The sequence below is a fragment of the Vicia villosa genome, linkage group LG6 (genome assembly GCF_029867415.1).
Source record: "Vicia villosa cultivar HV-30 ecotype Madison, WI linkage group LG6, Vvil1.0, whole genome shotgun sequence".
In the NCBI taxonomy this organism is placed as follows: domain Eukaryota; kingdom Viridiplantae; phylum Streptophyta; class Magnoliopsida; order Fabales; family Fabaceae; genus Vicia; species Vicia villosa.
Window position 1 is genome coordinate 131,331,280 of NC_081185.1, and position 72,089 is coordinate 131,403,368.

The 72,089-nt window shown below is 35.1% G+C and overlaps 4 protein-coding genes across 4 annotated transcripts; 2 read left to right on the forward strand and 2 right to left on the reverse strand.

The window, feature by feature from the left end:
* Positions 1-13,966: 13,966 nt before the first annotated feature.
* Positions 13,967-17,570, reverse strand: LOC131610020 (triacylglycerol lipase SDP1-like). Its single transcript, XM_058881874.1, has 3 exons — positions 15,984-17,570; positions 15,159-15,302; positions 13,967-14,926 (listed from the first exon to the last, which is right to left on the reverse strand). Exons 1-3 carry the CDS (start codon positions 17,406-17,408, stop codon positions 14,084-14,086), a joined length of 2,412 nt encoding a protein of 803 aa, XP_058737857.1. The 5' UTR covers positions 17,409-17,570; the 3' UTR covers positions 13,967-14,083.
* An 8,460-nt stretch (positions 17,571-26,030) lies between these two features.
* On the forward strand, positions 26,031-31,070 carry LOC131610021 (calmodulin binding protein PICBP-like). Its single transcript, XM_058881875.1, has 4 exons — positions 26,031-26,181; positions 26,270-26,552; positions 26,752-30,704; positions 30,860-31,070. Exons 2-3 carry the CDS (start codon positions 26,280-26,282, stop codon positions 30,634-30,636), a joined length of 4,158 nt encoding a protein of 1,385 aa, XP_058737858.1. The 5' UTR covers positions 26,031-26,181; positions 26,270-26,279; the 3' UTR covers positions 30,637-30,704; positions 30,860-31,070.
* Positions 31,071-38,042: 6,972 nt separating this feature from the next.
* LOC131612398 (UDP-sulfoquinovose synthase, chloroplastic-like) lies at positions 38,043-40,384 on the forward strand. Its single transcript, XM_058884195.1, has 3 exons — positions 38,043-38,221; positions 38,470-39,507; positions 39,673-40,384. Exons 2-3 carry the CDS (start codon positions 38,485-38,487, stop codon positions 40,066-40,068), a joined length of 1,419 nt encoding a protein of 472 aa, XP_058740178.1. The 5' UTR covers positions 38,043-38,221; positions 38,470-38,484; the 3' UTR covers positions 40,069-40,384.
* A 1,683-nt stretch (positions 40,385-42,067) lies between these two features.
* LOC131612399 (probable 2-oxoglutarate-dependent dioxygenase AOP1) lies at positions 42,068-43,744 on the reverse strand. The gene is made up of 2 exons (XM_058884196.1): positions 42,812-43,744; positions 42,068-42,661 (listed from the first exon to the last, which is right to left on the reverse strand). The coding sequence occupies exons 1-2, from the start codon at positions 43,520-43,522 to the stop codon at positions 42,395-42,397; spliced, it is 978 nt and encodes a 325-aa protein (XP_058740179.1). The 5' UTR covers positions 43,523-43,744; the 3' UTR covers positions 42,068-42,394.
* Between the last annotated feature and the right edge of the window lie 28,345 nt (positions 43,745-72,089).

The window sequence follows — 72,089 nt, forward strand, 5'->3', positions numbered from 1 at the left end:
TTATTTTCATTTTTAGGGTTAACCCTAATTGTCTCTGAACAAATAATACACTCACACCTTTTTCTGTTTATTCTTTCTTTTCAATTTTCAGGGTTTGTCGACCGCCAAAGCTACGAGTGTTGGTAACCCTAAACCTTAACCCTAATGTTTTCTGCTTTTATTATTACTTATATCAAACCCTATTAAGGGATCCGCTGGTTACAATTTCCCTCCCCCGTATTTGTGTGATTATATTATTTAAACTGCGTGGTTAGTAATCTAGGGAGTGTAACCTCGAATCGAACGTAGAATCATTAATTTTACAAGATAATATACTTGAATATAATCACGTGATTGGTGCACACACGCACACTCTTGGGTAACCTCTCTGTTGCCTTGTTGCCTGTTGCCTTTTTGCCTGTTGCCTGTTGCCTTGTATTTTGTGCAGAATAGCCAGTCCCTCGAATACGAGATACCTCAGCCATGTTGCCTCGATTAAAGGTCATGGTCCCTAATGATGATGCCTTCGATACACTAACATGACCTCGACCCTCGGAAGTTGCCTACGGAAAAGGCTGAGGTATCCTCTGGTTACCTACGAAAAAAGGCTATTCTGACCCTTCCTCTTAGACTACCTGCCTCTTTATGGCATGGGTCAGTCTTTGAGCGAATGATAATTCGATGACCCTTCTACCTCCAAACGAAAGGCTTCCTGCCCTCTTATGGCAAGGATAGACCCTTTCATTCTGAAAGGCTAAAAAGAGACCTATCATCTGAGTTTAAGGTAATTGCCCCTAATTGCCTTGCCATACTCTATTTTCTATATTCTTTCTCAAAATTCTTCAAAAACTGGCTACGCTCATTTTACGGGCTAAAGTCCATTTTTTTCCTCTTTCATCTACATTTTCTGAAAACGAGCAAGCAAAGCAATTAAGAGCCCATGGAAAACCATGGATGCAAAGGGTGCCTTACACCTTCCCTTTGCATAAATTACCCCCCGAACTTAGATTTCTTTAAAAGGTTTTTTTCTGTTTCTTTTTGCCTTTCTGAATTTGTTTGGATAAAATAAAAGTCGGTGGCGACTCATGCTTAACCGCGACATTTCGATCGATAAAAAGTCAGTTCACCGTATTACAGTCCCCTTCACAGATTTCATTTTCTTGGTGTCCTTCGATGCCATAATCTTATATCTCATAGTCTTTCCATTTACCTCAACCTTGTTACCACTCTCTGGTATTTCTACTTCCACTTCTTCAAAGTCTTCCTCTTCTCCTTCACATACCATTTCTTCTTCACTGTCATCAAATGCTGTCCCTCCTTCATAATCTTCATCTGCACTATCATCATCATTAGAGTCACTAAAACTCTCAAAATCCGGAGTCAACACTTTGGACATCATGTCTTCAACCCCATGTTCTACCCATATGTGTCCATCAACATTAAAGGACAAACTGTGATTAGCAATTTCTCCAGCTTGAGCATCATCAATCAAGTGGGTAAAACTTTTGTCCACAGTTGAAATCTTCCTCCATAGCCTGAAAGAATCGTAACCCCAGTCTTTCACCAAGCTAACAACTTCAAAAAAACTCCACTTGTCAGAGTCTTGTCCTTCTACAACGGTTTCGCTCCCTCCCCTGTAAAACACGTGATTGTCTTGCACAAAGTTTCCTCCATGGTGAAAGATAACTGAAAAAAACCCCATTTCTGCAAACACCCAGGTACCTAAACGTTACTATTCGTGACCAGTCATTAAAATAAGTTCAATGGAGAAGAAGATTTAACTTACCTTTTGACAATGTGGATGAATGCAAGCCTAGCAGCAACAGCAACTTCCCAGGATGATGAACGAGAGAGCATAGACTGTGAAGATGAAGAATTAGTTTTAGTTAGGGTTTAAAATGGGCAAAATAATGTGTTAACACTGAAGGGCATTAATGTCTTTCTACACTATCCAATACACATGTGGCATTTAAGTTCTGAAAAAAAAAATGAAAAAAACGTGACAGATCAGCATTTTTTGTGATGTGGCATGGAAAATGTTTTAAGAAGAATTATTTTAAAATGTTGAGGGAATTCCTGCAACTTTTTTTTTTTGCAGGGGTTTTTTCAAATGAGCCCTATATGGCAGGGGGCATAATAGGTATTAACCCTTTTTAGAAATGAACATTTAACCACATTTTGCGGAGTTTTCAATTTTTGTTAAAATTGACTAACGATTTTCACCGAAAGTTCTATCCTTTGCATGTTTTTTAATCTCCTAATCTAATGATAGTAAAAGTTAAGAAGGAAAAAGCAAAGAGCTACTTGTTAGAGCCCAATGTCAACAATTTGGGCAAGTTGGATTGCAATAAGCGCCGAATGAAAACAGCACGCGGAAATACTTTGAGCACACGGAAAATCCACAAACAATATTCAATTATAAATACTCCAATACAATTGTTAAATAAAATAAATAGTGTTTTTTTTTTTCTTGGTCAAGTGCATGCAATGTAACATATTCCAATTTCTACTAGTGACTTTGAGCCCCTTTTTTGTTTTCATTGTGGGTAGTGATGTGTCTGTCCATTGGGATATGTCCACGCCCATAGCACACGCACATTGAAAAGGGTTACAAGGTTCTTGACCGTTTCATTTAATTGTGATGTCTTATGTTGGAAAATTGGACCCCCACCCCACTATCGTCTTGTGTGTTTTAATAACGAGAAATGTCATAATCTACAATAGTCTATGCATGTGAAAAGACGAATTGACGTTGAAAAATCACATCTAAGAGTGAACACCATTCTAGTTCTCCACCAAAAATTAATAAGCAAAATGTCTATTGGTAAATTTGTAATTTCAAAATAGTAAAAGTTGGGGTTTTAGGTAATAGTAGTAAGTGTTCGGATATGCTCGCTAATTAGATACGTGATTTTGTACTTTTAGTGGTGGGATTTGATTCATCTTTTCATTACATAAGCATTTTATATATATATATATATATATATATATATATATATATATATATATATATATATATGAATAATTTAGAGTTAATTACTTATCGATTTGTTTGATTTTAAATTTGAGGTATGTGTTAAGATACAAATGTGACTAAAAAGTGTAACGTTTAAGAATCAGAAATGGACGCAGTTGAATAATGGATGATCTTGAGTGGTGATACTGATCTCTTTCACGGTAGATCTGCATGGTTAGCACTAAAATGTTTAAATCAATTCAAAATTTAAGACGAGGGTAGTGAAAAATGGAGATCAGATAATGTACCTTGTTTTTAGCGTGTGAACTGATTTTACATTTTGGATCAAGTGGGGCGGATTTGAGATGAATTGAGTCTTGGTCTTTTGGGCCTCTAGACGGTCCATAACAGTTGCCCCCAAGGCTTTTCCAAACGCTGAAGGAGCTGGAAAAAGCCTTAAGTGATGTTGGCGGACCTCCAGGATATCTCCGATGTGAAATAGAATTGAAACGTCTGGAATTAGTTGAAAAAAGTAATGAGAAAAGCGCATTAAATGCAACCTAATCATTAAAATGTTGCATAACCTTTTTTTGACACGTGTGGTAACATGCTAGCTAAGGCATGATGCAATTTACAGTGCACTCGAGTTGGCGTGTTTTCACAAGGGAAATCTAAATGTTGATCCTGTGACTTCTTTTTTTTTTGGTTGGTCTGAATCCTTCAAATGTTTGCATCGTTTGGCATTCAAATTTACGGTAATTTTCCTATATAACGTCTTTGTTTCCTCTTCCATGAGCATATTAATAGAAGCGATCTTCAATGCCTAGCTCAAAGTCTTCTCCTTTATTCCTCTTCTCATTCTTCATCAATCTCACATACCTAGGTACCATACTAAACTCAAGCTTTATCTTCAACATTCCTTGCTTTTTAGTCAAGATGAGTGATATAGTTGCTGACCTAGTGAGTGATTCTGAGAGTGATGATTCTTTTATTTTGAGAATAAGGATGTCCCCTAATTCTCATCTCGTCCTACCGATCATGATCGTATAGGACCAAAGGTAATATCCTTGTCTGATGACTCTGATTTGGAAAGGGCATTTAGGAACTCCATGGAAAAATATGCTTCTTCATCTGACTCATTGGAAGCCCTTTTTATTAACTATTGGCAAATAGGTTAATCGTATCGAGGTCCTTATGGCCCCTTTCCATCTTAAATAAAGGGGAAATACAAACCAACCAACAAAGGATAGAGCGTGCTAAAAGCTTTATCTAGCTTTGCCTGATGCACGATATCTGTAAGCCAAACGTCGCTGAAATGAAAGCTTACTTGGATCTTTGAGACCAACCAGTTGTGATGAAGTGCAAATGGGTGTACACAATAATTGTAGACACTTCATCGATTTTGAGCACTGAGGCCAATATAGATGTTGTTTAAATTATGGTCAATGATCCTCTGGAATGGTTGGTTTTTCTAGTGGGGCTAGAGAAGAAGATATGCATTTCCTTTGACAGACACTTCATGATCCCTTTATATGAGTGTATATTCACAAGAATAGGGATACAATTGCCTTTTTATGGCTTTGAAGTAGCCGTCCTAAAGCACTTAAAAGTTTATCCTCCCAAATTCACCAGGGTCCTAGGAAATTGTTAGGGTATTTCAACTGTGTGCCAAGTATAGATCTTGGATACCTTTCCTTGGAATATTCTTTGATATGTTCTATCCGAGGTACACCTCTTAGGACAACTTCCGTGATCAGGGGCTTATTAGCTTCCATCAAGCCAGTCATTAGTTTGACAGCTTCACACAAGACTGGGTGATTTTCTAGGGCGCTTCTTGCTGGTGAGGCCCCTGACTATAAAGGCCCGTCTCATTTGGTGTTACCTTTTTGCTAAGTCTTCTTGTTTCTGTAGGATTTCATTCTCAAAGTACTAGTAAAAAATTCACTTCAAGTGGGACATATATTCTTACCATACCAAGCCGAGCTTTCTTTCTATAGATGAAGTGGCCATGAAGGAGGAAATACGTTCTTGGTTATGAGAGAGGATTTAGCCTTGGCGAGGTGCCTGTCGTCGAAGTGAGAAAAAGGCAGATTGACACTTATGCCATCATGAGTGCACTCATCCAGGAGGAAAGGAAAAAGATATTTGGTGAGAGCAGAGTCTTAGTATTTTTTTAATATGTATGATTTCATTTTGCAGATAACATGGAAAAGGTGAACAAGCTAAAGATGTTCTACGACCTTACAAGTACTGAAGACATTGAGGTCATGGTGCCTCCTCTAGAGACCACTGCTCTTATCTAAGCTATCGAGACTTATACTTCTACATTCGAGGTAGATCAACTTGTGGATGGGGCGACTGCTTTGCGGCAGAGTAAGGGGCGATGGATTGCTTACTGCTAAAGTAGCGTTAACAACGTCGCGCGTAATGGAGGATCTGGTAGCCTTAGATTCATCCATCACCAAAATTTGTAGGAACTTAAGATCTAGAATTACGAGGGATCATAATTGAGATTATGCTTAGATGAATTAATATGCTATTGATCTCCGCTTTTGATTACAAACGATTTTTTTCCGGTGATCGGAGGAAGTTGCGAATCGAGAAATTTGAGAGAATGTGAATTTGTGAAAATCATTGAAATTAGTAGCCGATTCTCATAAACAAAGCCAGTGTTCTGTTTTAGAACTAGAAATGAGAAGAGGAACAATAGTGATGGGGGATCGTAGCTTCTAATACGGTGGAGTGGGGTTTGCAAGGCTAGTACTCCAACATTCAAGTCATTATGTGAGATAGGAAAATAACGAACTAGCTATTTGTTAGTCGTTATTTGCGGAGAACCTTTAGATGCATTTACAATTGAGATCTCTTGAATTCATAAGGATGATAATCTTCGTTTACTAAGGAGATTATGGAAGGAATGAGACCATTTCCTAATGGTTGACATGAGTCAGTTTGGTCGACACATAACACATAACTAACCAATAATATTTGAATTATGACAATTATAATGACTACCTCTTCATCCTTTCGTGAGAAGAAAGAGAAGAACTCATAAGGAATGTCAGCACCATATTGTCAAATAACTAGACTTGAAAAAATTCCACTAGAAAAATAAACAAAGATAAACACGTGAAAAACTTGACCTCCTACACTATGGAAGACGGAGGAAACTAAAAAAAGATTTGAATGAATAAGGAATCACTTATTTATAAGGAAACTTCAACAGAGAAACAACCATAAAAGGCCACCTGGATGGAAAATTATTGCAACTATATTGTTCTCATGCTGTAATTTTCACGCCTAGGTATAAAGAAATAAATCATTAAATATTCTTTACACCTAGAATTCCTAAAAATAACCCTAAGGGGACAAGTCACATAAGGGAAGATAACAAGATCCGTAAGGGAAGATGGAAAGATTCAGGAGGTAAATAACTCAAGATTGCCCCGACCAATGTGGCAGTTTCCACTTGAATAATCAACAAGGGCCGATAACGCCATATTCACGTAAGTCAACAAAATTAGAAAAGGTAATTTATAGTAAGTGAAAAGAACGCGTAAAGTCACGACCGTATAAATCAATGATATTCTGACCCATGTCAATAAACCATTTCATGAAAATCACAAAGGCCAGACTCCAACTCGGTTTCACCAAACAATAATTGAAGGGGTTCTATTTCGATCTGAATGCAAGGCTTATAAATAGTCATATTTCGACTCAAATACGAAATCCCTTAAAAATGTTACAACTTTACGAAGACTATGAGTTGTCCTATGAAAATTAATCTTATTGATGTGGCGTTAAGCCTCTAGGCGAGGACGTCACTTTTCCAACTTGGAACCTAAATAAAATTCTAGAACATCAGGAACAATCATGAACCTGTCATAAGAAAAACTTGATCTAAATATCGACTAATATTCAAACAATTGTCTATCTTGACAACTGATATGCACATAAGGTTCTAACTCTTCAAAATCCTAGAACCTTACTACAAAAAAGAGTGTAAGACCTTAAATCAAGGTGCATACTTTTTTTTTTTAAAATTTTATACATCTCAGTTTCTTTCAATAATCATTGACGTAAAGGTCAGAGTGACTATGGAAAGGCTGGACCAAACATGAAGGACGTCAACAAATTCAAAAAATCACTCTAAATTTAGCTCAATCTATCATTTATGAGATAAACTCCGATGGACCTAAAAATCAATTCCTATTTTTATATTATTTATTGTTTTTTCCTTTGAAAAAACTACTCCATAATATTTGAGAGGAATTAAGTAATGTTTTAATTTTTTTAGGTTACAACAACTTAATTTATTAGGAATTTATAAAATCCACCCACTTTAAAAGATTGTCAAAATAATGAATGTAGTACTATTTAGATTTCGGCTATAATAATTGACTCTCTATATTAAGCACACATGCATTGTGTGGCCCTCTAAACTAAGAGACAGGTAGATAGAATTGATATATGAATGGTTGGTATCCACTCCTTTATATAATAGGGTACATTTTACAACTAGACACACATACAAATACAAAGCCATGAGCCAAAACTATTGTTTTCTTTCGTACTTATAAAGTTGCAAGTAATTAGTCTAGTGTAACACAAAGTTGGGTTCTTTATTATTAGTTAATGCCCTGTCTGAAAATATACCATTGAATGCATGCACAATCGCAAAAGCAAGATGTTTGTGTGTCATTGTCCTTGTGTGTGGGGCAGGTGGAGTACTCCACAAGGTTTTGTCCAAGCTACTGCCCTTAAGTGGGGGAAGTGATTATAACCCGAAAACACGGGACAAGTTTTATGGAGTGTTATACATTAAGAGAAATAATGATTTATTTGATTTAGTTTTGTAATTTTTTCTTAAGATTTTAAAATATTAAAATTTGTTTGGTTATTTGGTTTTATAAATGTATTTTTAAAAAAACTATTTTTTATTTATAAGTTTTGAAAACTAATAAACTAAAATAGAATTTAGATACTTTGATTTTTATTTTTGAAAATAAAAAAACAATTAATATTGATATTATATTTATAATATTGTACAACTTTAAAATATAAAAATATATATGATTCGTTTTAATTTAATTTCTTATCTCTATTATTATATATATATTTATGTGTATAACTTAAAATTAAAATTAATAGAGATAAGAAAGTAAATTATTTGTGTATTAATTTTTATATATTTATCTCTAAGAAATTAAAATTAATAGAAATAAGAAATTAAATTATTTTTATTTTAAATTTTAATCTTTGTTTGTATGCTAAACAATTTTAATATATATTTGTGTTTAACTAAGATTTGCTCACATATAATATTAAGATGTATTTAACAATTTTTTAATGTATAAATTGTTTAAATAGTTCTTCTAAAAATTAATTAATTTATAACAAAATGTGTACGGAATTTTCTAACATATAATAATACGTTTATAATTTATACTTATATACTAATGTCAATAAATTATTTATACATTAACAATTAAAAAAAAATACATTTTTTTTGGGTTGTGTTCGCCGAAAGGCAAATCGCTTCTTGCAATTGCATAGCCATGTTTTTTAATACATTAAATGCATGTGTGCATTTTTCTTCAAATTGCAAACTATAATGTAACTAAATTACGGTGTAGAAAGTTTTAAAAGCTTGGCATGCTATGCCGGTTTCACATTTTAATCGGGTGACTTGGTAAAATAGAAGGGCACGGCTTTCAAACTCTCTGTGTTCATTTCCTTTTTAGATAAAGGTGCATTTGAAGGTAGACAAGCATGAACCGGGAAAATATTAGCCAAAATAAAAGAAAAATTACCAACCAATTATATAGTTACGAAAGGAAACACAACGAATTTTTTATAAATTCGTAAAAACTATAATAGAAATTAGTAATATCTTTAAAAAAAGACTACTTCAAAACTAAAATCTTTATGTTCCAAACCGTATTATCCACATTTCAACCGTCGTTCCGGAAACAAATTTCATTCCGTAAAAGTCAAATCGACCGCAAAGTGGTTAATCAAATAACTCCCCATTTACCCTCCTAACCTTCTTGCCCTTAGAATACACATACCAATCCCAAAAATTTCTTAAACAATCCTCCTCAAAACCTACCGAGTTACTAATCCAAAAAGCAATATCATTCCAAGTTATCTTTACTACTTTACAATTAAAAAATGAATGATTCCTACTCTCAAATTTAATGTCGCAAAAAGAACACCTTAAAGAGTTCAAAGGAAAAGTAATACCTCTAGTCTTCAGAAGATCTTTAGTTGGAAATCTATTCACAAAAAGTCTTCAACCAAAGACCTTAATTTTAAACGGAACTTCTACTTTTCAAATCTTGCCCAACACTGCATCATTCCTATTTCAGGGGCCAAAAGGAATACGGAAACTAGCATAAAAAAGATAACAAGAAGCAACTGAAAAAGCACCCCCCGGTTCCGCTCGCCAACTTACTTTGTCAAATTCGACCGATCCAAAAGCAATATTTGATAATTTCAAATGAAGGTTAGAAATAGAATTAATAATAACGGGAGATAAAAACATGTCTTTTATACCAAAATCACCCCAATACCACACCCTATTAATCCACCCTCCCATCCCACCAACTGACACCTTTTTAAAGCAAGGTAATAAGTATAGATCTAGAAATTCGTCCCTTAAAATAGTTTTCTCCATCCACCTAGCTTCTCAAAAAGGAGTGTAAAAACCTTTATCAATATCAAACTTACAATAATCCACCATAGGATCTTTGTAAGGAGGAGATCCTATTTTAACAATATCCTTCCATGAAAAAGATTTCGATAATGAAACTTTATCCTCAGTATCACCATAAAACACCTTCATGAAAATATCAGCGTAACAGACTCTTAACACTTTAGATTATCATTACCATTTACAATTCTCCATCTCCATTTATTAAGGAGGGCAAAATTGAAATCCAACAAATTTTTAATACCAAAACCTCCCAAATCATTTGAAAGTAAATCTTCCTCTTTTTTCTCCGCACCTCCCCACAAAAAAATTACACCATGTCTTTTTATAAAAAGCTAATTGTTGGTCTCTATTAATTTTTTTTTTGAATTTTTTTTATTCCATCAAATTTGAAGAGGTGACAATGTCATTTGAAATTATGTCACACGTTTTTGTCATATCATAATAAAAGATTAATTCATTTTAAAATATTATTTAATATAATTAATAAACTAAATATTATTTATTAAATAATTATCCAGTGTTTCCATGTTAATACATGATTAATAAAAAATTTCAATGGGTTCTAACCCGCACTCTAAAGGAAAATGATAAAATATTTTGTCATCTAAACCAAGACCCAATTGTGATACTTCTATACATCAATTTATATATAACATTAAACTTAATTTACATCTCATTGATTTGCATTCATATATTTGATAAACTCAATTTTAAAAGAGATTATTAAGGGATAATTTGTTTTGACTTTTTTTTAAAATGATTTTTATAATGTAACATAATTTTGTGTAAAATAATTTTACAAAGAAATTTTTTAAAAAAGTTTCAAATATGAAGATTTGGTTTAAATAATTATTTTTAAAATATTATTTTTAGATATTTCATCATTTTATTGAAATTTTTTGGATATCAAAATTAAAAAAATCTCTTAATTTTGAAACTATTTCAAATAGTTTTTCATAAAAAACATTTTTGAAATATAATTTTTTGAAAAAATTACGATTTTGAGTATGTTTTAAATGTCAATAATGTGTGTTTCTGTTATAGGATGTCAAAATTAATATTTTAATTTAAAAAAATAAATATTAAAAAACTTATAATATTTCGAAAAACAATTTTATAAAATCTATTTTTAAAAATACAAAGAAAAAAAAATCAATTTTCTTAAACCTAAAACAAACAGACCCTAGATCTTCATAAAAATTTGGTTTAATTCCATCAACAAATTTCTACCTCGGCCCTTAAAATCTCCCGAATATGAGTTTTATTCACCTTGGCTTTTTTGTTATCTAGATAATGTTCCTTGACCGTGTGAAGCATTTATCGATTATAACAAGTGGTATCAAAACTCCGACTCGAGCTTAAGATTATAATGTAAAATAAATTGTGAACAACATGCTCTATCAAACAATCAATTCACTTCTACAAACTACTTTATTTAGAAGTAAAAATAGAAAACTGAAACACAAAGTCGGACAATGTGATAGAGAATGTCATTATAATCTAAAAGTGTCTGGGTCTCAATGTGTTCCACCGTGTGGCTACTGATAGATTATGGAATTTTTGTTGGTAATGGTCAATCAATTCCAATTTGCGAATATGGTCACACATTCTTATCTCCACCAAAACCCACCACCATCCTTAAAAAATGGCCTTCATGCACCTAAACTCATTAAAATTTTAGTGTCTGTAAGAATGACTTGCTACTGATAATAATGTGTGTAATTTTTTATCTGTTTGGTCTTTTTATAAATGATTTACAGACAGGAACGCACCTAATGCGATGTGATAGCACAAGTGAGCTTTATCCCATCACCTCCACAAGTCAAAATCAAATTTCTTCGCATTCAATTTTTTTAGCGTTGTCTCTTTGGCATGATTGTTTGGGTCACTCGGGTGCTTCAGTTTTATAGTCGCCTCGGCAAAATAAAATGATTGATTATACTCGTACCTCTAGGTCTCATGTTTGTCAATCTTGTGTGCTCGGAAAACATATTAAGTTGACTTTCGTTGCATCAACATCTATGACATTTATGCCTTTTGATATTATTCGTAGTAATCTTTGAACATCTCTCGTATTGGATTCTTCGGGACATTGTTATTATGTGTTTTTTGGCATGACTATTCTAAATATTAGTGGATGTTTCCCATTGCTTAAAAATCACAAGTTTTTTCCTATGTTTACAAAAATTCAAGCACATATTCAAACTCACTTTGAACGTGACATTAAATATGTACAATGTGATAATGGGAGGGAGTGTGATAATAATTTGTTTTAGAAATTTTGTGATTCGAACGGAATTGCGTTTCGTTTTTCATGTCCACATACCTCCTCACAAAATGGGAAGCTCGAGAGAAAAATAAGATCCATTAATGATATCATGATAACTCTTCTTATTCATGCTTTTGTACCACCTTCATTTTGGCATCATACATTGCAAATTGCGACATATTTACATAATACACTTCCGAGCAACATGAGGATTTTTGGATGTTTGTGTTATCCTCTTTTTTCGTTTACTATAATAAACAAATTGCAAGCTCATTCAACTCCTTATGTTTTTTTGGGATATCCTCTAAATCATCGTAGTTATAAGTGTTTAGATTTATCAAGTAATAAAAATTATCACTTGTCGGCATGTTTATTTTATTGAGAGCAAATTTCCCTTTGCTAAGATGCATGAACCAAAAACCAATGCTTATGATTTTTTAGATAGTGGATTCACTCCATACATAGTCCACTATCTTCAAAATCAATCCTTATATTTGACCCATCCCACTACAAATCCAACACCACTACCTGATTTGATCCCTTCTCCTACAGCCTCACCAGATGATAGAACCCAACCGACTCCTCCGTTATCTCCCACACCATAAGCCACACACATCAGCCCACATCGCATACCCACAACCTACATCAATTCTGCTAGTACTGATTTCATAGCAGCCCCTGCTAAACCACGTCCAGTAACCTAAAGTCAACATGGTATTTATAAACCCAATCCAAGATACGCCTTAAAGCAAGCTCATCATACAACATTTATGAGATCACCACTTATGTGTAACCCTCTTGCTGCCCTTTGTGATCTGAATTGGAAATTGGCTATGTATGATGAATTTAACGCTCTTATTAAAAATAAGACGTGAGATTTAGTATCTTGTCCACCTGATGCGAGTGTTATTCTATCAATGTAGATTTTTACTTATAAAGAAAAGTCTGATGGTTCTTTTGAGATGCATAAAACCAGTCTTGTAGTTGATGGTAAAACTCAACGGTTGACATTGATTATGGCAAAACTTTTAGTCCATTGGTGAAACCAGCAACAATTCGAACTATACTTACTCTTGCTCTATCAAAAAATTAGAAAATTCATTAGTTGGATGCCAAAAATGATTTTTTGCATGGTGAGCTCAAGAAAACATTTTATATGCATCAACCTATGGTTTCAAGGGCTATGTACATCCAGATTATGTTTTTTTATTGAAAAAAATCTTTATATGGGCTTCCTCGTGTGTGGAACCAGAGATTTTCTAATTTCATTTTTGTCATTAGTTTCACTAACAGTAAATCAGATAATTCTCTATTTATTTATCGAAATGGATATGATTTGACCTACTTATTATTATATGTTGATGATATTATTTTGACTCCATCTACGGATGATCTCCGCCCGTCTATAATGGCTAGTCTCAACTAAGAGTTTCATATGAAGGACTTATTAGTTTTGTTTAATTTTCATTTTTGCTATTTTATATACTCAAACACAATTTTCATTATGCAATATTAAATTTTAATCTATTATATGATATATTTTATATCAAAATTATTATTTTATCCCATATTTGTAATATTATCATTAAATAAAAAATATTATAATTTATAAGTTTCAATATCCTAAAATTGATACAATATAAAGTAAACTACATTAAATTAGACATTCAGATCGATTTTTTTTAAAATTGTCCGTTAAAATCGAACCAAACCACCTACTTTTATATCTAGATCAAGTGAGTTTTCTAACTATCAATTACCCCCACAGCATATATAATGGTGTAACTTAAAAGAATAACAAAACCATTATAAAGAAAGTTAGATGTCTGCTAAAAATTGTAAAATTGCCTAAGCCATTATGGGAATAAGATATTCAAACTACATGCTACTTCTATTTGATTAATATATCCAATTTTTTTCTTTGGGATTTGGTATTCTCGAGAGAGTATAGTTCTGACATGAAATTAGTCACTCTCATGTGGTTTCGAGATTATATTTTTACTCTAAGTGATTTGATGATAACCTCTTTTGACAACAAATAATGTGTTATTTCCCATCAAAATCATAAATAGAGTCTCTAGATTTTGTATTATTTACAAATGGGAAAAGCAACAGAACCAATATATTAACAAAAAAAAAAGACAATAATTAATTTTTGGAACTAACTATCTACAATGTTTTGATCTATGCTCAAAGCTGGTATGGATTTATCATTTTCATAGTCAGAATCAGAGCTACCAGTATCCATTTCCTTCCCTGAACAATCAATTTGGTCACATTCAACAACTTCATTGTTGTAATTTCCAAAATCATGACACCTATTTGAAGGTGCTAAGGCTTCTTTCTTGACAACATTTAACACAATCCCGTTATGAATCTTTTCGGTCTGCAAAATATCACCTTCTGTTATCAGTAAGCTTGATCCGTTGACAACCCTGTTATCAATTTCCTTCTGCTCAGATTCTGAGTTCCTATCTGGTCCTGTGAGTCTGATATTATGATACTGAAAATCACGAGAACTAGAATGAGCCACCGCGCCTCTATTTAGTTCAGTATCAACAACACCCTCTAAGTTTTGGAGAAAGTCGACGAACATATTTGCCGAAGCGGTTCTCATCAAAGGGCCACCAGATCTGGTCCAAGAAATCGAATCAACATTTTCAGAGTCACTGCCAATGCCTTGATGCAATGAGGAAGCAGCATCTGTAAGGTCTTCAAGAGAACCTGTTGAATTCTCCCGTGCCATGCAATTCCATGAAGGAATTCTTCTGGAGCCACTGAATCTGACAGTACTTGACAAACCGTGAGACGCAGAAGCAGACGCTCTCTCGGCAATTCTTTTTAGTTTTCTCATATGATTGAGAATAGCCACAGATTCATCAAGAGCAAGCTCAATTTCACAATTTGCTTTTATGGCTGAAAGCTTCTCCCAGCTACATCTTCTTCCTTGGTTGGCTGCTTTTTGAAGCTCTCCATAAGAGGGGTTCTGTATAATTTTTGAGTACTGAAACAGAAGACAGATCAAATTTTACACGAGTTAATCACTTCTACGCTGAATTATCCTTAGTAAATAACATGAATAAATTCCTAAGCTATTTGTGAAAATGCCTGATTATAGAGAACATTGATCATTCAACAGAGATTTTTGTTCAAAATAAAATCTCACATAGTTTTTTTTTTAAAAAAATTAAAAACTTGAAATAAATATGTAGCTGATACTTAAATAAGGCAAATACCTGAGCAAGGGTAGCAGGCATAACAATAGTGACATCACCTTCCCATTCTTGAGCAAATAGTTTGGCAAGTCCACCTAAGGGAAAGCCAAGTTCCAGTACTTGATTGCACCTATGTTTCACCTCCATCACCACAAGATGAGCAAGCTGCACAATTTATTAATAACCATATTAGATTAAACTTTTTCATGATTAGAAGTCTTATAGGATAATAACACAATGAATATCCAATTGTTAATATGAGTGATTTGACAACTATCCATGGATTTTTTAAGAGCCTCACATTGAATAAGATAAGGCATGAAAAAGTGTATAAATGAGAAAAGTTCTTGTCTTACAAGTAGGTTTTGTAAAGATGGAGTTAGGTCCAACCTAAATACTATGATAGTATCGGAGCCTATCTAAGATTTGTTTGGCCACCTGCAATCAGTCACTATCTGGCCACTTTGGTCACGCTCCAGATGTTCTATCTTGGGTGTGAGGGGTGTGTGTTAAGAGTCCCCCATTAAATGTGATAAGTCTGAAAATGAGTTTATAAGTGGAGGAAATCCTCACTTTACAATCCGATTTTGTAAGAGCTGAGTTAGGCCCAACTCAAATTCTAAGAAATAGCACCGTTTTTTCAATAATACAGGTCCAATGGGAAAACATAAATAAACAGTAAATTACATGGCACAATTTGAATTAATTATTATCTATGTGTAGCTATTATTCTGAATGAAAGTCATGCTTATCATATAATAAATGTATAAAAAGCAGAAATGTAAATATGAATGTGCTATGCATTTTCTTTTCAGAGGTTCAAGTCGATAAATATATGTATGTTACCTTGGCAGCAAAATTGCCTCCATAAGTTCTTACAACCTCTTTCAATCTCAACAATGGTGCAATGTGAGGGTTGGCTTGACTGACTATGAAATGATTGACATTGAATAGCTCTTTCAACTGCATCATAGGTAAATCAATCTCTAAGCTACCATCCCTCCACCGGCGTGATGGTGTGGAGCCTTCTTCCGGACCTAGATTAAAAGGAGGATGATAAGGAACAATATCTCCACTTCTATTCTTTGCCATCAATTCTTGAGCTTCAAAAAGGCCGGGGAAGGCGCAAGAAGCAGTTACCGCACTCCATATAACAACATGAGGCGACGTCAAGTAGTTAAGACATCTAGGAGGCTCATGCTTCCTTGGGGAGCAAACCGTGATTCCAAGAACTCTACCTGTCATATCATAAGCTTCTTGAAACGTAAGGTTGTTCGTCAAATGCCTCAACAGCATTTGCAACTGCCTAATCTCATGAACAGCGCCGCGCGTTGCAACCCTCTTGACAACCGCGAAAATCCCACCCATTTGATCGAAAAACTGCAACGAATGCAACGAATCCTCGAAAAAGCTCTGAAGCTCCGGCCACGATCTAGTGGCAGCAATAGCACACATAATCGACCCAACACTCGAACCAGCAACAATCCTAGGCAAGAGCTTATGTTTCACCAATGTTTTAACCACCCCAACATGAAAAGCTCCAAGAGAAGCACCACCACTCAACAACAAAGCCGTCCTCCCAAACGCATGTCTAGTCTCATGCATAAAAGCAACCTTCTCCTCCAACGACAACTCCTCCGAATCCGAATCACAAACCATTCTCAACTGCGTGGTCACCTCATCAAGATACTCCTTGATCAACCTAGGAACTTGAAGCCTACCCTTATGCAACTCCGGGTTACACATATTCCCCAAATTCCTAACAAGATCCGCCCGCATACAAAACATAATATCCCTAAGCGACCCCTCGTGCCTCCGATGACGAAGCTCCTGAAGCTTATTCCCAACCAACTCAACATCATAAAGATCTGCCTCATTCATCTTTGGTGTCAATTTATCAAGCATCTTAGCTCCATGAGCCCATTCATCATAAGTCAAAGCACTCCTCATCATATTCCTCCAAAACTTCCTCCTATAAGCCATCTCAGCTCTCACCTTCACATTTGTGTAACGTTTCAACAAGATAGCAACTATGGTCATCATTGCCAATATCCCTTGTGGGTTCCTTGGATGGAACCATGACAAAAAGGGTTTCAATTTCAACAACCCTTTAAACCTATACAAGAACTGTAACAATAGTTGAAGTATTTGATGCATTAAATGAGACATGGATTTGCAGAATAGAACCTTGAAAGCAATTGTTTTGCCAAGAATGTCTGATGGACCAATTGGAAAACGGTCAACCCTAGCTTCATTACTAATATGATCCATTTCAACTTTGATCAAAATTATCAAAATCAAAAAACTCAAAGCTAGAAACTTTACAGGATTATGTATAAGAGAAACTGAATTTACAGTGGAATTTCACAAGATGTGTGATCAAATTCTAAGTTCATGTGCTTATAAAATTAAACTAAGTTATGATGAAATTGGGAATTGTGAAGATAGATAAAGATACAAAATTAGATTATCTGGTTTCTAGGCTATGCTGGAGTAGCGTGTTCGGCAGATCTGTAGTTGTTGATGGAGATCGGACGAACCATGTTTTTTTCAATTAGAAATACTGTGTATGAAATCTTGACCGTTAATTTTTGATCTGCGGTTTGGAATGTATGAACGTGGGAATGTGATGATGTTTAAGTGTGTAGAGAATTGGGGCATACAAAGATTCGTTTGTGATATGGTGACTGGGAGCTTAGTCAAAAAGACACGATGACGAGGATAGAATAAAAACAAATTAAAGAACCATATCCAGATTTATTACTAGAAGGGTAGAAAAGAAAATTCAATTTTATTTATGTGGTTAATCGAAGGTTTGTCTTGAAGGAAAGATAAGGAGAAACGTGGCAGGCAAAACGTGACAAATATGTTTTTGCAAATTGCAAATTGCAACTTGCAAGTAAGTAATAATGAGAAGAAAAATCCAACAAAATTTCATAGTTCTGTCCGTTGATTGGTTGCATATTTTATAAAGTGTTGTTAATAGACTGAAAAAGGTGATTAGAGCAGTTATATTAGAATCGTAATCAATTTTTATTTCAAGAAGACAAATACTTGATGAAATTTTAGTCTCCAATGAAATCGTAGACGAGGTTAAGAAGGAAAAAAAAAAAGCCGTCATATTGTATAAGGTGGATTTCAAAAATGCATATGAGTTAATTGATGGAAAGTTTTTGAATTTTGTGATAGCAAAGATGAGCTTTCATGAAAAATGGAAGAGCTGAATTTCAGTGTTTCTAAGATTGTCGTATGTGTAAGTGTTAGTAAACGACAACTCCACTAAGGAACTCAGAATGACGTGTGGTTTAAGAAATGAGTTTTTGTTCCTTATTAGTAGCAAAGACTTCAATATGTTGATGAAAAGAGCGGTGGAGATGGGGATTTTTCATGGAATTAAATTCGACAATGGCAAAGATCAGTTCTCTCACCTTTAGTATGCTAACGGCACCCTCATCATTGGTGAAAAAAGATGGTCTAATATCAGGATAGTCAAAGCAAACTTGTTATTGTTTGAAGTAATGCTTGGTTTAAAGGTTAACTTTAACAAGAGTTTATTAGTGGGAGTCAATATATCTCAAAGGTGGCTTGAAGAAGCAGTAAATGTACTACATTGTAAATCAGGAAGCAGTTCGTTCAAATATGTTGGACTTCTAATTGATGCAAATCCAAAAAGGGTCGAAACTTGACACCAGGCGGTAGAGGCGGTGAGAACGAGGTTATCAAGATTGAAGAATAGCCAACTATCCATTGGGGGTCGTGTGATGATTATAAAATCAGTCTTACAAGCTCTTCTAGTTTACTTTCTTTCCTTTTTTAAGGCTCTGACAAATATTATATCAAAACTCAGATCTCTTTTTAAACAATTTCTTTGGGGAAGGAGTGAGCATGAGAGAAAAGTAAATTGCGTTAATTGGGATAGGATGTGTAGGCCTCTCGATGAGGAGTGCTTGGGATTAGAATGAGGATAAAGATTGCTCGCCATTTTCCATATTAATAATGTATAGTGGTATCAAGTGAGCACTTATTCTATTAAGGAAGGGTATAATGGTCTCTTGTCTCAGACCATGAGCCCCTATAACTTGGTTTGGGCTAAGGCGGGACTCAAAGCGTTTCCATCAAAAATCTCTTACTTAGCTTGAAAAATCTTTTAAATCAGAATAGCTACAAGAAATAACCTATCTAGGAGATGTGTTATTGGTCAAGGATCCATCCAATGTGCCAGAGAGGCTATGCACAATGCTTATTTGTCGCGGCTGATATGATGTTTGTTGATGGCCAAACATTTCTACAGTTATGCATAATGATTATCTATCGCTGAACATTTCTACAGTTATGCATAATGATTATCTATCGCGGCTGGACCAATTTAGGTGACTGCTAAGGGGAGGAAAGAATGTCTTACAATAGGTTGAAGTAATTTGGTTTGCACGTGTGTGGTCTATTTGGAAAGAAAGGAAATATAAACTATTCCAAAACAAAGATATTGAGGTTGGAATTTTGGTAGAGAAGGTGAATATGCATGCGTGGAAATGGATGACAATTATATCAAATAATATGGAGTACAATATAATACTTTAGTGCTTGGATCCATGGTGTCATAGAGTCTTAATTTGATACAACTCATAGATTAGTATCTCAGTGATTGTGTTGCAGCAAAATATAACTGTGTTGGAGTTGATTACGTTGATATTTTTGATGGATCTAAGTGTAACACCCTAAAAATGCCGACTCTTAATTTAAAAGAGAGCAACGATTAAACTTAAATAAATATCACCTTTAAGATGCTACACATACTTCTCAACCAAACATTCATTTTAACTAATAAAATCTCGCAGCGAAATTAAAATATTTAACCAATTAACACATCTCATAGTTTCAACAGGAGTTCAACTTTAACATAACTGAAAAGTATAATTAAAACAACTTACAAATATAAATGTTCTGGACCAACCCTATTGTTCCAATTGGCCAAATCCTCTCATAGGTATAAACGACCCAATAAGCATTGGCCCAATCCATATAACCGGCAGGAGGCAATCTCCCTATCGTCCGAGCACGGCTAGCCAGCAAGTTTCCCACAACCAAGGGTATCCGAGCACGCTGAGCGTACGTCCCTGCCAATGGCTAGTTCTTCCTTCTCGGCTGGACAGGACCTGTTCAATAGTTTCCTATATTTTGGGCCCGAAAAGTATGCCCAGGCCTACAAATACAGCGTGACCCAATCATTACCAAAGTGAACACTATAAATAGTCCTCTACCTCTAGAGGGCAAGGTAATTCAAACTTTGCCCAAAAATCTCATACTTTCTGTTGTACCTTTTATTTTCTTTTCTTACTTTGACATCATAGTATCTTGCCGGTACAACCCCCTTTTTTCTCTCATCCGTCACTGAAGATCAAACCCTCTATTGTTGTCCACCTGTTCTGCACTAACTGAATAATAAACATAACAAATCTCGTCTCCGTGTTACATTATTGGAGCATTGTTCGCATAATCTAGACAAACACAGAACTAAACGAGAACAAAGACATCCATCTCAAGCAATCCTCCAAGACACATGATACTAAGGTTCCTCTACCAGAGTATATGCAATCAACGATATAAATAGCTATACAAAATCAAACAGGGGTGAGAATGTCATTACTACGGAAAAATCATACCGTAACGGTTGAAAAAGGGATACCACAACGGCTGACCAACTGTTGTGAGGTAAGGTGTGATTGTATATATGATGCTTTTCACCAAGGTAGGGCTACCATGATTATATGTCTGGAATCTCGCTAATTATCACAACGATTACTTCATACAACCGTTGTGATATATTTTAAAGAAAACTTTTAACAACGGTTGTGTGGAATGCTTATTTCACCAATGCTCACTAAACATATAAACTTTCATTCTGATTTAGAATAATATAATATGACAAATTAAGTTATACTATAAGAACAAGTTACACGTTCAATGTTAACAAGAATTCTTCAGCTCCTTATCTGCATTTTGCTATTTAATTGTTAAAGCTTGTTTTAATGATCCTAGTTCTTCAACCCCCTTCCTCCACCTCTAGTTCATTTTGCAATATATTAGTTACATTGCAAACTAAATTAGAGGTGAAGGAATGAGAGGTTGTAAAATAAGAAGCGTTAAACCAAGTTATAACGATTAAAGAGGGAAATGCAGATATGAACTGAACGATTTTTGGCTAGAATTGAACGTGTAACTTATTTTCAAATATAACTTTATCCATCCTATTATAATTTTTTATGCAATCCGAAAGTTATATATTCAATAAGGTGTTGGAAAAACACTCAAACCACATAAGATATAATAAACTCATCTGAAACAAATATTAACAACATAATTCATCAACAACAAACCGTAAACAAAATAGAACTTATATGTAAAAAACAATATCAACTCATAAAATGTGTTAGCAACATATATGCCCCATAATGGAATCAACAAATGAAAGGGAATGAGGATGAAGTTGAAGTGAGAGCAACAAATATGTGTTAATCGATAAGTTTACTGAGAAGCATGATGAGCCACAATGTTTTAATGCAAATATGAAGGAGGTACTTGAAAAGGCGCATAAAGATGCTATGAAATCAGGAGAGAATCTATCCTAAACTAAGGCTAGCGAAAATTACCTCTTTAAGCGGCAAGGATACTTCATTGATGGTCCATCGTAAAATTTCATCTTTAGACGACAAGGATCCTTCAATTTAGACGACAAGGATCCCAGGGGCGGATCCAGCCAATATATATTGATATTGGCTAAATATAAAAAAAAATTTGAATTAAACTATATTGAAAATAATAAATAATGTTGTTCAAAACAATATATTTATAATGAAAGTTGTCACATAAATATGATGGATTAGCAAATATGATGACATTGTTTTAAAAATTAAACTCGACTGACCATTCTAATAGAGAATTGGAAGAGTTATTGGTCTAATTTGATTGCTTGATCGGATAAATTATTAAACCAATTAGAGCCGGTTAGAACTGACCAAAACTAATAAAAATCAATGAATCGAGAATTTTGAAAAATCGATGAATTAAATGCTTTATTTTCTCTGACAAAAGAACATCGTTTTAATAATTCTTTTAAAGTATAAGTACAATTTGTTTATCACTTATTTATGATAACTTTTTCTTTTTAAAATTAAATATATTAAACACTCCACTTATTTTGTTATTTAATTTATTTTTTAATTAGACTTTCTCAAAATTTATTTTGATTTTATATTTTATATTATTGAGAGAGGATGTTCACATATGCAATGATGGAGAAAAAAAATGACAAGTAGATGTTGTCAATAAGCAATCTATTCATTTTGAAAATAATAAATTTTTAAATAAAACAAAACGTTATGTAATATTAATATTCTGTGAGGTTCATATAGAAGTTCCATTGCTAAGAAAAGAAGAAAAAAGTAAGATTTTGGCGTGGCTATAGCCACATTAAACCTAAATGTGGGTCCGCCCATGATCCTTCAATAAAGGTCCATCATAAAATTGAATGTATTAAAATCTCCCACTTCTATAGAGGAAAAATAATGTTATCCCTTAAATTAAAATTCATCTTGGAAGAATGTTCAATACAATGACGAGCTTTAAGGACCCATTTTCATCATAAAAAACATGAAACAAATAATTAACATAATTCATCAGAGTGGTCCCGCGATCAGAAAAATCTGAACTTCGGTTTTCGGGCAGTAACAGGCTCCCCGATGTCATTGAGGACCGGACGATCGTGCACATCCAAGGTTGGCTCCTGAGAGAAAACAGAATCACGAGCCTCCTTGGACTGAGGGCTGATAAGGTAGAAACGCGTTTTATAATTCTTCAGGGAGTCGGAATAGGACTTGAAGATCTTCTTCGACTGTTTTAGGGACACCCAGCCGAACTGACCATTGGCAACCTTTCTTTGCACGCAAAAACAATAGAAAAATAATGGAGTGGTCGCCGCTATCTTCAAATACGAGCAAATCAGCTCGAACGTCCGGATGAACGCAATCACATTAGGGTGAAGCTGACCGGGCGCCACCTCCAGGTGATTGAACACTGCAATCTGGAAATCAGTAAAAGGTACCCAGAAAACCATCTTATGAAACACCACTTCGTACATGGGAATCAAGTCATGGGCATACACGTCACACACCCGGTCTTCTTCCCCGGGGACAATTACGGACCACCCATTCTTATTCACATCTCCCTCGGGATCCACATGGCCCCCGATCTCCAAGAAAATATCCGATAGGTCCTCGAAAAAATGACTCTCTATTTCGAGCACCTCCTTCAGCACCCATGACTCCGGGGACACCCCTCGTTGGGCCGGGGGCGTCGCTGACGACGAGCCCGAGGTTGAAGGACGTCCTTGATCGACCATATTCACCTGAAAATCATGGGAGAATAAGTGAATTCGACAGCACAATCAAATCCACCCTTCCACCACTACTCAAAGTGAAAGGGCGCACAAACGATCAAAGGACAAAAGATATCCCCGACCATGCCCCTCCCCGAAGAATCGGTCGTCAAGCCGAATGCCGTTCACACTAACCCAGGCTAAACATGCACACTGTCCCTAGGGAAACACTTCTAGAAACAGACTTGAAAACGCACTAAAGGAAACACGTAATCCCTAAAAATAACCAGTGAAACAAAAACTAAATTCATAACAAACAACCTAACAATTCGTAACCGTCAACGACGGAGAAATCAGCCTTCTCCACCGTCTACCACCAACAAACCTTTGAACTTACATCCAAAGTCACGCTAAAAAACCCTATCCTAACCACATTCCATGCATCTCTAAGCAATCAAAGAGAAAATACGGAAAACAAAGGGGAAGAGTGAACTTACGATTGAGATTCTGATGAAAAAGACGACTCTTGCTGATGAAACGTCACGGCAGAAAGCATGGTCGACGACGGGAGAAGAAAGCACAGGGAACGAGTGTAAAAAGTTTGAAGAAGAAAACAATTCAAAGTATTTATAGGCGCCTAAGAGACGTCACGCGCGCCACACATGACCTATGGGAATGGAAGGGTCATCATTAACCCTAGGAGTCTACGGCTAGACTAGTCATCATCACACATTAAATGCGACACGTATCCTAAACTGCTAAACTCCCAAGCGACACGCCTCTTAGCTCCCGGCCTGACCGTTCCTCTCCCCGTGTTTTCAGGACAACACTCCTCGGAGGCATCAGGTCCACCTCCCCGACAGAGCTCCTCTGCCCAGCTTCCCTAAAGTCGTCACTCCCGCAGTCGAAAGCAACGACTTGGGGGCTCTTATTCTGCACCGGCCCAATTATTCCAATTGGGCCAACCCACTCTTTGGCCCAATGCATTCTGGTTCATAGACGCGGTAGCCTTCCCCGACCCGCTCCGGGAAAACACAAGACGCAACCGAGCACGCTGAAGCCTCGTGCTCGGCCACGGCTAAGTGTCCGTGTTTCCTGGCCTAACGCCTCACATGAGTCCTTAAAAGATGGAGTCATTTTCATAGAACTGCCCTATAAATAGCCCTTTAACCCTGGGGGGCAAGGTAATCATTTTCCTACCCAAAATCTCTCACTTTTCTGTTGTACCTTGTTGCCCAAACACTTACTTTGGCATTAGAGTGTCTTGCAAGTACAACCACCTTTTTTTCTCTCAACCGTCCCGGAATTCAAGCTTCGCCGTTGCTGGCCACCTGTTCTGTTCGGAAAGATCAATATTAAATAATAATGATATTACAATAAATATTTTTTTCCAAAAATAATACTGAATTGATGTGGCGAGGTAATAATATCTCAAAAAGACTTCACAATAATAATAATAATAATAATAATAATAATAATAATAATAATAATAATAATAATAATAATATATAAGAGGAAGCTTCACACAATTCATCATAATTTTTATCACAAATTTATAAAGATGTGTTAATAAAAAATACTCATTTTATAATAAAATTAATCATTTACACCTAGAAGAAAAAAAAAGTTACCAAACAAAACATAATTGATTTGTTTCCAAGCTAAGGCAATTGACCAAAGACCATTCCAATTCAAACGCAATAGAATGCTTCTTCTCCCCCTCCCTACTGGTCAAGCACCTCTTGGTCCCATTTCACGTTTTCTTATCTTTTGACACGTTCAATTCACAACCCATAGTAACAATCTATTCAAATTTTGCTTCCTAACAAATTATTTGACTTTCGTATGAACCAAGTCAATTATTTAGTCACACATTTAATGTGTACAATCCAAATCCAGCCAAGACCACAAAATTCACATTTATTTGTACAATCCCTCTCCTCCATTACATGAATTCGGATGATAGATTTGTAGAGATATCTCATTATTATATGAATTTAAGTGATAGTTATGCAGAGACATTTGATTATTAGTTAATATGTGAGTTTAAAGTTAGACAAATGACAAATAATAGTTGTATAGAGACATTTGATTATCGGTTAAACTGTTAGTTCAAAGTCACGACGATATTACATTTAGTCATTTGTAAGAGATAAAATTTTGACTATTAATCTATTAAAAAAATGGAAAATACTTAGATGAACACAACCATTAAATCTGGACTTACACACAACACAATCGATCACAATTTTTTTATTAATTAAATAATCAAAATAAAATTGCCTCTCTTCTTCATTATCACAACCACCCTATGTTGTCAATTAAAAATGAAATGAAATTTTAAATAAATTTAAATTTTCTCTCTCCTTATTGATTGTTCATGAATATATAGATTTATGTTCGATTCCATTCAAGTATTTCTCTAGAAAAATTCTATTTTTCTTTTTTTTTTAAAGTATTATTTTAATTATTTATTTTGATTAATAGATACAGTTACAGCTCAAGAAAACAAAGACAACTGTACAAGTCTTCAAGATTCCATTCCATGCTATAGTAGCCCTTCCTAAAAAACAATTCTCAGAACTACACTCTCATTCCTCATCATCAAGTGAAGAATAAATAAAGAAGAAAAACAAATAGCATTTCTCAAGCATCATTATAGTTCTTAATCAGGTGCATTTTTTTCCTTCAATTTTATCCTTTTAAGTGTAACAAATTGTTTTACTCAATCTATAATTTTTTTATTCTATGAATTCAACAGATACTGTAAAATGATCAATCAAAAAGCTGAAATCGAATCTCAGCTTCTGATTGAAAACAGAGGAAAATTGGAATCCAAGAAGAAACTGAAGAAAATTAGATCAATGAAGAAGCTTCAGAGATTGTCAAGCAGAGGGAGAAAACCGCAGTATGATCATAGCCTCTCAATTATTTCATCTGTTGGCTCAGAAAGTTCACTGCATCAAACCCCAATTGAGGTCACAGATGCATCACCCAATTACATGAAGGCCACAAGTAGTTCTCATGCAAAGGATAGTTTTCAGGTAATTAACGTTTGCTGATTCCGAAAATTGAGAATTTTTATATATGCAATTGGATATACACTAGCTGTTTGATAAAATTCCGCTATAGGGTTCTGTAGCTGATATTTGAAAACATTGTATTTGAGTAGCTTAAGTTGGTGGGGGGAGGAAAAATAATTGATAAATATTAAATAGTTATGTTGTTTGTTGATTATGTCAGATTGTGCAAAGACTTGTAAGAAACAAGACTTTAACAAGAATGAGTACTTTGAAACTGAAGAGAAGTTTGACTAGAAAGTTGTCTGGAAAGACTGAAGAAAAGAGGAAGCTGAAGTCATCTAGATCGATCAAGCTTGCCACTGTCAAGGGATCTAAATCGACAGCAGGGATAGATTCTGACTCTATTGATGGAATTGATGGCGAGAATGGGAAAAGTACGAGTGATGCTGGTAATAAGCTTCAAAGAGTTCTTACTAGGAGATTAAGCTTGAAACCTGTGAGGATCTCTGCGAAAAAAACTAGTTGCAAATCGAAGAATTCTTCGGTGGACTCAAGTTTGCATAAAGCTACGTGTTCTTCCGCTATTAAGGACTCCCATTTCCATGACCGTATTGAACTCCCACAAGAGGAGAGTGGTTCTCAAGGAGTATCAGCTTCAGCTGTTAGGGTTTGTCCATATACTTACTGCTCTCTTCATGGTCATCGCCATGGTGATTTGCCTCCGTTGAAGCGGTTTGTATCGATGAGGAGACGTCAGTTGAAGACGCCAAAGTCTGTGAAAAAGGACGGGAGATCAAAGCAAGTTGGTAATCCAAGGAAAGCCACTCAGAAAAGCAAAACTCTTCACAACTCTCACTTTCACAATGAGAAAAATGTGACAAGAGAATCATCGCCTTTTAAGCCTCATGATAATCCGCCATCCACAGTTAATGAAGGTGATGCTTCAACTAAAGGCAAAAATATGGAGCCAGATTATGAAGTGTTGCAGAAGAGTTTTGAACAAGATGTTACTACTACTGGCGTGGCATATGAAGTGCAGGAAAGAGATCAGAAATATATTAAAAAGTGGCATTTGATGTATAAGCATGCAGTATTAAGTAACGCAGGTAAATGTGAAAATAAGCTTCCCTTTGTTGGGAATGAAAAAGAAGGTAGGGAGGAAGATAATGAAGAAAACATCTCTTCTCGTCACAATTGTAGTGAAACAGATTCAGATATGGATGATGAAAAGAAGAATGTAATTGAGTTGGTGCAAAAAGCATTTGATGAAATCCTTCTACCTGAGGTTGAAGACATTTCCTCTGACAATCATTTAGAATCTAGAGGCAATGAAACTGACGAGCAACTCTTAGGAAAGAGTGAAGGTAAGATTGAAGAAAGGAATACCACAACTTTTGCAGAATCTCCTAAAGAAGTGCAGAATATGGAGAACAAATCAAAAAACTGGAGCCGTCTGAAAAGGGTAATCCTCTTGAAAAGGTTTGTAAAGGCATTAGAGAAGGTAAGAAACATCAATTCAAGAAGACCAGGTCCATTGCCTTCAGATGCCAACTTCGAAGCGGAAAAAGTTTTCCTTAACCACCAAACAGCAGAGGAGAAGATAAAAACGGAGTGGATGCTTGACTATGCACTTCAAAAGGTTATTTCTAAACTCGCACCTGCTCAAAAACAAAGAGTGGCACTTTTAATAGAAGCTTTTGAGACGATTCGGCCGATTCAAGATGCTGAAAATGGACCACAGTCTTCTGCGACGGTGGAGTCTCCGGCGAATCCAATTCAATCACTTGATGCTTCCTCAAATCATAGCAAGGAAGAAATAAGCGACGGAAAGGGTTTTGAGGTAACAGAGAGAGCAAGGATAGACAAGAATACGGCTGCATTTAAGAAAAATGATGAAAGTGCTACTGTGGAATCAACATCAACAGAAGTAGTCAAGTATCCGGATTTCGATATTGGGGTATTGGAGGAGGAAGTAACAACCAAAGGCAAAAATATGGAACCAGATTACTATGTGCCGCAGAAGAATTTTGTGCAGGAAGAGCCTAAACATGGTGGTAGTATTACTGGTCTTCCATATGAAGTGCAGGAAAGAGATCAGAAATATATAAAAAAGTGGCATTTGATGTATAAGCATGCAGTATTAAGTAACACAAGTAAATGTGAAAATAAGCTTCCCTTTGTTGGAAATGAAAAAGAAGGTAGAGAGGAAGATAATGAAGGAAACAACTCTCTTTGTCACAGTTGTAGTGAAACAGATTCAGATATGGATGATGAAAAGAAGAACGTAATTGAGCTTGTGCAAAAAGCATTTGATGAAATTCTTCTTCCTGAAACTGAACAAATCTCTTCTGATGATCATTCAAAATCTAGAAGCTATGGCTCTGAAGAAGTACTCTTAGAAAAGAGTGAAGGTAAAGTAGAAGAAAGGAATGCCTCAACTTTCAAAGAATCTCCTAAAGAAGCACAGAAGATGGAGGAGAGCAAACCAAAAAGCTGGAGCCATCTGAAGAAGCTAATCCTCTTGAAAAGGTTTGTAAAGGCATTAGAGAAGGTAAGAAACATCAATCCAAGAAGACCAAGACAATCTCCTTCAGATCCCGACTTTGAAGCGGAACATGTTGTTCTTAACCGCCAAACAGCAGAAGAGAGGAGAAAGTCGGAGGAGTGGATGCTTGACTATGCACTTCAAAAGGTTATATCTAAACTCGCACCTGCTCAAAGACAAAGAGTGACACTTTTAATAGAAGCTTTTGAAACAGTTCTGCCATTTCAAGATGCTGAAAATAGACTGCAGTCTTCCGCGACAGTGGAGTCTCAGGAAAATCCAATTGAATCACTCGATGCTTCCATAAATCATGGCAAGGAACAAGTAAACAAAGGAAGGGATTCTCTTTACTCTGCTAAGACATTGCTTGGAAAAGTTTCATGTTCTAATGACAGTACTATGGAATTTTCCGATAAAGCTAGTGAAAATCCAATGCATGAACTTTGCAATCCTTTTGAACCAGTGGAACCAGAGGAGGCTCCAACCAATCGAATAGTTGATGAAGTTCCAGAAGATTTGGTTTCAGATTTGAATACAGAAAACACAAGTATCAGTTCTGAGTCGCCTGAGAGATATTGTGAAACCAAGAATGTCATCGGTGATAATAGTGAACAATTTTCTTTGACTAAAAGCTTAGTCCTAAATGGTCTTGTGAGATCACTGAAATCTAATTTGGTTGGCCCAGAAGCACCGTCAAACCTATTAGATGAACCAACAAGAGACAGAAAAGATATGATTGAAAAAGGTCAGCCGGGAACATCCCAAGCTCCTACAAGTGCTGTTGTAGAATCTGAGACTCAGGTAGAGAAACAAGGCAACACAGGGCTATGGTTCATGGTGTATAAGCACATGGTATCAGATATAACTGAAAACAATCCCAAGACATTAACTGATGGGCCAGATGAGAACGAGTCAGAGTATGAAGGTAGCATAACAAGAGGAAATTCTGTCTCTTATGAAAGTACACCTGTAAATAGTCCAGATGTGCACTTCAAAGATCATGTTGTAGCAGATGCCGAAGTTCAAGCCGAAGTTGAACTTCGACAGATTGAAGCCATCAAGATGGTAGAAGAGGCAATTGATTTCATCCTTCCAGACAGACAGCCACTTCCTGACGATAACACAATTGGCGACAGTACTGAAAGAATGCATAGTCAAGGCTTGAACCAAAAAGAAGAAAAGATGGAATCTGGGAATGGAATAGCCAAGCAACAAAAAGAAGAACCGGTATCAAAGGAGGGAGACAAACCAAAACAGAAATTGTCTAGGAACTGGAGCAATCTTAAAAAATTTATAATGCTTAGGAGATTCATCAAGGCATTGGAAAAAGTAAGGAAATTTAACCCAAGAGGGCCTAGATATCTACCATTAGAACCTGATTCAGAAGCTGAAAAAGTTGAATTGAGGCGTCAAGATATGGCAGAAAGAAAAGGCACAGAAGAATGGATGCTTGATTATGCACTTAGACAGGTTGTGTCCAAATTAACTCCAGTTAGGAAGAGAAAAGTGGAGCTGTTAGTCGAAGCTTTCGAGACAGTCGTGCCAACTGTAAAAAATTGAAACCGGCTAAATAAAAGAATAGCTTTGTATGCAAAATGCATTCACGCCAATTTCAAACAAGCTGAAAGGTAAAGATATGCTAAACTTCAATTGAGACAACATAGAAGGAAAATTTTTATATCACTACTGAACAAAAGCATTCTAGTGTATATTGAACTAATAGTTCTATATCAATGATACTGGCTTGAGGAGTCTGATTTGGTGTTTGAATCTTGATGTGCAGGTCAACAAGGAAATGTATTTGATCACAAATTCACAATCCTTTGAGATGATTATGCAGTTTATTGTTTGTGGCAACATTGTGTGAGACTACATGATATTGAATGTTTTGTGTACAATCTTATAGATAAAAGCAATTAGTGCTTGATGTCTTTGCTTGTTGTGATGAACACATTTGAATTATACAACAAAGATTGATCAGTTGATCCTATTAATTGTCACGGGTTAGCTGTTAGTCGTTACTAGTGACATTTCTTAGAAACAAAACAACAAAGTGAGTCCGAGTTCATTTACACTTCTAAGAAGAAAAACTTTTGTTTTTTTGTTACTTAAAAGATTTTATGATATTTAATATTGAATCAAAATCTACATCAAATATATTTTATTTATAAAAAATTCATGTAATTAAAATTAGGGAAATGCTAACTAGTGCCCTCATGGCAATGGTTAAAACTTATAAAATAATAAATTTACTAGTACTTAGACCCGTGCGAGGCACGGGTTAAATATTTTCTAAGTAAAAAAATATATTTTAAAACACGTTTAATTTAGAAGTATTACTTATAATATCTCGCACGGGTTAAATATTTTCTAAGTAAAAAAATATATTTTAAAACACGTTTAATTTAGAAGTATTACTTATAATATCATTATAATTGTATAGATAAAATGTCATTGTTATTAATAGTATATATGACATTTACAAAAACTATCAACTTTTTAACGTTCCATTATTTTATTTCTACTATTTTTAATTATATCATAGCAACTTAACAAAGACATTGAAAAATAGATCTTTTCTACCAACTATTTTTTAAAAATTATTTCATTTTTTAACTGTAATATAAACATCTTATATACGAAAGATCTCTATAAATTATAATTTTGATACAAAATAATAAACATCTTTTATATGAAAGATCTCTATAAATTATAATTTTGATACAAAATAATAAACATCTTTTATATGAAAGATCTCTATAAATTATAATTTTGATACAAAATAATTATATATAAAAAAAGAATTTTAAGTGCAAATAGTGTTAACAAAATATATCCATTATACGTCAAGCAAACATTTTCTATTTTAATTCTCTAATTTTTGTCTAATATCCTAATGACGGGTAAATTAATGAAGCGTGTTAACCAGAAAATCATAAACATACTTGATGAATTAAGGTCAATTGATCTATGTTGAATTTTACATATGAAAATAAAAGACAGTATCGAATTAAATATATATGTATGTCGTGTATTTGACTCAACATGTATCAAAAAAACAATTAATCTTTGTTATAAAAACAGATTGATGAATACAAACATGTCTTTAATAACAAAATAATTATGTACAATATTAAGCGAAACTGATAGATAAAGAAAAAAAACTAAATAACCTAAACAAATAAAAAGAACAGAATTCCACTAATAAAGATATGATTACTAAATTAATTTTTATTTAAAAAAAACAACCAAATCAAGATATTAAGCAAAACTGATAGATAAAGAAAAAAACTAAATAACCTAAAAAAAAGGAACAAAGAGGCGTTCCACTAATAAAGATCTGATTACTAAATTATTTATAATTGAAAAAAAAAAAAACAATCAAATCAAGAGCCAAGTTATTTTATTAAAGGAAAGAAATAATAATAACCAAATGAAAATTTAGATTCAGATATTTAAAATGGCATATCAGTTATTTTATTAAAGGAAAGAAACAATAATAGCTAAATAAAAGAAAAGAGAAAAAATATATCAGTTATTGTAGTGAGAGTTAGGAGTTTTCCTCTTTGTATTGGGGTGGAGCATCCCTTTTGCTCCCTTTAATACATATTGCTTATTTAAAAAAAAATGGCATATCATTAAGGCCGATAAAATGAACAATTAATATTAAATATAAAATATTGAAAATGACATTAACAATATTATTAAATATAGAATTAGAAAACTGAGAAAAAAAATTAAAGCACCTAAAACATGTGAACAGTATTCTTTAAATATATTCAACAAAAATTTTAACCTTACATAGCATAATACATTTTTAAAATAAAAAATAATAGAAAATACTCTAGTTACTCACTGACCACTCATTTTGTTCCCCTCATCTTGTTCCCCTGCCTCATGGAATCACCATCATATTGAATTAAAATTAAGTTCAGACATCAGATTGAATTGAATAAAATTAAGTTCAGACATTATGATAATACTGTAACTCACATCACATGACATTGCAAATATTATGATTCTCATCACTGGAAAATTTGTGGTGGTTGAGTATGCATATGAATATGTAACAGATTTCGGTAAACTTCTCTGTCAAATTCTCAACCAACTTTTTCACATCCATTATACCTTTTAGTATCCTTCTTCATTTCTTTTTATCAATAGTCAATTCAACCACTGCTACATTCAGAAAAAAAAATAACATTTCTTCAAATCAAAATTATCAAATCATATAAGAACAAAAAAATATAACCAAGATAAAAAACACTCACCTTAGATTTTCAACACATTCTTGCTGATTTTTTAAATGCGTCCTTGGCAGTGCAGCAACATTTTCAACACAGAAGAAGTAAGCGACTGTGACATTGTACATAAATTAATTTAGAATCACAAAAATGACAATTACATGTAAAGTAAATGATTGATGAAAACAAAAACATAACCTCTATATCACTGGTTTTTTTCTCATCCTTTTTCTCCTCACTGGATTTCTGCTTTCAACGTCTCCACACCTTGATAATATATAAAAATCTCAGATCAAGTTTTCTCTATGTGGCAGTAGAAAAAACAGAGTATAAGGAAAAAAATGAAACCTCTGTCATGTATAAAGTGTTAGAAAGAGAGAAAAATGATAATCAGGAGTGACTCCAAACAGCAAGGAGTAAGGAATCTGAGATTGGACAGAAGCAGAAGGCAGCCTATTAATCAAGTAAACAGCAGTAGAAAAGGCAAAATCCCAATAGATAAGGGGAAGGGATGCCTGACTAAGTAATGTCAGCCCTGTGTCCACTATATGCCTATGTTTTCTCTCAATAACACCATTCTGGTGATGGGTATGAGGACAGGCAACTCTGTGGACAATACCAAGTTCAGATAACAGCTTATTAAAGGGCCTAAATTCACCCCCCCAGTCAGATTGAAAAGCCTTAATAGAGGTATTAAGTTGCAGCTCAGCCATGACCTTAAACTGCTGAAAAATAGACAAGGCTTCTGACTTGTTCTTGAGAAAATAAATCCAAGTAAACTTGGAGTAAGCATCTACAAAGGACATATAGTACCTAAACCCAAGAGTGGACACATTGGGAGAGGGACCCCAAAGATCACCATAGATCAACTCTAGAGGTTTAGTGTAGACAGTGTGTGAAGGTGAAGAGGGAACTCTGTGAGACTTTCCCATACAACAAGCTGTACAGAAAGAAAAATACTCTTTATTATTGAATGGAATGTTACAATTTTGAAGAACAAGTTTAAGTGTCTGCTGATTAGGATGCCCTAACCTTAAGTGCCACTTATTTGAAGTATTAAAACTAGTTACATTGGGAGACATAGCTCCAGACTTAAGACTAGAAGGAGCTGCAATAGCAGAGTTTAAACTAGGAACAAAGGAAGAAGCACTTGAACTGGAAGAAGCCACAGAGCTGGAGCCAGCCAGATTAAGAGGAGGAAAGACATAGAGACCATCAGAGCCTACTGAACCTTCTAGCAGCACTTCATGTGAGGCCTGGGATTTGACAAGACATGAGTTAGAATTGAATAAGAAATAGACAGAATTATCACGACAAAACTGACTAACACTAATTAGATTCTTAGTAATAGAGGGAATGAGCAACAGTTTATTAAGAGTGAGAGTTGTATGAGCCTTGGATGGAGACTGAAAAACACTAGAGCCAGTGGAAAGTATATCCAGACCTTGACCGTTACCAATTAGAATCTGATCATGTCCCTCATAAGGTGCAGCTTGTTGTAAGTTCCTGGAGTCATTCGTTACCTGGTAGGAGGCACCAGAATCAGGATACCAGGCAGTGGTAGCATTGGCTGCAGGTGCAGTCTGAGCAATATAGGCACTAGGTACAGCCTGAACAACATAGGCACCAGGTGCAGGAGCAGCTTGAGCAGGCCTATAAGGAGCAGTAGGTCTGGACCAAATATTTGCACCTTGAGCAACCATAGGCATAGGAGAAGCCGTCCATGCCTGATTGTACTGAGCACCATAGGTAGGTTGAAATTGTTGATTGAACCTGTGCCAACAATTCAGAGCCGTGTGTCCAGTTTTGGAGCAAACTTGACACTGAACCATAGATGAACCAAATCTGCCTCCTCTGCCTCTACCAGTACGTCCTCCTCTGAAGGCACGACCACCACGATTGAACTGAGTTTCAGATTCAGTATGCTGAGTAGACACCTGTGTAGAAGCCTCAGAAGACGCAGGAGTGCTCTCATCAGGTTTGGTGGTTGGAGAGGCAGTGTGTGTAAGGTTGAGAGAAACCAAATCTGGAGGTGCAGTCTTCTTGAACTTGTTTAAACGCAATTCATGTGCAAGAAGCAGGATCTCAACTTCATCAAGGTCCATGACACCAAACTTGCTCTCAATCACAGAAACCACAGGTGAAAAATCTGAAGGAAGACCTTCAAGAATCACATCAATGTGATGAGAAGCAGGTATAGGATCTCCAATGGAAGCCAGAGCATCTACAGTGGTACGAATCTTGAGTAAATACTCCTGAACTGACAGAGTATCAAGCGAAATCGCACGGAGTTCAACACGTAGTTGACGAGCTTTCGCGCGTGTTTGCTTCTGAAAGTAACTGAAAAGACGATCCCAGAGTTCGTGAGCGTGCGTGCAACGAAGAACACGCGAGAGGATCTCACTGGAAAGCGTCGATTGCAACCACGATAGCAACATCTGATCCTTCTGTAGCCAGCGCGTGTACTCAAGGTTGACGGTGCCGTTCGCACGCGCTTCATCATCAACAAACTGCAACGAAATTCGCGAACACACAACAAACTCCGTGAGACCGTGAGCATTGATATACGGTTCAATCTGTTGGCGCCAGAGATGAAAATTCTTTTCATCTAACTTCTGCGAAATCTTAAGCGAAAAATGAAGACGATTCGAATCGTCAACGACTGGAAGCGGTGACGCCGCCGTCGTACGAGATGCCGATCGCTCCGGAGAGGAAGGTTGCGACATCGGAGCAAGAGGAACGATGGATCGAAGGCTTAATCTGATACCATGTTAGAAAGAGAGAAAGTGAAGAGAGAGAAGCACTTCATGGTGCTGTAACTGAATTTGTTATTATTCTGTTATGATGAGTTTTTTGATACATTGATAGAGAGAGGCACCTGTTACTTATACTAGTAACAGGTGACCTGCAATAGCAGGTGATAAGAAGATACAAAGGACAGGTGGCAGTCCATAACACACACCACTAAAGGACAGGTGGCAGTCCATAACACACACCACTATGCTACTCTAATATAAAGAAACATAAACATAAGAAGTAATTAAAAATATATGGAAAAAATTAGGTAACACAATACATGATTCAAAATATCATCAACCACAATGAAGAATTAAGTTACAAAGATCAGCAGAAGTTGTAGCAAATAAAAAATAAAAAATTCTAACAGAATTGACAAATTTTATACAAAACCCTAAAATTCAAAAATCTAAAATACAAAGTAATCATAGAGAATTAAAAAGGGGATTACTTTGTAAATCTAAAACCCTAAAATCTTTTCATTGCAAATCTACCCCGATATAAAATGAAATGAAATAATCTCTTTATCAATTATAATCAACAGAGCAACAACACCGATTGATGATGATGAGATGAATCAGGTACTCTGGGAGCCATTCGAAAAACCTGATTCTATAAATATACCCTTGTAACAAATCAAAATCTGTGTGAAATTGGAGAAGAAATTGGTACAATTTATATTATTGAATTCATCCGAAATCAGCATAAATCAACAAAAAATTCAATTTAATTACCTGGAAAATTGATGATGAGATGAATTGGGACTCGTAGAAGAAAAATCATTGATGACATTGGAAGTTGGAAGTAGTGAAGTTGTATTGTTTATGGATAGAATTTAATAGCTTTTAACGAATGCCAATATTGGAAGCGAAAAGACGGTTCAAATTTCGTTTTATATTTTCAAGGCTCAATAAAGCATGGTTTGTTATTATAATTAGGCACAACTACTAATATTATAAATAAGAAATAAATATTTACAATTAAATATCCGGTTCCTATTTGCAAAGCCCAAATGATGTTATCATAGTAATTTGCTCCGAGAATATAAAAATTCCAAAACCCAAGTGATATCTTATTAGCCATATATATTTCCAAGAAAACTAAACATTTATAATTATTATAATTATTCCGAAAAAAAAACAATATATATAAATGGTAATGTTACTAAAAGTAGAAATTTTATAAATAGTAAGAACTCTAAATTTGCGCCACTTGTCAAAAGTTTCCAAAGAACTCCTTTAAAAATATTATATTCTATGATGATTTTGGTAATCTACCTATTTAATGCCTTGAAAATTGAAATATTAAATTTTTTATAAATTTTTTTTGAAATACTTAACCATTGTCCTGAGGGCACTGGTTAGCAAGACCCTTAAAATTATTAATTAATTATATTTTTGATTATGCTATTTTAGCTAATTCACATATTTAATTTTTTATTTTAAATTCAAACCTTTTTAGTTCTTTTCATTTTTTTTAATTACAAAATTTTCTCATTTTTAACTTTAAGAATGGCACTTATCTTGTAAAACTTAACCAATCATTATTTATGAATCTTTTAAGAAACTTAATAGATAAAAAATATAAATTTAAAAATGAATACTCCATCAATTTTAAATACAAAATAGTAAAAGAAGACAAAAACAAAAACAGTTTGAATGTGAAATAGAAAATAAAATGATAAAACTATAGTTCAGTTGAATTATTTTACATGTCATTCAAATACTATAGTCTTATGCACTTTTATTATACATTTTTATCAAAATTTTATAATAATTTTACAATATCCCAATTAATTTTCAAAACAGGTCATCATTTTAATAACTACTATTAAAATATAAATAAAATAAGTAAAAACTCATAATTTAGACAAATCAAAATTTTCTTGACAAGAAATACAAACTATTTAATATTAAGATCCAAGATATAGTAGCGGCGAGGGAGACAAAGAAGAAAAGGATATTCCTCTGAACCCCAATAGATACCCAAACCTAGATAGCACTGTAAAAAGGTTTATCTAGAACCCGCATGGTTAATTAGCCATATCCATTTCACCCTCCACTGTTCACTCTACACTAACTCCTTCAATTTTGCACTCTCTCCAGGTAAATCAATCACTCTCCATCTCTTTGCAATTCATTTTCTTCTTCACTTTAATCACACAATTGTTGAGTATTGATTTCTGATTGTAAACTTATCAGTCTTTATATTAGAGAGGAGTTAGCATAGTTAGCAACAAATTTGGGAATTAGGTCACCGAGTCCGCAATTATTATTACTTTCTCCATGAACTATATATATTGTATTGTTATTTTAGGGAAATGCAAATGACTGGATTTTAATTCTTGTTTCAGGAACCTTTGATCGAGATGGCTCAATTACTATCATCTTCTTGCTCCTTGGCTTTCTCTTCTACAAATAAACCTTATAACCAAACCTCAGCACCATTTTCTAATTCTAACAGAGTTGGTTGTGATTTTTCCAGAACTCGATTTAGACGTCTTTTCTCGCAACAGAAGCCAAGTAAACGTTTTGCAGTTGTAAATGCCGCTACTGTTTCAACCGGCCAGGAAACCCCGGTTCAAACTAGTTCCGGGGAGCCTTTTAAACCGAAGCGAGTCATGGTCATTGGTGGAGATGGATACTGTGGTTGGGCGACTGCTCTCCATCTTTCTAACAAAGGTTACAATGTTGCCATTGTCGATAACCTTGTTCGACGCCTTTTCGATCACCAGCTTGGTTTAGATTCTTTGACGCCGATTTCCTCCATTCAGGATCGTCTTCAGTGTTGGAAATCGCTCACCGGGAAAAGTATTGAGCTATATGTTGGTGATATATGTGAGTTTGAGTTCTTATCTGAAACGTTCAGGTCGTATGAGCCGGATGCTGTTGTACATTTCGGGGAACAGCGTTCTGCTCCTTTTTCTATGATAGATCGGTCGAGAGCGGTGTATACACAGCAGAACAATGTTGTTGGAACGCTGAATGTGCTTTTCGCTATAAAAGAGTATAAAGAGGATTGTCATTTGGTTAAGCTTGGGACAATGGGTGAATACGGGACTCCGAATATTGATATCGAGGAAGGTTATATTACCATTACTCACAATGGAAGAACTGACACTTTGCCGTATCCGAAGCAAGCTAGCTCGTTCTATCATTTGAGCAAGGTGCATGATTCGCATAACATAGCTTTCACTTGTAAAGCTTGGGGGATCCGGGCAACTGATCTGAATCAAGGAGTTGTATACGGAGTAAAAACAGATGAGACTGCAATGCATGAAGAGCTGTGTAATAGGTTTGATTATGATGCCATATTTGGAACTGCGTTGAATCGGTTTTGTGTTCAGGCTGCTGTTGGTCATCCACTCACTGTTTATGGTAAAGGAGGCCAGGTAACATAATACCGATCTCTGTTTATTTCTTATCGATAAGTGGAACATTGAATGTTTGCAACTACTTATTATTTTTTGCTCGTATCTTGTAATGCACATATTTCAGACTAGGGCCTTCCTTGACATATTATTTTTTGCTCGTATCTTGTAATGCACATATTTCAGACTAGGGCCTTCCTTGACATAAGAGATACAGTCCAATGTGTTGAGCTTGCAATTGCGAACCCGGCCAACCCAGGAGAATTTAGAGTCTTCAATCAATTTACGGAACAATTTAAAGTTAGTGAACTGGCCAACATTGTTACAAAAGCAGGCGAGAAGCTAGGTCTTGATGTGAAAACCATATCAGTTCCTAACCCAAGAGTGGAGTTAGAAGAGCATTATTACAATTGCAAAAACACTAAACTAGTTGATCTTGGACTCAGACCGCACTTTCTTTCAGATTCCCTCATTGATTCACTTCTTAACTTCGCGGTTCAGTACAAAGACCGTGTTGACACAAAGCAAATTATGCCTGGTGTTTCTTGGAGAAAGGTTGGGGTCAAAACAAAAACTATTTAAGCCTAAGAATGCATGTTCTTGGCTGCTGGCATAATCTTATTCTGCATTATATTGACTCTTCTGATGATTAGAGATTATGCTGAATTGCATTAAATGTTTCAAACTGGATTTTGTATACTACAATAATGGATGATATATATCTATGTCAAACCTTCATACCCTTATGTAGAATAGATCTTTGGAGTTTGAAAGTGCTTTTCCTAGAAAGTCATGTGTACCTAGGGACTGTTATTGTGTTCACTGTCACCATTTGGACTACAATATCTGTGCAGTGATGCTATTAGTTTTGTTGTTTTGTTTATAATACTATTAGTAAGAGATCCGCTTTTCTAGTTAAAACTTAAAATAACTATCATTTGGACACTAACTGGTAACTAGTTTTATATGCTTTCTTGATCACATTGATTATATTGTTTTTTTTCTTATATTTATCTTCAATATCCAAAAAACGTTGTACTATAGAATTATACTATGAGGTACATATCGATTGATAGAAACTTGCCAAAAGACATAATTTTTTGGTCCCCTACAACTGGATTGTTTTATCTTCTTAATTGTTTTATTATTATGGATTAAATATTGTTATAATTATTGATCAATTGATGTACTTTGTTTAATTTTTTATAGCAATTTGTTACAATATTTTTGTTTCATTTTCTTGCCCATATTTAAGTAATTATCTTCATGTCTTTTAGGTGACTATTAGTAATTTAAAAGTGTTGGTTAATCTCCTAATGGAGGATAGTTTTATGACCACTCTTGTCTCATATAGTCTTTCTATCTCTGATTATAAATATTTATTCAATAAAATATTCTTAAATATAAACATTCTTTTAAGTTATTAGGGGCACTTATTCTTACTTCAAGCATATTCTTAATTAATATTTTAGTATTTTTGTTGTAAAATATGAAAAAATATATATTAAATATATCTATATTTAAAAGATAATTTGATAAATTACACATTAAGTATATTATAAAATTTTCTTACTAAAAGTAAAATATACTAATAAAAAGTGAGAAAGGGAGTACTTTCAAATAAAATCTTGTCTCATAAGATCTCAACAATGTTTAATATGCACATACATATTAAAATCTTTAGAATAGTTAGTCTATTTAATAGTATCTTGAGTATTATTTAATTGTGAGACCTTATTAACCATTATCACATTATTCTTAAGATATTCATAGTAAAACTTTGTTATCACACATGACATCAATAATGTATAACGAATATTATGTGAGTAGATCGATAAGTGTATCTCATGGTTCATAGACATGAGATATTAGGTCCTCATATATGTTTAAATATTATGTAATTATACAAAAACATATATAACAGATGTATAACAGATGGACTATTAACTAACATAAATTTTTGTAATTTATTATGATATGATAAAACATTTGTTACTAAAAACTATCTTACATAGTAGAATAGAAAAATGGAATATGTCTTTTGACCAAATTTTCTCTAACATACTGTCCTTTAAAAGCTATGAAAAGTCTAGTAATTGCCAATTTTATAAATTTTATGAAAATCAATTCTGTCGCTATTAATAATGCTAAAGTTCAAACAAAATTATATTGATATTGTTGAAGTTGGTATTTTTGTTTGTTAGAGTTTGTTTGAAGTTCCACATTGTTAAGGTTCTCGGACTGTTGGGTGTATAAATATGTGAGGGTAACCTCACCTCTTGAGCTAGCTTTTGGGGTTGAGATCCAAGCATATTTAATATGGTAAGTCACACATTGCTAAGGTTTTCAGACTGTTGGGTGTATAAATATGTGAGGACAATCTCACCTCTTATGAAAATTTCAAGGAAACATTTTCATGAAATTATTGAAATTTATAAGACATATCTAATTCAAATTTGAAAACCAAATAGATGTCTGATGGTACTCTAACTAAATGTTTAGGAGAGGAAGATATCTACATAGCATCAGCAGAGGTACACCAAGGAATATATGTGGCTCATCAAGCAGGTATTAAGATGAGTTAGATGTTAAAAAGAAAAAAAAACATGTTTTGGCCAACAATTAAACTTGATTGGTCAATTTTACTCAACATCTTCAAAAGGACTCCCTATTTTTGGAATCTGGTAATGACTAGTAACAAAGAAAAATTCAAATAATACACATCAATTTTATAATGTATCTTTAAAATTTCATTTTCAAATATATTTGAAATTAATATTTTAAAGAACACCATTACAGCTTATAATAGTAGCACACAAGTGAAATAAAGAAGAGCACACATAAGACGGTCACCATCACATGCAGATAATAAAATTTCTTATTCATAGACAAGAGAAAGTTGGTTCATTCATATTGTATTAGGCTTCAAATCAATTCCAAAATACGCTTCAATCCTTGAACTAGTTTCATTAATTTTTTCTTTCTCATAGAAACGAAGGTAGTCATAATGGTTGAATGTTGGTTTATAACGCAATGGATGTTCCTCATTCACAAACTCTTTTGGTATCTCCATCATCTTACCACCAAAAGAAAATAGTCCAGTTGAGTATCTTGTTTTCTTTGCATTCATTGTTACTCTATGCTCACATGAACGAATCCTCCCATTACTCCACACCTAGACCACCAAAAATACACAACTATATTAAATTCCAAGATAAAATAAAAATATATTATAATCATTCTCTATATTAATACTATGAAACAAATATATCAGTGTTAAAAAGAGAGTTGCTAGTATTTCTCAGATGATTAGAGAAATAGTTACCTTGAGTGCGTCACCAGCCATGACAACAAAGGAGGAAGGTGAAGCATCAACCCCAACCCAATCTCCATTCTTCATCTTGATTTCCAAACCATTCAGATTATTCAACTGATGTACTACCGATACAATGGTTAAATCCGAGTGAGGTTGAAGTCCCAAATCATTTTCATCAATATCAGGTCTTCTGTATTTCATGACTCGAATCAGATAATTGCTTGACTCTATCAAAGAATCACATATCTTCATATCCACTCCATAGCTCTCAAACACCATTCTCTTAGCTATATGGTCTAACTCTCCCAATAGCTTAGAATACTCATTCATGATTTCACAGAAACGATCATTTCCTTGAGACCACATGATTTGCGCGAACTTTTGACATCCAAGCATAGTTAATGGATCTATGATGGCTAAAGATTCATATAATGGAAGCCATGGGACTTGTCCTATGTATCCATGGAAAGGCCTGTCAGTGTTACTAGTTTTTTGCACTTTTGTTTCTAAAGGGAGTGAGAATAGTTCTTCTATTTGTAAAACAACAGAGTTGCAAAGCTCTTTCCCGACTCTATCGTAGTTTGCTACAAAACAACCAAAGTTTTCTAGTGAAGTCCTTACAACGTTGGAAGCTGAGAGCCATGTGTCTGTACCAGGTTTCATGTTTTGGTCGGAGAAGTCAATAATAGGGATTGTTTGAGACTTTGATTCTGTTCCCATGATGATATGATGCTATTGCTCTCAAAGTTGTGTTTTGTTATTTCACTAAAGACAATTTGTGTTTGGAGAAGGTAACTAACTATTTTAGAGTTGATTTGATACAATTGCTCTAAAAATCCTCAATTATGTGTGGTTTTATAATGACAAGAAGTATTTGATAAGATATATGTTCGGGGCTGGGCAAATGTCAGCGAGATCTTCGCGATTATGTGGTCCAATTCTGTTAAAAGAGTTCAATGGTTGATGAACAGATGTACCATAAGTCTTTGTTTGGGAGGAAAAGGGAAGACTTTCTAAATTTTTTTTTTTTTTAAATTATAGAAAAATATTTGATATTTTTTTTTTAAAAAATTTTATATAAAATAATAAAAGAGTTATTATTATTATTATTATTATTATTATTATTATTATTATTATTATTATTATTATTATTATTATTATTATTATTATTATTATTATTATATGTTTAATTTTCAAATTCCCAAACTCGCAAACAGATCTTAAATGTAGAACACCCTAGTGGTGCACGCCACCATTTTTATCTCTATTGTTAATATTAATCCAACAGCCTTCCACAATTCATGCGGGATCACCTAGTGACGATTCTTACCATCCACCCTATATACGCATGACCCAACCTCACACCCAAATGTTATTCGTATACATGCTTGCATACTTTTACATTTATGAAACATTGACATGAGCGTTGAAGTACTAATTTTGCTGGTAATTATTTTCTCTAATCACATAAGACTTTTACCACCATGCTGAAAGTCCTTCCACGCTAGTTATTTTCAACCTACCATTCATTTTTTGTTCCAGTAAAGAATAGTGGCGGCGTTTGCGAGAATCTTTTTCTAATTCTCACGATGTCTTCATCAAATTTCTCATATCTTCCTCGATGCTCCATTGTAACTGTTTCTATTCACCGTTCCGACCGTCATAACTATTTCTATTAGCCCTTCTAATTACATTTAATCTCCCCCACAATCGCTTTATGCTATTTTCTACAATTGCACAATTCAAAGCAACTCAATCAACGACTCAATGCTACATCGTTATTGTTCTTGATATTTGATCAACACTTCAAATGCTTCTAGATATCGTCATTTCAATTATCACACTCGTGACTAAAGAGTCTCCTATGCACTATGACGTGCAGATTGATCTTGATGACTTTGCCGATCACGGTGTCGCATCAGATTCCAACCTCTTAATTGATTACTCAAGAACCTTTTTTGACTCCTTCACTCCTGCACCTGTTTTCACTTCAATCAACACAATATCAACATCAACCTCCTCCTCCACCACTATTCCACTTCTCCAAACCAAAATTATCACACAACCTTCAGCGATTCCTTGTCATGTTAGAAGTATATAATGCTAACAAACTCGTCAACATCTACAATCTACTACAACAATAGAATGGAAGCCTCCTCAATGAAAAAATCATCCTCTTTGAAGATAATCAACAAATGGATTTATTTTCATATTGCAATTCGACTAGATAAGATGTAACACGGTTACTGCAGAGCCGCTTTGAGTGACACTCACGTTGAAGTCGCATCGCAACTAAAAAGTGTGCAAAAGTTGCTAGAAAGACATCACCATGCACATAATTACATTCCTCGTGAGTATGGAGGAAGCAATGACAATGATACACCACTTTAGGATTTCCTTCATATAAGAATTTATCCACACCATTCTCATAGGAGAAATGAGTACACTAACATCCATCACACTTTCACCCACCACATAAATAATGTGCTCAACAAACACATCATAGACGGCATAATTCCTAAGTCTATATAGAAGCCACCGAAACTTAAGTGGTTTCCATATGAGGAAGAAGGAAACCCTTTAAGAGTACATTGACCGATTTACCAAGGTCAATGTTAAAGTAGAAGGAATTAATGGCAACCACAAGTATTAGATCATTGAGAAATGGCTGAGACTAGGCTACATGTTCTAGGAAAAAATGGGTTGAGAGGACCACAGAACATGCGTGACCTTTTCACTCAAGCCCATCATTAGATCAATTACAAGGAGAAACTATTATCCGAAGATGTTGAATGACATAATGCCCTAGTAAATGTTTGAAATGGAAAACAATGTAACAAAAAACATTGTGAGGACATAGATAAAGAAAGACACGAAAGAAAACAATCTAGATTTTCTAAATACAATCCCGTAAAAACTTCAAAATAAATAATTCTACAAGAATATGCGAACACCAAGTTCAAGGAGGTCAAAGTGAAGTACCCCTACCCCGTCAAAGAGTCAGTGCATACTGATAACTCAAAATTATGCAAATTCCACAAGAGTCATGGGAACAATACTGACGAATACATTCATCTGAAAGATGTGGTTGATGATTTGATTAAAAAGGTAAGACTTGACATATACGTAAAGCATGACGCACACAAAATAATTTAAGAGACATAAAGATTATCCATGGAGGTCTAGAAGACAACGTGAATCCCCACTAAGGAAACACTCTCCATGCTAAGGTGATACACCACCAAGGAAGATGATTGAGACCGTGAAGGGAGCCGACAATGAGAAATACAACAATGAAAAAGATAAGGACATGAAGGGAAATAATTTATTCATATCCTTCATCTCTAGGGGTTATCATTTCATTGCTTCTATCATCAAAGGGTTCCCACATCGAAAGATATTGTCTAAAGGGACCATGAGTATAAAAATTATAGAGTTAATAAAAATATATAGGAAGGGATGAACTTCATCAGGAGAGAAACATGAATGATCTATCATATGGTTCAAAGATAGTGAAAAGGTGGGGCGTCCCGAATGAAATCTCCCCTTTAATGATTACATCCAACATGGACAATTTTGATGTATCAAGTATCCTCGTTGTTAGAGGAAGCTCGTGGAATATTATGTATGGTGAAATTTTCGAGAAGTAAGGAATAAAAAAGTAAAGATTGTCTCCCTATATGGGAATTGATCTATAAGGCTTTAATAAATCATTCACCTGTCCTCGAGGCTTCATTGAGCTTATGGTTACCTTTTCAAAAAGGAGAGGCATCATGGTGGTGGAAATTCAATTCATGGTGGTTCCTTGCAAAAAAATTTATAATTTCATCTTGGGGAGACCCTTTGCATCATTCATGACACAATTTTTTTTGCGCATACTTGGAAGAAGCACATTTCTACCATAAATCCCTGTAGAGGAACACTTATACACAACTACCATCCAACATAAGGAAAAGGTAAAAGATGGTGGTTCTTATATACAACACCCATTAGACGTTAACGTAAGGGGATTTTGATGCATGTCTAGAGGAGTCCATGTCCGAAGATGAACATGGCCTAGAGAGACATCTCCTCATCAAAGCTTGAATGAAAATTGTGAGGTTATTCCTAGATAATGATTTCATATCTATTCATCTCAACGACAACCTGATCCAAAAAATAAATATTAGAGTTAATCTCCCTAGTTACGTGGAGGAGGAACTCATTAAACGCCTCAAAGCCAATTTTGATATGTTTTTTATTTCCCCTAAGCAAATGATAAGCATCCATCCCAAAATTTGCTATCACCAATTAAATATCGACCCTTCAGTTAGGTATGCTTCCTAGAGAAGGAATCGTCAATTGTTAGAGAAGGCAGAAGCTATGAAGAACACTATTAATAAGATCATTAAGGTGAACTTCCCCTTAGAGCTAAAGTATACTGAATGGATGTCCAATATGGCGATGTTCAAGAAAGTCTCTGACAAGTGGTGCATGTGCGTAAACGACACTAGCCTCAAGAAAGCAAGCACCAAAGACTCATACCATTTTCCCAATATAAAAAATTAGCAAACAACTTTAGAGAGTATAAGTTGTTACCATTTATGGATGCCTTTTCCAGATACAACTATATTCTCATGCATGAGAAAGGTAGAAACAAGACAACCTTCATGATGGAACACACCAATTAGAAGTACAATATGATGTCGTTTGGTTTGAAAAATTCAAGTATGACATACCATAAGATGATGAATAAAATCTTTGAGGAAGAAATTGACAATATTGTCGGTATATATGGATGAAACGATAAACAAATTCAATGAAGAACATATGCATGAAGGAAACCATACTAATGTGTTTAATTGTATTTTACAGTAAAACATGAGACTCAATCCCAATAAGTGCACCTTTAGAGTCGAAGTCGGCAAAATCCTAGGATTATACCAAATAGATATATGAATCAAAGTCAATCATGACAAATGCGACATGATCATTAATATGGAGACCCCATCCATAGAGGATATGCTAATTAAATTAAGTGGGATGATATATGCTATTATTACATTTATTTCAAGATTCTTCCAACATGTGATTCCTTTCTACATGATCTTGAGGAAGAAGGTACAATTTGAGTGGCCACCAGAGTGTGAACATGTCTTTATTAAGCTAAATTTATCCCTCTCCAAACCCTTGGTCCTATATGTGGATCTTTGTGTTTTGATAGAGACAACGTGTTAGCTGGAGATTTCGACATTTAATTGAGATTGATTTGGAAAATCATGCTTTGGAGAATAGCATGAAATATGGCCTTATAAGGCCATTTGTAAGTTTATTCTTATAAAGGAATGTTTTGTATGTCGAAGTGTAGTCCAAGGTCAAGGGAACGAGACTTAGAAATATTTTCAGAATATTTAGAAGAGCGCTTCGGCATCCATGTCTGGTAAATTCAAAATCTTCGAGCGGGAAAGTTTGAATTTCAAACGAAGCAGTTGTTCGCTAGAAAGACGCGTGGAAGCATCAGAGTTTACACGTTTTGAAAACGTCGAACGTGGCAAGATTATGTAGAAATACCGTTAGGGTCGAACTAATATAAATAGGAGTCTTAGTTATTATATTGGAGGTGTTCACATTTTATACTAAAATCACATATACTCGAAGTACCGACGCGAGAGAAAAGAGTTGTTGATAATGTATGTGTAAGAACACCATGATTTTATTTTAAGTCATTTAATATTTATCAATGCAGATAATTTAAAATAACCCTTTTTCATTGCTTTCATTTCCAGTCGAATAATTTATACTCGAAGTACCGACGCGAGAGAAAAGAGTTGTTGATAATGTATGTGTAAGAACACCATGATTTTATTTTAAGTCATTTAATATTTATCAATGCAGATAATTTAAAATAACCCTTTTTCATTGCTTTCATTTCCAGTCGAATAATTTACATTTTTCTGTTGAAACTTCTCTTTATTTTGCATTATCTTTACATTTTATCAAAACCTTTATATTGCTTTTTCTTTATATTCGTGTTGAAACCTTTAATTTACCGCAAACCTTTAAGTTCAAAACCTTTTTAACCTTCATTCAAAGTTTATCTTTATATTTATCTGCATAAGTTACTTTGCATTCTCTTTATATTCCTACAAACCTTTACATTCAAGTCTTTGGGTTCTAGTTAATTAGAATTTACTGTCGAAACTCTATGCTTTAGATAACCATAACCTATCATTCATAAACATATATAATGTCAGACTATAAATTAGACTGTAAAACCATTAGAATTTTGACACATGTCCTAGGATCACTCTAGTAGATCCTGTAAGTTACCAAAACCTAGAGTTTGGAAGACTAACGGTTGTTTATCGGAAATCACTGGTGAACACAATGCTAATGATTGTTAAAGTAGGTGGTGATATCTTTCCTACTCTATGATGATGGTGATTGACTTGAAGATGTATCAAGCCTCATCAAGAAAAATATTCAAGGTTATATGATCAATGTATTTGGAAAAGGAACTTGAAGTTTCATAGTAGTGAAATAGAGGAAGTGTGAAAGCTCGCTTGGTCGTATCTGTTCGAGTGACCAGAATATTATAAAAGTAGGAGAGTAACTCCTAAGCTACTAAGACAAATCACACACAAACACACACAAACACACACAAAAACCTTTGATAACCTGTCATACCCCAAAATTTGCCCATCATAATCTCAAGATATTTTGGCTCAAGTAGTCTCAGCTCCAACTAGCAAGCATGCATATCTTCTCCCAAATAAAGATCTGTAATGTCGTTCATTTATTTTTTATAACATTTATTTATTTTATTCGGATTTTATTCATTTAAAGTCTAAATAAAATAAATAAATATGAAAGATATTTGAATTTATTTCAATCATTCAAGGGAACCGTGGATAAATTATTGTCTACTCTCATATTTTTATTTGATTTATTTAAAGTCAAATTAAAATTATGGTTTAACAATATGAAGATATTATATGTCAATCCAAAACAAATAGGCCAAAGTCCAGGCCCGGTATTTGACCTAAATGTTAGATATTATATATACCCTCACATTACAGTAACCCAGGACAACAATTTTAACCCTATTTTTACCACCGCCTACACGTACATACACATTACACATTGTTTTATCATCAAAAAACCATACTTTTGGTCATCCACTTGGCTTTTCACGTGAAGCTTTTACAGTAGAAACTGCTTATTTCAACCCAACCTTCAATACTCAAAACCGGCTGAGCCAAAATCTTCCTTTGAAATTCCCAATGCTGAACCAATCTACCAAATCAGCAACAAGATATAAACCTTCGGCAGAACAGATTGCATCAACAACATCTCAGATCCTCACCATTAAAACGATTCAAACATCTTAAACCATTCAAGTTTTTTAAGTTTCATCAATCTGTAAATTAATCCAATAAACATGTCTGGAATTTGATTTTTTTGCAACAGGAAATAGAAGAAGAACGGGGAAGAAACTTCCACACGCACAACCGCACGGACGAACAGCTCCACACCGCACACATCCGCTACAACAACAACACCGCTGTTCATTCACTTTCCGGAGATTCCTCCGTCGACACCACCAGCACCTCCGTCAGTTCAGCCACTCCACTCTACGCATGGCCAAATCTCAATCGGAGCCAAAACGCCACCGTTCGCTGCTGCCAACTGACCGACGCACCTCCGAAGACCACCGTGAATACAAGCTTCTCATACTTCCGATCTGAACTCCGACGCAAAGACTTTCACCGACCGGTGATTCCGCCATACACGCACGGCATCTATACCGTCAAGTTCTGGTTCGTACACCTTTTTCTTGTTTCACTCTTTATAATGGTTGCCAAGACTTTTTGTTGTTCTTTATACTGGTTGCCAAGATTTGTTGTTGTTCAAAGTGGTGGAGAAACTTGTTTGATTTGGAGATTTGAAAATAGAGAGAAGAATGATTGAAACAAGTAGTTTTTCTTTTCAATTTTGAAAATAAGGTACAATACGACCCTTTCTCTTCTAATCTCTTTTCTTAATTTTAATTTATTTCTATTTCAATTTTTATTTTACCATTATCTCCTTCTAATTAGTAATATTTTCCAATAATTAGTAATATTTTCCAATAACAATGCCATGAGGTGGTGATAATAATTTTGTAAAGTGTATAGTCTAAAATGAAACAACATTTAGGTATCGTGATTTTTATCTTACAGTGGCCAGCACTTTAAGTTAACCAGTTTATAGCATGTATTATTTCTTATATATTAACAAAAAACTATATATATTCTAGCATGTATTATTTCGTATATATATTAAAAAAAAAAACTAACACAAAGAATATTAGAATTAGGTTTTTATATTAAAAATATCAAAAAATATGACTTCTCTTTTTAATATAGTTTATCTTTTAATCAATTTTGATTCATATTTATTCCGCGTTGATTTTCTTACCCTTTTCTTATTTTTGCGAGGTACTACCATCGTGAGCATTGGACTGTTTTTCAGACATTCATAGCTTGTGCAGGCATGCATGAATTAATCCAACGCTTCAGAGCCTGCAGTCACATGGTGGACTTTCAAGATTCGACCACACTAGATCAAAGCTAAGTAATCTTTTAATTAATTATTTATCCTTTTATTACATATATTTTCTTTTTATTATTTTTTTCTCTTTTCCTTTCTACCTTATTTATATTAACAAAATTATCTTTTAATTAAATATTTTATTTATTAAAATGACTATTTAACTTATTTAATCGAACGTTCGATTATTTTTTATGATATATATTAATTTAGTCACTTTACATGTTTAACCCATGACTTTAAACCCTGATTTTATTTTAACATGGTAACTAATCACTGTATTAACTGTTGAACCCTAAATAAGGGTTTACGAAGAAAATGCCCTACACTCAAAACCTTTGCTTTTCGCATTCCTTTTCAGGTTTAATCAAAAATCTTCCGACTATGCGCCACGCCCTTCATAAAGCTAAGTTTTCTAATTTTTTCTGTTTAAATATTATTTTATTTTATTTTATTTTTGTTTTGCCTTTTAATAAGGTTTGCCTCGAATAGTCAATACACTCATTACTCTCTTTTTCTTTTGTCAACTCTTTAATGGTCAGAGTCAAGGCTTCACGCTCAAGGCAAACCTCTGCCTACCAACCTTCATCAATCGAGGCTAAAGGTTTGTCAAATTGCCAAGGCTACGAGTTTGGTAACCCTAAACCCTAATCTTGATATTTTTCTGTGTTCATTATTACTTATGTCAAACCCTATTAAGGGATCCGCTGGTTTCATTGTTCCCTTCCCCATATTATTATGTAACTGTTCCCTGGTTGTATTGTGTGGCCTTAAAGGCACTTAAAACTGTTACATTATTTTACTGTGTGGTTAGTAATATAGGGAGTGACAAGACTAATTAACTGAACGATAGCTCACCTAACTACAAGATAAATGTAATCGAAGTTAACCACGTGATTGTTGCACCCACACACCTTTAGGGTAATCCCTCTGGTTGCCTTTATTACTGTTGCCTGTTGCCTTTAATTATACTAAATAGTCAAAGTCCCTCGATTCCGAGGATACCTAAAGCAAAACAAATGTTGCCCTAAGTTCATTATCATCATCAATTTTGTCCCTCGAAGTTGCCTCGGTAAAAACATGATGATTGTCCCAATTGCTAAGGTATTCTCGCATGATGCCTAAAAGATTAATGACTATTCTATCCTTCCCTTAGACTACCTGCCCTCTTTATGGCAAGGGACAGTTTTGTGGCGAATGATAAACCTCGATGACCCTTCAAATCCAATTGAAAGGCTTCCTGCCCTCTTATGGTATGGATAGATCCCTTCGCCTCGAAAAGCTAAAAGAACATTTTTTTTAAACTTAGGGAAGTTGCTATTAATTGCTTGCTCAAATTCAAAATTCAAATTAAAACTCCTTTTCCCGCTAATTTTCAAATACTTTTCAAAAGACTACGCTTATTTACAAGCTAAAGTTCTTCTTCAAAGCTTTTACTTTTCGCACCTCCTATTTCGAAACAATTTCAAACCAGGCTACGCTTATTTACAAGCTAAAGTCCTTAACGAAATCTTTTACTATTCGCACACTGCTTTTCAAACGATTCAAACAAACAAAGTGAGCTAAGCAATTAAGAGCCCATGGATAACCATGGATACAAAGGGTGCTTTACACCTTCCCTTTGTATAACTTACCCCCCGAACTCAAAATCTTCTTAAAGGTCTTTTCCTGTTCTTTTAGCCTTTCCTAAAATTGGATAAAATAAAAGTCGGTGGCGACTCTTGCTAACCGCGACATTCCGATTAATAAAAAGTCAGTTCACCGTATTACAGAACTGGCGACTCTGCTGGGGATGCTTTCGATTAAAAGAGGGGTTACCTTAGAGCTAGGATCACTTTAAATCTGTTTGACTTGTTTGCTTTATCTTTAAAGGCTGTTTTGGGTATTCTGCTGTGTGAAAGATCCTACACCCGGATCTAGTGTACCTTAGGCATGTGGCATGAGACCAGGGAGGCTGTACGACATGTATCGTTATGGTTGAACTGGTGGCCACCGTTAGTGCGACGCTTTGGTTTGTCCTGATGGCCCTCGAATATGATCGAGGAGACATTTGGCTACCGCGTGGTGTCATAAGCACTAATTCGCCCTTAGAACCTTAGTTGAACTTGACTTTGGCCTATAGGAAGTAGCGAGATAGCTGGCTTTGGATTCCTGACTGAAGTCGGTTGATACTCGATGCTACACTCATTGAGATTGGACTCTAGGGATGCTTTTGGCTGGCCGATCGAGTGCCATGTTGAGACAATGCCCGCGAGAAAGATCAGGGATATGAGCACCATAGAACCCGGTTACTATTCTAGGACAGGTTGAACCAACTTAACTTCAGTGGGGAGGGTATTTACCTACGAACTCCACGCAAGCCTTTAATCCTAAGGACACTTGTGTGACTTGTCTGTGCTTGCTACTAACCTTTTGGCTCTCTTGCAGGTTTTCTTGTAGGACTTGTTTGTCCTTATCACCTTATGTTTTGCCTGATGCATTGCATTCACATGACATCATGACATCATAAGCATAACATGATTTAACTAACCCTTTCAAGGATCTTAGGGATTTAGGGCGCACAATTTCAGGTGCTCTTATCAAGGACTGAACTCTTATCAAGGGGCAAGAGGATTTACTTTCCTCTCGCCACATACCTTCCATTTCAGAGACACTGTACCTATCAAGGGGCAAGAGGATTTATTTTCCTCTAGCCAGGTACCTTCAAATTCAGAATATCCCGAATCAGAGGCTATGACCCACTGGATATGGTGAGCTTGATTCCCATAGAAGAACATCCAAAAATCAGAGTTCTTCAAACAAAGACGCAACCAAATCATTTTCTAAATGTTGCTAACTAAATTTCCTTTAGATCCTTGAAAACATTTCATTTGCATTCATGACATTGCATATTTCTAACTTTGTTTTCAGGTTCCGCCTTGACAATCATTCCTCTCAGATATAATCGAGCTGGAGATCCATCCTGACAAGCACTTTTACATTTCAAAACTTCGACTCTAATAAACAAGCATTACCTATCGGATATGGTCTAATGTATGACCCGTTCCGGTATCTTCAGTCAGATATGGTCTAATGTATGACTCATTCTGGCATTATTCATCAGATATGGTTTAATGTATGACTCGTTCTGATATCCTCCCTCAGATATGGTCCAATGTATGACTCGTTCTGACATTCCAACAGATATGGTCTAATGTACGACTCGTTCTACTATCCCTCATCAAATATGGTTTAATGTATGACTCGTTTTGATATTTCTCAACAGATATAGTCCAATGTATGACTCGTTCTGACATTCCAACAGATATGGTCTAATGTACGACTCGTTCTGGTATCCTTCATCAGACATGGTCTAATGGGTAGCTCATTCTGGCATACCTCTTCAGATATGGTTTAATGAATAACTCGTTCTGATGTCCTACGCTAGATACATTCCAGAAGCTCGAACCCCGGATACTCTGAATCTCTACACCAGTTCCACGACAACGAAGAAAGCCAGACGTACCCAAGTGTCAATTCACCAAAATCAACATTTCATTGGCTCAAGCATTACAACATCTGTTGAAGATCGGATTGATTACTCTGAGGGACCCTCTTAAGAATTCTAACACCTCTGGCTATAAACTCAATGCGAGGTGCGCATACCATTCCAACATTCCTGGACATTACAAGAGCCATTGCTGGACATTGAGGAATAAGATTCAAGATCTAATCGACAACGGGGAAATCAAATTCAACCCTTTCGAAACTCCTGTGGTGATCACCGCTCCTATGACTAGTCATGACAAGATTGATTGACGTCCAGACGGACCAACTTTTGGATCATTTGATCTACTTTCATTTGCAAGTTTCTTTTCTGTTTGTTTAAACATTTGACTCATGATAGACATTATCTGTTTTAATAATCATCATCAGTGCATTGCATATGTTTGTCTTGAATAAATTATTTCGCTATCACTCATTTTAAATTGCATCTTTACTTTGTATATGTTTTGTGATACTCAACTCCTACTAAAGCTGTATGCCTTTTAAGGGAGGATGACGAAAACGATACCGCAACCTCATACAGTATGCTTTTGAACGGACTATGCTGACGATGTACAGGCATTGTTTCAATTCCTAAACAGTGGAAATATAAGGATGATAATCCCTCGTCAACCCCTTTGAGCCTAAGGAGCAGAAGTTTTTCTTTCACGTACTAAATTAAAACCCTTGATCATAACCTGGGGCAGGGTAGTTCCCAGTTAATTTGACTGTGCATTCTATTTTGAGAGAATCATTCAGTACACCTTCCAATAAAGGTTTCAAACACAAGTGTTCATCTACACACATCAAAGAAGTATCAGAGATGTCAATCAAAAAGCCAATGATGGTTCATCAATCATTAAGCAAGGCAGTCAATATCTTTCAAAAAAAGAAAAAATGAAAAAAAACATATATACAAAGAAAAGCCTGCTAAGTCAAAAATCAAAAAGGTGACTTAGGCAAAAAATCAAGGCATCCCGCTGACTGTAAGCTCAAAATAGACAGTTCAGGCAAAAGTTAGGGATATCAAAAAGATGAAGAAAAAAAAAAGAGAGAAGTCAATAAATTCTTGAACAACTCAAAGTTGTGACTACCGAAAGGAAGAAGTGACAGCCATCTCAAGAGTTCTCTTTGTTTGCGAACCATCAACATTATCAAAGGCGCAAATCCAAAAGTCTCTTGAAACCTGAATGCATAAGTTGAATTAACTGAGCTTAGGATCGAAGAACATCACGAAGATTGGGATGGGTACAAATAAATTTTGAGCCTCTATCCTTTGTTTCTTAAACCGTGAACCAAACCACGTTACAACCCTTGAAAGTCCTAACTGAAGCATGGTTAGTTCGAAAGCATACTGTCACAATAAAGGTATCCTGACTCCTTAAGGTGTACCACAAATGTTGAGTTGATATCCTGTTCTTTACAAACATCATGTTTTATAAATATCGCGCTTTTACATCTCTTGTTTTAACGTTTTCACAAAAACTCAAGACAAACGTATGCATTGCATCTCATGAATACATTATTAAGCATATTCTGCTACATAATTTCAAATGTTAGCATCAGAAAGAACTTGCACAGAGTATAACTAATGACTGGAAGTTATCCCGATAGACAAGATTACTCCAAGAAGCCATGTCTCTTACGTATACAAGGGGCATGACACATTTTGCTCAATCAATCTGGGGCAATCCAGTCAAGATTCCGAGAATCTCTCAAATGCCATACAGTCAAAGGCATACATCTCAAGTGGGTTTCAAAATATTTCCCGATCAATCTGGGGAAATCAAGTCAAGATTCCGAGAATCTCTCAAAGATGCCAAAAAACAATCAGGGGCATGCATCCAAGCAAATCTTAATCTATTTCCAATCAACATGGGACATTGTCCTGGACCAATGATTACTAGGGGCATGTCGCCCATAGTTCATATTTCGTAAAGTCCTCGCGAGGCGAATCTTTCCACAGTTTCTACTAACTGGGGAAAATCTATGCAAGTACAGTTTGACATCTTGATCAACACTCAGTGGTGTGTCCTAAATCAAATGGTAGTTACTGTAATACTGGGGGCAACTTTCAAGACACCCACATCTCCCCACAGAGTCGGGTTCACAAAATCACATCCCCTCGGAGCAATCACTAAGAAGACGTCTTCCAACAACAAAGGCATGGCTCCCCAACACGGTTTACATCCCTATTTTCTCTTTATCCCCAATCAGGAAATATCAAGCTACTGATCATCCCAAAGCAGAAATCATAAATCCCCAGCTGAGCATCTTTCAAGACGAAATCAAACATCAAAATCACAGAGACCTGGAGATTTATTCTCTCGACTAAGACAACATAAATCATGTTTGCATACCATAAATCATAAACATAGTCATACATCACATACATACTGAACTCACGCATAACATACAAAGCTTCTCATTCATTACATAAACGCATGCATCATGACATAAGAAAACTAACCTCTACTTTTCAGGATACCACTATCTCCATTTACAAGAGTTAAGTCGACACCTCTGACGGTTCCTTAACAATCTATTTTCAAGTATTAAGTCGACACCTTTGACGGTTCCTTAATACATCAAGAGTTAAGTCGACACCTTTGACGGTTCCTTAACGACACACTTCAGATATAAGTCGACACCTTTGACGGTTCCTTATACAATCTATCTGCATATCTGAGTCGATACCTTTGACGGTGCCTCAATGATATGCTTCAAAGTTAAGTCGACACCTTTGACGGTTCCTTAACGACACACTTCAGATATAAGTCGACATCTTTGACGGTTCCTTATACAATCTATCTGCATATCTGAGTCGATACCTTTGACGGTGCCTCAATGATATGCCTCAAAGTTAAGTCGACACCTTTGACGGTTCCTTAACAACCCACATCAAGAGTTAAGTCGACACCTTTGACGGTTCCTTAATGACACACTTCAAATATAAGTCGACACCTTTGACGGTTCCTTATACAATCTACCTGCATATCTGAGTCGATACCTTTGACGGTGCCTCAACAATATGCTTCAAATCTAAGTCGATACCTTCGACGGTTCCTTAAGTAACCCAACACAGATTTGAGTCGATACCTTTGACGGTTCCTCAACATTCAAAAAAAGGGAAGACAACAAAAGCAGAAATTCTGCAAACAATCCATACTCCAACAACTACCAGATGGCATCTACAAGCCCATCTCCGACAAAAGTCCCTACTTCAAATAGGGCAAATTTCTTGGTATTCTTGTGTTCAATCATCTCCAACCTTCAGATACCGACTGGCATACAGACCACTCTACATCTTCAGGTTTAAGATAATTGAACAGGGGCAGCTGTCATACCCCAAAATTTGCCCATCATAATCTCAAGATATTTTGGCTCAAGTAGTCTCAGCTCCAACTAGCAAGCATGCATATCTTCTCCCAAATAAAGATCTGTAATGTCGTTCATTTATTTTTTATAACATTTATTTATTTTATTCGGATTTTATTCATTTAAAGTCTAAATAAAATAAATAAATATGAAAGATATTTGAATTTATTTCAATCATTCAAGGGAACCGTGGATAAATTATTGTCTACTCTCATATTTTTATTTGATTTATTTAAAGTCAAATTAAAATTATGGTTTAACAATATGAAGATATTATATGTCAATCCAAAACAAATAGGCCAAAGTCCAGGCCCGGTATTTGACCTAAATGTTAGATATTATATATACCCTCACATTACAGTAACCCAGGACAACAATTTTAACCCTATTTTTACCACCGCCTACACGTACATACACATTACACATTGTTTTATCATCAAAAAACCATACTTTTGGTCATCCACTTGGCTTTTCACGTGAAGCTTTTACAGTAGAAACTGCTTATTTCAACCCAACCTTCAATACTCAAAACCGGCTGAGCCAAAATCTTCCTTTGAAATTCCCAATGCTGAACCAATCTACCAAATCAGCAACAAGATATAAACCTTCGGCAGAACAGATTGCATCAACAACATCTCAGATCCTCACCATTAAAACGATTCAAACATCTTAAACCATTCAAGTTTTTTAAGTTTCATCAATCTGTAAATTAATCCAATAAACATGTCTGGAATTTGATTTTTTTGCAACAGGAAATAGAAGAAGAACGGGGAAGAAACTTCCACACGCACAACCGCACGGACGAACAGCTCCACACCGCACACATCCGCTACAACAACAACACCGCTGTTCATTCACTTTCCGGAGATTCCTCCGTCGACACCACCAGCACCTCCGTCAGTTCAGCCACTCCACTCTACGCATGGCCAAATCTCAATCGGAGCCAAAACGCCACCGTTCGCTGCTGCCAACTGACCGACGCACCTCCGAAGACCACCGTGAATACAAGCTTCTCATACTTCCGATCTGAACTCCGACGCAAAGACTTTCACCGACCGGTGATTCCGCCATACACGCACGGCATCTATACCGTCAAGTTCTGGTTCGTACACCTTTTTCTTGTTTCACTCTTTATAATGGTTGCCAAGACTTTTTGTTGTTCTTTATACTGGTTGCCAAGATTTGTTGTTGTTCAAAGTGGTGGAGAAACTTGTTTGATTTGGAGATTTGAAAATAGAGAGAAGAATGATTGAAACAAGTAGTTTTTCTTTTCAATTTTGAAAATAAGGTACAATACGACCCTTTCTCTTCTAATCTCTTTTCTTAATTTTAATTTATTTCTATTTCAATTTTTATTTTACCATTATCTCCTTCTAATTAGTAATATTTTCCAATAATTAGTAATATTTTCCAATAACAATGCCATGAGGTGGTGATAATAATTTTGTAAAGTGTATAGTCTAAAATGAAACAACATTTAGGTATCGTGATTTTTATCTTACAGTGGCCAGCACTTTAAGTTAACCAGTTTATAGCATGTATTATTTCTTATATATTAACAAAAAACTATATATATTCTAGCATGTATTATTTCGTATATATATTAAAAAAAAAAACTAACACAAAGAATATTAGAATTAGGTTTTTATATTAAAAATATCAAAAAATATGACTTCTCTTTTTAATATAGTTTATCTTTTAATCAATTTTGATTCATATTTATTCCGCGTTGATTTTCTTACCCTTTTCTTATTTTTGCGAGGTACTACCATCGTGAGCATTGGACTGTTTTTCAGACATTCATAGCTTGTGCAGGCATGCATGAATTAATCCAACGCTTCAGAGCCTGCAGTCACATGGTGGACTTTCAAGATTCGACCACACTAGATCAAAGCTAAGTAATCTTTTAATTAATTATTTATCCTTTTATTACATATATTTTCTTTTTATTATTTTTTTCTCTTTTCCTTTCTACCTTATTTATATTAACAAAATTATCTTTTAATTAAATATTTTATTTATTAAAATGACTATTTAACTTATTTAATCGAACGTTCGATTATTTTTTATGATATATATTAATTTAGTCACTTTACATGTTTAACCCATGACTTTAAACCCTGATTTTATTTTAACATGGTAACTAATCACTGTATTAACTGTTGAACCCTAAATAAGGGTTTACGAAGAAAATGCCCTACACTCAAAACCTTTGCTTTTCGCATTCCTTTTCAGGTTTAATCAAAAATCTTCCGACTATGCGCCACGCCCTTCATAAAGCTAAGTTTTCTAATTTTTTCTGTTTAAATATTATTTTATTTTATTTTATTTTTGTTTTGCCTTTTAATAAGGTTTGCCTCGAATAGTCAATACACTCATTACTCTCTTTTTCTTTTGTCAACTCTTTAATGGTCAGAGTCAAGGCTTCACGCTCAAGGCAAACCTCTGCCTACCAACCTTCATCAATCGAGGCTAAAGGTTTGTCAAATTGCCAAGGCTACGAGTTTGGTAACCCTAAACCCTAATCTTGATATTTTTCTGTGTTCATTATTACTTATGTCAAACCCTATTAAGGGATCCGCTGGTTTCATTGTTCCCTTCCCCATATTATTATGTAACTGTTCCCTGGTTGTATTGTGTGGCCTTAAAGGCACTTAAAACTGTTACATTATTTTACTGTGTGGTTAGTAATATAGGGAGTGACAAGACTAATTAACTGAACGATAGCTCACCTAACTACAAGATAAATGTAATCGAAGTTAACCACGTGATTGTTGCACCCACACACCTTTAGGGTAATCCCTCTGGTTGCCTTTATTACTGTTGCCTGTTGCCTTTAATTATACTAAATAGTCAAAGTCCCTCGATTCCGAGGATACCTAAAGCAAAACAAATGTTGCCCTAAGTTCATTATCATCATCAATTTTGTCCCTCGAAGTTGCCTCGGTAAAAACATGATGATTGTCCCAATTGCTAAGGTATTCTCGCATGATGCCTAAAAGATTAATGACTATTCTATCCTTCCCTTAGACTACCTGCCCTCTTTATGGCAAGGGACAGTTTTGTGGCGAATGATAAACCTCGATGACCCTTCAAATCCAATTGAAAGGCTTCCTGCCCTCTTATGGTATGGATAGATCCCTTCGCCTCGAAAAGCTAAAAGAACATTTTTTTTAAACTTAGGGAAGTTGCTATTAATTGCTTGCTCAAATTCAAAATTCAAATTAAAACTCCTTTTCCCGCTAATTTTCAAATACTTTTCAAAAGACTACGCTTATTTACAAGCTAAAGTTCTTCTTCAAAGCTTTTACTTTTCGCACCTCCTATTTCGAAACAATTTCAAACCAGGCTACGCTTATTTACAAGCTAAAGTCCTTAACGAAATCTTTTACTATTCGCACACTGCTTTTCAAACGATTCAAACAAACAAAGTGAGCTAAGCAATTAAGAGCCCATGGATAACCATGGATACAAAGGGTGCTTTACACCTTCCCTTTGTATAACTTACCCCCCGAACTCAAAATCTTCTTAAAGGTCTTTTCCTGTTCTTTTAGCCTTTCCTAAAATTGGATAAAATAAAAGTCGGTGGCGACTCTTGCTAACCGCGACATTCCGATTAATAAAAAGTCAGTTCACCGTATTACATAACCCTATATTGATTTGATAAAACCACCTAAAATGGTTTTAAAAGCCTAGCTTATTGACTAGGGAATTGTTTGATCAATTATAAGCATTTTTTTTGCAAATGATAATCAATTATACCTAAGTGAATCGATTATTTTCAATTTTTAACGTCTATAATTGATTGGAGCAGTCACTTAATGATTGAAAACAGTTAAAATTCAAAACCTTCCATTTGTGGCTTGAATAATCAGTTATTCTCTTGTAATAATTGATTGTTCTATTAAAATGGCCCATGAATTGTTTCCTATTTGAGCCATATTTTCTCCTATATAAAGGAGGCTTATCCTCATTTGAAATCACACTAGAATTCAGATTTCTCCGATCCCATTCCATTTTATTACTCTCCTCTTCTCTTTGATAATTTTATTTCACTAAAAGTTATCTTAGTGTCTTGTGAGTGAAAATTACTTGTGAGGAAAGTTGTGTACAAGTTTTGTGCTTGTTTTGTTGATTAAAGAGTAAGATTCTCTTGAAAGTTCTATGTTTGGTTCTAGAGATAAATCGGTGAATATCTCTGTTTGATTCTAGAGCTCAGCTCGATAAAAAATCTATTTAGTTATTGAGATTAGTCGTAAAATCTCTACTTGGTTTGTGAGCTTAGCCCGTGGAAAATCTCCTATTTGGCTGGGGAGATAAGCCTGTGTAAAATCTCTCGATTCTCTTGTAACAAAGGTTCGTATGCATAACTTGTAAAAGCTCAAGTTATTATTAAAACTCTCAAGGAGAAATTCTTCAGGAGAGGAATATGCCAACATTTGGCCCAAACTCTATAAATCTTGGTGCCATCTATCTAATTCTCTTTATTTATTTGTGTCATTTTATTTTCTACTCTTTACAACTCATTCCTTTTTATTTCCCATTGCTTTCTTTGTGACATTATCATATTGACATAAATTTTTGTTTTTAAGTAAGAAAAACTTTTAATTAATCATGAATTTTAAATACCACAATTGATTGTACTTGAAGTAACTTGTCCAACACTACCAAGGCTCATGACTGAAGACACTTTATTCATCTAACTGGCGGTCTCTATAGAAGTTGTGAGTGATGTCCTTTTCAAGGAGGTAGGCACTAATAAAAACCCAATTTACTTTATTTCCAAGGCACTAGCAAGTTTTGAATCTCGCTGCTAAGAGATTGAAAATATTGTTCTAGACCTAACGGCGGCTTCAATAAAATTGCGACATTATTTTCCGGGACATTCTAAGTAGTTTGTACATATGAACTATTGAAGCAAGTTCTTTTCAAACCAGATTTCGCAAGGTGGGTGACTAGGTTTTCCATTGAGATATGAGAATTTTACTTCTCCTTTGAACCAAGGAAGGTCCTTAAAGCTCAAATATTTGCATATTTCATCATTGAGTTGACACAAGCAACCTTATAGCCACGCATAAAGTGGACTATCCTCACAAACGAGAAATAAAACAACAAAGTAGGTGGAGTCATCCTTATTCTTGGGAATGAATAAGGTCTCGTAGTTAAAGTATCCATGTGATTTGATTTCCCCATGTAATCAACCAATAAAATATGAAGCTTTAATCGATGCTCTCACATTGGCATCAAATATGGGAGCAGAAGATATCAAGCTACATATAGATTCCCAACCGGTGGTCTCCTAATTTAAGGCGGGGTCACAAGAAAAGGATCCACTGGTGGAGAAATATGTAGTCATGTTCAAGGCCAAGTTATGTTTGTTTAAGCATATGAGAATGCACACCTGCATATGGACTAGAACACAAGGCTGGACGTCATATCATAGACGACAAGCACAAAAGTGGTAGGAACTAACCATTATTTTATCCAAGAGACATTATAGAATCATATTCTCACCATCACGACCATTATGTCCATTTGATACCAGAGACGATAGAGCCTTCATGGATCACCTTGATCATGGAATATATTGAGAACATAATTGTTCCAACAATCAAAAGATGCCATAAAAGTCAACTTAGTGAAGATTATAGGATGCTCATAATCAATCAAAGGGGAAGCTATACATAATGGGTCTCTCCACTCTCTTTTTGAAATGTTTAGAGCATGATAAATTTAAATACACCATCGTCGAAGTCCACAAGGGTATTTTTGAGAAACATCTTGGAGGAAGGACATTGACTAAAAAGGTCCTTAGAGTAGGATAATATTGGGCTTGAATGGTCCAGGGTGCCAAGAAATATGTGATGAAGTGTGAAAGGTTACAAAAGTAAAAAGACATTCTAATATCCCCTACATCTAAATTTAACACTTTAATTGTGCCATGACGGTTCTCCTAGTGGGGGTATGGATATTCTCGGTCCTTTCACACTTGCTCTAGGTCAGTTAAAATTTTCAATTATGATTTTAAATTACTTCACCAAATTGATAGAAGTAGAGAATTTAGAAAATATTATACCTAAAAAAATCCAAAATTTCTTCAAGAAGAACATATTAGAAAGATATGGAACTCCCCAGTTTGTTGCCATAGACAAAAATTTGAAGACCCTCTTTCAAGATCTCGGAGACAAGCACCACTTCACATTAGTGGATAAACCTCATACCAATGGCCAAATATAGGTCGCCAATAAGGTTTTATTAAAAATATTAAATATGAGACTGGAATGGTCCAAGGTCAACTGGGAAGAAGAACACAACCCTTCCATGGCAAAGAGAACTCACACACTATCTGAGAAGAGCTAGATCTTATATATGAAAATAGATGTTTAGTCACCCTTAGTGATGCCGATGCCAAGCAAGGAACAACATCTAAATACAATAAGAAGGTCAAACTCATGGAATTCCACCTTGGTGACCTAGTATTACAAATAGTTGAAGCAGGAGAAAGAAAAGGAGGACAATGCAAGCTTTCAATAAATGGGAATGCCCATTTTAGGTAATAACCAACACAAGAAAAGGAGGTTACGCCATAGAAACTATCCATGAGAAAATTATCCTAAGAATATGAAACACAATCATGTTAAATCTTTATTAAAGCTAAGTCGCTTCCATACTTTAAGTTTAAAGTCTTATGTAAATCTCTACGACGTAAACTTTTTCTCCACAAGTTTAGTAAATGAGATTTTCATCAAGAGTTCTTGTGTGTTATTATTTGTGTAATACATAGGGTAGTTATAAACCCTTGATGCTGGAACTAACCCTCAAGAACATATGAAGTTATACAATAGAAAGAAAAGAAAAAAAAATCATAATCCTAGAATGCCATGTGGTGCATCGGGCTCACCACCTTCTTGGTAGTTAGTGACTCTAGAGGAAAGGCGGTGACACATGTCTTACGTCTGTCTCGAGCCAAGTCTTTACTTGGGGGAATTGAAAGAGAAAAGACCCTTGTCAGGGAGAGTTCCTAGGATAAAACCAATGAATCAATCATATACATCTCCCAAAAATGACCATAAATAATAACTCCAACATGGGGGCCGGTAAGAAGTTGGAATGAAAACTAGCATGCTCATTTCATTATGTTAAAAATACTTAACATATTCTGCGGATAATAAGTGATCTCTATATGAATAAAGGAACTAAGATATTACACAAAATACATAAAACAAGAAAGATATTATGTAAGGAAAAGCACAAAAGCAATAATGCAAGGAAAATAGGTCATCATTTAATCTCAACAAAGGGTCAAAATTCTCATGTGTATTAGTTAAATACTTATGGGCCTTAATATAGATCTTTGTCTATATCAGGATAATAATTACGGGCCTAAAAAAATGGGAAAGGGAGAGCTTTATTAAATTTGGCCAAGTTCTCATATGTATTAGTTAAATACTTATGAGTCTTAATATATATCATCTCTTTCTCGCCAACCACATTTTCAATCTCTTTAAACTTTTTGTCCAAAGAAGAAGAAGAGACAATTTTTTTTTAATTTTGCAAGCATTATCCTTCAGAACCTTCTTGGCATCACTAAGTTCCTTGAGAAGCTAGTTCTTCTTAGTTATAGAAGAACTCATATGCCTTTATATAATTTCCCCTTCTTCAAGGATCTTACCCAAAGCCAAGATTTATTGCTTCCAAATTTCCCCAAAGACGGAAAGGTGGGACCCCTATATGTTTGCTAAGCGATCTCTTCCTTTAACTCTCAATGATCATTCTCAATGTCGTTGGTCACCTAGCCGTAATAATGATCTAGGATGGCGCTTTGGAGTTCCTTATTTATCAATGGATCGGGGAAGACAAAGAAAAATTGGAGCTTGTAGGAAGGAGAGTAGTGAACATTTCCGCATAGATACAACCTATCTATATTAGGCTATTGTTCTCTTGGTCTTTTTGAGAGTTTGAGTTCTTCAACATGACCTTTATTTGGCCTCATTTTACTCTAGTAGTTTTTAAACGTCATGGAGGAAGACTTATAAAAAACACGGTCTACTGTTTCCTTTAAGGATAAGGTCACTTTATGGGTCCGTCTTTCTTCCCATCATCTACACCCAAAAAAGGACCATTCTTCCCAGTGTCACCCCCTTTCCCACCTTCGGGTTGACTTTGTACAAGAACATTTTCCTGCTCCAGAATAGGGGGACTTCATCAAGACTGGTCACCCTCTTAGTATCTGCTACCATGACTGTAGGTTGCACTTCAAGTACAATATATGAGGAAAGAATGCCCCTTTTTTTCCCTCTTAATCAAAGACATGGTGTCAAGGTAATTCACATTGTCTACAAAACATAACAAATCATATTAATTACAAGGAGAAACACTTGGAAAAACATATGTCAATTATTTAAAATTCTCTAAGGGGTCTTTCCTCAACAATTTTTTTCCTTTCTTCCCTGGTGCCCATTTAATCTATCAAATGTATCTCTATGTAACATTTCTTCTTCTTTTAGTTGGAAAATACATGTGGTGTCCACATCCTTGATATCTCCGAGGTTATTAAAGAACTTCAAAAGGGTTTTCTTAAAATAAGACTCTTCATCAGTTAAATAAGATAAAACTCTATGTAATAATTCTTCTTCTTTTTGTTGGAGAATATATGTGGCATCCACATCCTTAATATCTCTAAGGTCATTGAAGAACTTTAGGGCCCGTTTGGTGCGTAGGATAAGAGACAGGATAAGATATCTGTATCATATCCTATCTCAATCCAGTGTTTGCTGAACAACAGGATATGATAGGTTAATCCTGAAACTTATCCTATCCTGCCTCACTAGTTCAAATTGTTATCCTGAATATGAGCTGAGTTAGAATCCGGCAGGATAGGATAAGAATATGATCTACTAATTTACCCTTATAAAATATATTTTAAAATAAAAAATTAAATATGACAAAATATAAATAAAAATTAATTTGATATTAAACTAAAAATATTAATAATTAATTTAATAAAATAAAAAAATTAGAACATTTAAAAATAAAATAATTATTAAAATTTTAAAAATACGAATACTAATTTTATTTTTTATCAAATTAAATATATGTTCTTGCAAGAATAATTTTGTTATTTGAAATTATTTACTCAATAGTATCAATGAGTTTTTTTTAATTATTGAAAAATATTTTTTTTTACTAATTTATTAATTTTAAAATATTTTACAAAATAATTTAGAAAATCTATAGTTAATTTACAAGTGTGTGTGTGTATATATATATATATATATATATATATATATATATATAGACACACACACACACTATCTGGTATCCTGTATGAACCAAACACATGATAGGATAAGTCTTATCATGTCTGTATCATATCCTATCCTTATCCTGTTTGATATCTTATCATGTCTCTATCATATCCTGCGCACCAAACGGACCCTTAAAGGGTTTTCTTAAGATAAGATTTTTCATCAGGCAAATAAGCAGGTTTGTATATGTATTTTGCTGACTCCATCAGGAAGTGATTTTACCTCAAATACTTAGAGGATTTGTCTTGGCACAATGGTGGAGGGATATGATGTAACACCCCTCTAAATAACCCGCGGCAATTAAACATATTATTAAATCAGAGTAACATGTAGAGAGGTATCACAATTCATAAATAACAATATACACGTCACATAAGTCATGCATCATTCGAACACCTGAAAATCATAACTCATTATCCAAACCATGTTCTACGCAGCGGAAAATACCACATCAAGTCTACATTATTACTAAATGTTTCAGACTTCAATCAAAACAGATAAATATAGAGTTACATTCAAAACCACAAACAAACGTTCCCAGTGTTACAACTACCAGAGCATGACACCTGACGCTAACTAAAAACACTGACTCATGAGCTAATCCTCACCGAGTCGAACAGCCGCTATCTTCAGTCTGAAAATGACAACATGTAAGGGTGAGTCTCATCATAATTAACAAATGTTATAAGGTTATAAAGCAATAACACGTCACAGTTGCATCATTCACCCAATTGTTTCATAAACAGACAAACAAAACAAAACAAATAACAACCAACGCATCATCAGCATTTACCTCACTGGAATACCTCCAATCATGTCATAAATCATGCATATGAATGAACTGACACTATGCATGTGGTACCAACGTCATCCAATGGGTATAACCCATGACCGATCTATCATCATCCAGATACGGCCCTGCCAGCACAGATTCCACACAATGGGAATCATGCCCTTCACTGATCCAACACATCCCTTATGGATACAGTATCAACAATGCACATGAATGAATGCAACATATATAACATACTTATATCATTATCATCATCATCCTCAATAATCATCATCATCATTCAAGTATGTTCATATATATTAACATCATTCAACCACAATTCTATCATCATCATGTCGAAAACATGCACATATTTGCTACAATCATCATCATCATCAAGAAATAGCAACATATATTATCATCATTCTAAAACCAGTCAAATCATCATCACATAGATCAATTAATAAGGTTCATTTAGCCCAAAACGGCGCATCAAATGAACCAACGGTTAGAAAGTTATGCCTCTTTGAACTTTCTTAAAAAAAATCACAAAACATCAACAGCACGCGGCGCCATCACACATTCGCGGCGCGGAACGAATCGAAACAACGCCTTCGCGGCGCGTACACATGTTCGCGGCGCGGAACGATTTGGAACAACGCCTTCGCGGCGCGGTCACCTGTTCGCGGCGCGTACTGAACGCAACAAGACTTCCTTACCATATGCCTTCAGGTTCGCGGCGCCTCCCCTATGTACGCGGCGCGAACCGCGATTCTAAAAACCCCAATCTGCAGAAAAACAGCATTCCAGGTATCCCAAACACCCCAACACATACCAGTGCGAACATGGAGAATTAGAATGCACAAACAACACAAATTACGTCTCGTAATGCACCAAATACACATCAATTGAGATTACAACAACACGTACATCATAGATTCAAACACAGGGGTCAAATATCATACAATTGACACAATCCCTAAACCTATCATATGACTCAATTGATTCGAATTCTACATCTATTCAGCATTATCAACCCCTAACCCGATAATAGATGATAATCAAGACAAGTCCCCCCTTACCTCAGATAATTCTGGATTCTTGGTCTCTCCCTCTATCGTTCTCCTTCGCGTTCTTCGTTCTTCAGACCTCTTTCTTTCACGCTCTTTCTTTTTCCCAATTCCAATGTTTATGAAATAATAAAATTAGAAAAAGGTTTTACAGAATCACCCCCCTTCTTCCTCTATTTCCACATATGGCCCAAAAGCCAAAACCTCTTTTATTTATTATTTCCACAATTTCTTTAATAATTCTAATTATTAATTCAATAATAAAATTAAATTAATATTAAAATTATACGGCGTTACAACCCTCCCCCACTAAAAGAGTTTTCGTCCTCGAAAACATACCTCAAGCAAAGAGCTCCGGATAGGAATCTTTCATCTGGCTCTCTAGCTCCCAGGTTACATTCCCTTCAGCTGGTCCTCCCCAAGCTACTCTGACTAAAGCTATTTCCTTGCCACGCAATTGCTTCAGTCTTCTATCTTCAATCCTCACAGGCAATGTTTCAACCGTTAAGTTGTCTTTTACCTGTACATCGTCTACTTGGATCACATGGGACGGATCTGGAATGTACTTCCTCAATTGAGACACATGAAACACGTCGTGCAAGTTTGCAAGCATCGGCGGCAAAGCGACACGATATGCCAATTCTCCTACCTTTTCAGAAATTTGGAACGGTCCAATAAAACGCGGAGTCAACTTCCTTGACTTCAATGCCCGACCAATTCCTGTCATAGGAGTAACTCTCATAAACACATGATCTCCCTCTTGAAACTCAAGTGTCTTCCTTCTTTTATCATAGTAACTCTTCTGACGACTCTGAGAAGCTCTCATCTTCTCCTGAATCATCTTAATCTTCTCCGTAGTCTGTTGTACAATTTCTGGCCCAATCACAGCACTCTCACCAGATTCATACCAACACTACGGCGTCCTACATCTCCTACCATACAAAGCCTCAAACGGAGCCATACCAATACTCGAATGATGACTATTGTTGTAAGTAAACTCGATCAAAGGCAGATAGCTATCCCAATTACCTCCTTTTTCCAGCACACAAGCACGTAACAAATCTTCTAACGACTGTATTGTCCTCTCCGTCTGTCCATCCGTCTGCGGATGATAAGCAGAACTCAACCTCAGTTTAGTACCTAAAGCCTTCTGCAAACCTTCCCAGAACTTAGACGTAAACCTCGGATCTCTGTCTGACACGATACTTGAAGGAATACCGTGAAGACTAACTATCTTCTCGATATACAACTGAGCTAGCTTCTCCATTGGATAATCCATCCTCACCGGTATAAAATGTGCAGACTTAGTCAACCTGTCTACCACAACCCAGATAGCTTCACAATTCTTGCCAGTCCTCGGCAAACCCGATACAAAATCCATTGATATGCTATCCCACTTCCACTCAGGAATAAACATCGGTTGCATAAACCCAGACGGTTTCTGATGCTCAATCTTTGACTTCTGGCAAGTCAAACAAGAATACACAAATTCAGCAATTTCCTTCTTCATTCCCGGCCACCAAAACAATTTTTTCAAATCGTGATACATCTTAGTAGCACCAGGATGAATACTCAATCCACTACGGTGTCCTTCTTCCAAAATACGCTTTCGGAGTTCATCAACATCAGGAACACAAACTCTATCACCAAACCTTAGTATACCATTCTCGTCAACTCTGAATTCACCAGTCTTGCCTTGATTAACCAAAGTCAACTTATCAATTAATCCAACATCAGCTTTCTGACCTTCTCTGATTTCTTCAAGAATACCACTAGTCAGCTTCAGCATGCCCAATTTAACACTAGTAGGAGTACTTTCACACACTAAACTCAAGTCTCTGAATTGTTCAATCAAATCCAATTCCTTCACCATTAACTTAGACATATGCAAAGTCTTCCTACTCAATGCATCAGCCACAACGTTTGCCTTACCCGGATGGTAATTCAAACCAAAATCATAATCCTTCAGAAATTCTAACCACCTTCTCTGTCTCATATTCAGCTCCTTCTGATCAAAGAGGTACTTCAAGCTCTTGTGATCACTGAACACCTCAAATCTCGAACCATACAAATAGTGTCGCCACAACTTCAAAACAAACACCACAGCTGCCAACTCCAAATCATGAGTCGGATAATTCCTTTCATGCACTTTGAGTTGTCTCGACGCATAAGCGACCACTTGTTGATTTTGCATTAACACACCACCTAAACCCATTAGTGATGCGTCACAATAAACCACAAATGATTCTGTCGGACTTGGCAAAATCAGGATAGGAGCACTAGTCAATCTCCTCTTGAGCTCTTGAAATCCTTCTTCACACTTTGCATCCCAAATAAAGGCTTGTCCCTTCCTGGTCAGTTTAGTTAACGGCAATGCTAACTTTGCAAATCCTTCAATAAACTTCCTGTAATAACCTGCAAGACCAAGAAAACTACGAATCTCTGATACTGACTTCGGAGCTTCCCACTGAGACACGGCTTCTATCTTTGTAGGATCAACAGCAATACCATCCTTAGAAATCACATGTCCAAGAAAACTAACTTCTTCTAACCAGAATTCACACTTCGACAGTTTGGCAAAAAGTTGCTTCTCCTTCAACAGTTCTAACACAGTTCTGAGGTGTTCGGCATGTTCTTCCTCATTCTTAGAATATATCAGGATA

What these genes read in the sequence shown, in the direction of transcription:
- LOC131610021 (XM_058881875.1), top strand. Translation starts at nt 26,280, where the DNA reads ATGATCAATCAAAAAGCTGAAATCGAATCTCAGCTTCTGATTGAAAAC. An exon ending in ATGCAAAGGATAGTTTTCAG is followed by an intron (nt 26,553 to 26,751) that starts GTAATTAACGTT and finishes TGATTATGTCAG; the next exon opens with ATTGTGCAAAGACTTGTAAG.
- LOC131610020 (XM_058881874.1), bottom strand. Translation starts at nt 17,408, where the DNA reads ATGGATCATATTAGTAATGAAGCTAGGGTTGACCGTTTTCCAATTGGT. An exon ending in GAGGCAATTTTGCTGCCAAG is followed by an intron (nt 15,303 to 15,983) that starts GTAACATACATA and finishes TAAATTGTGCAG; the next exon opens with CTTGCTCATCTTGTGGTGAT. An exon ending in TGCCTGCTACCCTTGCTCAG is followed by an intron (nt 14,927 to 15,158) that starts GTATTTGCCTTA and finishes CTTCTGTTTCAG; the next exon opens with TACTCAAAAATTATACAGAA.
- LOC131612398 (XM_058884195.1), top strand. Translation starts at nt 38,485, where the DNA reads ATGGCTCAATTACTATCATCTTCTTGCTCCTTGGCTTTCTCTTCTACA. An exon ending in TTTATGGTAAAGGAGGCCAG is followed by an intron (nt 39,508 to 39,672) that starts GTAACATAATAC and finishes CACATATTTCAG; the next exon opens with ACTAGGGCCTTCCTTGACAT.
- LOC131612399 (XM_058884196.1), bottom strand. Translation starts at nt 43,522, where the DNA reads ATGGGAACAGAATCAAAGTCTCAAACAATCCCTATTATTGACTTCTCC. An exon ending in TGGCTGGTGACGCACTCAAG is followed by an intron (nt 42,662 to 42,811) that starts GTAACTATTTCT and finishes TTGGTGGTCTAG; the next exon opens with GTGTGGAGTAATGGGAGGAT.